This window comes from Silene latifolia, chromosome 11, assembly GCF_048544455.1.
Source record: "Silene latifolia isolate original U9 population chromosome 11, ASM4854445v1, whole genome shotgun sequence".
NCBI classification, from domain to species: domain Eukaryota; kingdom Viridiplantae; phylum Streptophyta; class Magnoliopsida; order Caryophyllales; family Caryophyllaceae; genus Silene; species Silene latifolia.
Window position 1 is genome coordinate 125,413,923 of NC_133536.1, and position 72,089 is coordinate 125,486,011.

The following is a 72,089-nucleotide window of genomic DNA, read 5'->3' on the forward strand; positions in this document are numbered from 1 at the left end:
GTTTGAGGATTGAATTCTCGGGAGCCTTTGGTTGAGTGTCCATGTCCGGGACAACTTGGTCATTCGTTGTTGGAACGACCATTGGATTGTTCGGGTTTTGATATGGGCGTCCAAACCGGGTAAGGTGGCCGATCTCTTTCGCCTGTTTCTCCGGAACGATATAGACATCTTCAACATCATCTCTCCAAATAAGTCGATGTTAGGCATCGTCAAGTCGGGTGATCCTTTCGGAGAGACTAGTTATGGCTTCCTCAACCTGTTGAAACATGGCGATCATAGTGGCGGCACTGAACACAAATACTCCGTCCGAGGGATCTTTTTCCAAGGCATTCACCTCGTCATCAACTGGCAGGATGAGGTGTGAGCAGTCCAGGGTCGGCTCATCGACGGAGATGGCGTGGATTCCCAAAGGGTTGGTTTTGTTGTTTGGCTTAGTTGGCGGGAGTAAAGGCAATTCCCCTTTCTCAATCATGTCTCGGATGATGTGTTTGAGTTTGAAGCATGTTTCTGTGTCATGCCCTTTCCCTTGATGGTACTGACAGTAGGCATTAGGGTTCCAGAAGCGGTATTTCTTAGCATCGGCCGGATCCGGGGTGGGTCCGATTGGTTGTAATTTCCCTTGGTCCATTAGCCTCTTCAAGGCGCTTGCATAAGTTGACCCTATATTAGTGAACACTCTCTGGGGGCGCTCAGCTTTCTTAGCGGTCGGTTCAACGAGGTTGACCTCATCAGTCTTGTTTGTCTGGCTATAAGGGCGAGATCCAGTTGAGGTGGATCCCTGGTAGCCTCTGCTAGTGGTCATGGCTAGGACACCCTTTCGAAGGTCATCTTCAATGCGTGTCCCCAGGATTTGCAGATCCTGGAAGGTCTTAATGTTCTGGTACCTCAGTAGATTGGCATACACTGGGCAGAGATTGTTGACAAACGTTTTCACCAAGGTCGACTCGCTCGGCTTGCTGACCAGCTGAGTACTTACCCTCCTCCAACGGGTTAAGAACTCGGTGAATCCCTCCTTGTCGTTCTGGGTTAGGACCTCAAGAGTACGGGTATTGTCTTGGATTTCAACATTGTTGGCATATTGCTTGGCAAATTCAACTGCGACCTCATCCCAAGTATTAAGGTTCTTCGGATCAAGGGAGTAGTACCATTGGCGAGGGATCGGTTCCAAAGAGGACGGAAAGATCCGGGTGAAAAGTTCTTGTTTAACCCCTTTTATGGCCATGTAGTCTTTGAAGGCACGGATATGATTGAGTGGGTCTTCCACTCCTTTGAACTTGGGTACATCAGTCAGTGTAAATTTGTCGGGTAGCTGATCCCCAACAGGTTCGAACCTTCGGTTGTTCTCAAGATGGATATTATTACCCCGGGCTAGGAGCTGTTCTTCCAAGAGCTTTAGCCTCTTCTCAGTTTCAGTCGGAGGTGGAGTGTTATGTTCTCTAGTTTACTTGGTTTCCAGGTTGTCGATACGGGTCTCGACACGATCCAGGGTGACCTAAAGAGCAGTGAGCAGGCTGGCTAGTTCAGCAGTCGTGACATCTCTGTTGTTATCATTGTTGTCGTTGTTGACAGATGAAGTTGAAGACGGGGCTATGGCTCTGAGGCAGAAAAACGGCTCACATTACAACTCAATCCGACACGGTTCAAAGACTGAATGCAGACAACACGAAGGACGAGACAAAGAGCAGACTCAACAAGACGAGGATGACCGTGTGTGGTACCTCGGTGCTGACTCGATTTATGACGTGACGGTGTTGACCGAACTTTTGATATGCGTCCAATGTAGTGGCGTGACGCCATTGGACAAGTCTCGTGGTGAGACGACTCATAAGTAAAGACCCATAAGTACGTTTGCTTCGACTCGATAGACACGAGGCGGATTTGGAATGGTTGACTGAAGTTTTCGAAAATAGAAATTTTCAAAAAGATTCATTTGTTGCTTTGTGGACGGCTTTTGAGGATAAAGATATCCGCAAGTCGGTTAGTTGAAAGGGTTGTCTTAAGTTTGTTTGCAAAAGACGGTTTTGAGTTTGAGTCGGCTCGGAAAACAATGTACTGTTTCCCAAGTCGGTTTTTTTTTTAAATTCAAAATTGTATGTTTTGAAAATCGGGTTTGAAATGTTTGAAGAGGTCTCGGGGACGGTGCATGGTCCTCGGGATCTCGCAAGTGTCTCGAGAAAAGGGTGTGTGCTTTTCTCGGGTTTGAAAGAGCCATTGTCGGCGCGAAACGGGTTAAAGTCCGTGTCTAGACGCGGCGATTATAAAGGCGTAAAAAGGTGATTTTGAAATGGTTGTAGGAACCGAGTTTGAAAATCGTCATTATAACAGCCTAGAAAAGCGTGTTGAAATAGTTATAGAAACCGGGGTTAAAAATCGTCATTACGACGGCCTAGAAAGGCGTTAAGAAATGGTTATAAAAATCAGGTTTGAAAATCGTCATTATGAGGGCCTAGAAAGGCGTGTTGTAAGGCAACGGTCGGCGAAAGACCGAGGTTTGAAATGGCCATTATAACGGCACACAAAGGTGTTTTTTGAAAGTTTGAAAATGACACGGAAGGACTTATGATCAAGTAGCACATAAGCACTCACTGTTTAATTATATTATCCATAATACTGACACGGGTTTTGGCTTAGAAGGGTGGGTTACACACCAGGCAATCAAACCCCGATTTGCGAGAGGGATACCAATCCAAACAAAATGTGTAAGGAGGGTGCCCTAGCCTTGTGCTCGAAAGTGATGAAAGCTCTTTGACGAAACAGAAATGTGTAACGTCAATGGTATGCTTGACTCAATCGGGATTCAAAACGCGGGGATGAGAAAAGTCACGCCGACGAGACGAGCCAATTGGTCGAAAAGGGTTAGGTTATGGGCCCGGACAAAGAACCCGAACGTGACCGTAATATCAATTAATGCATTCCAACCAAGACCTCGTTCGAGTCTCACCATCTAGGGATCAGAAAGACGTAAGTGTCCTAGTTCTCCCCAGCGGAGTCGCCAATCTGTGGATGTAGCCACCTGCGTATGCCCAGCCGATCTGTGGACAATGGCAGCGGTCCTTTGAAAGCCAAGCTCGGCGACGTAAAGATGCTTTCGACCGGATCATTTTAGATCGGTCGGTTTCGTCTCGGTAAGGGTCTCGAAACGATTAGAGATGTTCGGAGTTGCCACCAAGCATTTGTGGGATGCTTGGAACCCGTTCGAATCCACTTTATACCCCGGTCAAACGAAGCACAAAGTAGTGTTTGACATAGGTACTAAAGATAAGGAATCGTCCCTCTTTAGCATCCTATCTCTAGAATGACTCTCGTACGCCCTGGATAAGGTCGTCTATTATCCAAAGTTTCTGAGTAAGAGGTGAAGGTACGTATTTGGAAGCCCTTTAATCAGACAATGCAATCTCGCCCGCGGTAGTGGCCTCTACTGATCGATCTTGGTTGGTTGAATGCAAAAGTTGATAAAACGGTTTAAATGCATGAATGCGCATCCAATAATTTAAACCTAACATGTGAGAGCTTTCTATGTCTGTTGATTTAATCCAAGTATCAAGTATAAGATGTCGAGTTGGATTTATGGTTGATTTGCATGCAAGACGGAAATTAAACATCCATTTACCGTATTAGGTTTATGGTGCATAACGTGATCCATTTGTCTTAGTAAGGCATTTTGCAAATGTGATTTTGAATGAGCAAATTAGTCATCTGATCCGTCCTATATCCAGGTTGACCGGAGTCGGGATCGTCCTTGACTAATGCTGGAAAGGGAATAGACCCTGCACCAGGCGGCCACATGAGGCGCGAGCCTGTTGGCGGTGCAAGGGAGTCTCCCCTAGTTTTGAAAATAGGAAAGAAATAGCCTGTTTAGGCGCGGGTCAGTCAATGGTTTAAGACGCATTCCGACCATTTGAAAAACGTTTATAAAACGTGTTGAAAAATGGGTATTTGAACCCGTTTTGGTTTGAAAGGGTCGTTTAGACCGTATTTGTTGATTTGAGGAACGAGACTCGAATAATCATCATTATTTTGATGATATTCGGTGTCAGGTTCGACTTTATAAGCTTGACATGAATAGTTTTAAAAGTAATTATGAACTAATTGTTTTAAGTTGATTCGAATATAATTAGTCGATACTCATCATCGTACCCGGGTTAAAATCCGGCATGGCATGTAGAACCATGGATGACTTTGTGTTGGTGACTAGTACATTTATTTTGGAAATGTAAAGAAATGATGAAAGGCTTTAAAATACCTTCCAAAATGTAAAGAAATGAAATAAAAGGTTTTAAAATACCTTCTAAATGTAGTTAACCAAATATTATCACCGAAACACGGATTAAACCGTCATGGTATTAGGAACCAAGGGTGAAAAATGTTTTATGGTTAAAAACTTGTAAAAGCAAATAAAATAAAAGAGATTTGAAAATATTTGAAATGGTAAAAACCGATTACAAATATGAAAGTGAATTAATGAGGAAAGACGAGAACAAACACGGTTGAGTCTGACCTGGACACCCCATTGAGGCGCGAGCCTCTGTGCAGAACAAGGGGCTTCTGTCTCAGGCCAAAACTCAGTTTTGGCTCGTCTACCCTATGTTTTGGATCGTGTTATGCATGATTTAGCATGTTATAGTCATGAAAAAAGTAAAGACATGATAAAAGAAGGATTTTTACACCCTCATACTTACATGCTTGGTTATGGCGAGAAACCGACGTAAGTGTAACAACTCGTTTGGTCGAAAAACCGTTTTAGTAAGTAAAAAGAGTGTTTTATTAAGATTAGTGATGGTGTAGTGGTCGAAGTGGTCGGTCAAGTGATTTAATGCACGATGACGGTACCAAACAATGTGTAAGGCTTGTATTTACGATCGGTAGGTCGTAAATACGCGTCGGATTGTGACTTAGGAAGTCGAGTCGAGAATTTTAAGGGAGAAAAGAGGGGGCGGACACTCGCGTAAGTTCTCAAATGGTGGCATTTGAGGGGTATTTATAGGAAAATGAGTGGTTGTGTGAGTTTTGAGCGACGTGGCCACCTGGGCTGCTCAAAGAGGCGCGAGCCACGTCGTGGGTCTTCGAGGTGAGTTGTCGCTTTCACATAAACGCAATCATGATTTGTTCTATCCTAGGATTTGTAGTCACAAGTTTGGTACTTGACCATTCATGAATCCGGGAAATCTTAGTATAGAAGGTTTTGAATGGTTTGTTTTTTGTGGTTGACTCGGTTTGACTCGTTGTTGGAATCGGGATTTGAATTTTTGAGTCGGTTTTTGGTCCGGTGTCGGTTTTGACTTTAGTTAGTGTCATTGCGACCCCGTCGTCGTGAATTAAACACTCCAGGTACTTTTGAAAAGTTTTATTTTTGAAATCGTTTTAAGTTTTCTGACGTAAAGTTGTACACGAACTGTCGATCAAACGTCGCGATTCCAAAGCATGTTATAGTCCGATAATCATCGGATGTTTGTTGGAGTCTCAGCAGATACTGGGTATCTACACTCATTCACATGTTAAACAACGGTTTTGGTTGTTAAGCTTAAATGTGGTTCGGTTTTGGTTTATTTACATTTTGCCTCGTGTTTCGTATTAGTTAATTCATTTTGTTCAAGTAACATGTAATTGTGAAATAAAATGTTTATTCATAATAGGAAAGCATGAAATGATGTTATATACTTCATATTTAAGTTCATATTCATTTATTTACATTTTGTCGTATGTTTCGTATCACTTATGTCATTTGTTATCACTTGTTCCATTTTGAGCTCAAGTGACATATAAATATGAAATATAAGGTTTATTCAAGTTATATAAGATTGAAATGGTATTATATACTCCACATATGAGTTCTTACTCGTTCATGGTTGAATCTTTACTCGTTCAAGTATGGAATGCTTATCTTGAACATCTACTTGTAATGAGTCCCAGTCTTGTGAAAATGCAATAATGCTATGCCTTATTGCTTCACTTATGTTTACACCTTACTTTTACCATTCTACCAAGTGTTGGTTAACTCATGCTCTTTCCGCCTCTTTCGTGTCGTTCTGCCGAATTCGGGGTACCCGACTTCTGTTCTGTCGATCGAGTGTTGGTTGCGAAATGTATTTCGCATGTCGAATCGGATAAAGTTATTTCCCGAGAGTCTGGCCAGATTTAAACTAGGACCGTATATATTATCGTCGTCCTACCAGGAAGAATTGAGTCTTAGAGAAGTAAATGTCTTGCTTGTTTATGGTGATTGGCATATGTCTTTCCACATGAGAGTTTACGTCTTATGTGGTTGATGCTTAGAGAAGTAAGAGTCTTGGTCGTATCGGACTTTAGACGTGAGATGCAAGCCTTCTAGTTGCGATATGATCGCCTAGATTGATGCTCCCATCCGTTCTTATGGTGAGACGCAAGCATGAGTACGCATGTGATGTTAATAGCCACGTCCTGTGCAATATCAGCAAGAAACTTTCCAAAGTATTGGCTATGGTTTTCAAAAATATGTATTGCGACGATTGAATACTCGTTTATCTATCTCACATGATTTAAGTACTAGTTTTGTGTAGTTTGGATAGTCGGCTAGTCGCCTATGTCACATTTCATTGGAATTCGTGTTTGTGATTAACTAACCGTATCTATGTTTTCCTTTACTTCACTTATTTATATATGCCTATGGCATGCTCATTTGCTATTCTATCTTACTTTCTCTTATTGTTCTAACATGAATGATCCCATGCTTATTTGTTCAAGTGAATTGTATCCCGTATTTATTATGCCTTGCCTTATTTGAGTTCTTTGCTATGTTCATTTTGATATAATGTGGCTTGGAGAAACGTAAGTTACTCACCACTGACTGTGGCGTTCATGTTTACATGAATGACAGGTCTTAGTTGGTGATTTATGGGGTGAAGACATGTGTGAGCTAGCAAGTACATTGACCGTTCGACTTTATTAATCTTTTTAATAAACTTACCTATTTTCGTCTTGTCATTCGTGGGATATATTTTCCTCAATTTTGACTATCGTGTTTGTATGAACCTTTACTTTATTTCCGCAGACTTGCTTTCCGTCGAGTTTTAGTGAATCCCGAATGTTAAACTCTATCTAGTAAATAAAAGTTTTAAAAATTTCATAATTTCCACTTAAATTTATTTATTATATTATCCGTTTTATCGCGGGGTGTCACAGTTGGTATCGGAACCTATGTTGCTCCCAACGCACACACGTGTACCTCAAATTTAAATTTGAACTTGACTTTAAATAATGAATGAGAAATGGGTAGAAATAAGGACCTAAGTTGGTAGTCTCTTTGTGTATGCCTTGTGGTAGATTCTAACATGTTTGTTGATTGTCAATTAATGATTTTTGTGCCCTTAGATCAATATCCGTGAGCTTACCTATGTGGTGATCAAGACGTGGTGCCTATTACCGAAACTTGAAGATTTGATCAACCTTTTGAAGAATGCTTCTACTTCCTCGAAGATATTCCTCGTTCTTAGTGTACCTTGCCTTACTATTTACATCTTGATGCTTATTTCTTCTTTCTAACTCTCTTTTATTTTACCCTCCCAACTTGTCCTTCGTTCCTTGCTTATCCTCCCTTGACGCCTTGTAGATAGTTCTCTTTCTTTTGTGGGATGTTAATTTTGGTTGGATAATTTGGCTTTGTGGAGATTGTTTGTTGTTGACCCATAACCCTTGTTTTGAGAGGTTGTGTTGTTAGAAAGGCTTAGGTATTGTGGTGAGACATACCTTGGTAATTCTTATGCCTAGTTGCTTGACATAAAGTGGGTGTGATCGATTGGTGGAATTCTTTGTGTAAAGTGTGAGCTGCATATGTTACAGAGGTTATGGAACTTGACTTTGTTAATCGTATTTGGGATTGGAAAGCTTAGTAGGTTGAGCGTTGTTACTTTAGGAGTAAACAAGTAATAAAGTTTATGATGTGAGTTTAGAAAAAGACACCTTTATGATGTTGATAACCATACATAGATTGGTGTTGTCTTTTGACATTTGTTACGTATGAGTATAGCTTTGTTAGTAGTTTTGATCTTGTTTTTGTGGAAGTCGTTTGTGGATGTTTAATGATTAAGAGTTGTTGAATCACAAGTGTGGTGAAGTATTTTGTTTCGTGGAATAGCTTAGAAGTAAAGTGACGTAAGTTGATTTAGGAAATCCTTGGAAGTAATGTGGTTATAAGACTAATTATTAGGGATGTTTGAGGAACCGTTTAAGATGACGTTGTTATTTATGATTTGAGTATGTGGCGTTTCCTTGTTGTCTAGTCTCCCTTTCTCTTTGACCATAAGCTTTACCGTTCATAGCTCTCTTCCTTGTTCGTTGTGCTTCCCTTTGAGTTTGATACTAGTGGCCTATAAAACTCTATGTTCTTTGACATCCTTCTTGACCTTACCGTGACTTTTTACCCTTAAAAGTTCGTCATAGTCGTTTTGTTGCTTAAGTTTGGGTTCCTTAGCGTGCTTTGTAATTGTGATGTCTAAGTTGCTTTTCATTTTGTGCAATTTCTAACCAATTTGAGTTACCAGTTTGGGTTCATGGTTAAAATTTTGTGTTACTTTGGCAAAACTTTACTTATTTGAAAGGTTTGAAAATGAAAGTTTGCTTTCAATTTGGTAGGTTCTTAGAAAAATTTGATTCTTTGTCGAAGTTTAATGTTACATTTTCAAAAACTTAACTTCTTTTTTAGTTTGAAAATGGATATTTTACTTTCGCCCGGCTTTTGCAAAACAAAATTTAAATGTATTATCATATTCATTTGGGTTTGTCGTTGATGGGATGTTATGACTCGTTATTAAAGACGTCTAATAACTTGTCCTACGCTTATCAGCGAATGATTTTGTTTTGACCCTGTCTTTGACTTGGAAAGATAGCGCTCTTGTGTGTACGACAAGAGCAATTACGTTCCAGTGAAGGAGACTTGTACTTTTGAAAACTCTCCATAAATATTTTTTTGGAAGAATTTTGATTTTGGATTTCTGCAAATGATTTGGTATTTGACCTTGTCTTTGATTTTGAATGTCAATGTTCTTGAATGTGCAACGAGAGCACTTCCGTTCCTTTGACAAGAAACTTACGCGTTTGGAAGATTCTTCTTGAAACTTTTAAAGGAATTCTAATTTTTATATTATCAAACTTTGTAAATGTTTTGGATGTCGATTTCGAAAAGTCCGACTTTATCTCTATAACTTTTCATCTTCTACTTTAAGGTTTCGAGGGCGAGACGTTTTAAAAGGTGGGATGATTGTAACACCGGCTCTTTTCGCAAAATGGTTTTAAAATATTTTAATCGCTTTATTTAAATTATTATATTTTTGAAGGCCAATTCCTATAAAAATATACTTTTAGTCGTATTCTGATAATAATAATAATAATAATATTTTCCGCATTGAGTTTATAGTAGACTTTAGGCGTGTTTTTTAGCGCAAAATCGACTCAAAACGTGATTTTTGACCAAGTTTGACTAAGACAACCCACCAACCTTTTTCGCTCCACCTAACCCTTATTCTAAGACCCCACCACCAGTTTCTTTCACTAAAATTTCAGCATACATCTTCTTCACCAACTCCATTAGACCTCCAACAAACATCAATCTTAAGACGGATGCCATTTCTTCGTTTCTCAACGGAATCCGGTGCTTTTTGCGCCTATCTCTTCCTCTCATCGTCCTCCATCTTTCTAGGTAAGAAAGAAACCAAGTTTCTTCACCCATAAGGGCTGACCAAAACGTTTTCTACACGGTACCCTAACTTTTTTTAGTTCTTAGTCTTAATTTGTGTTTTCTTATGTTTAGGGGAAGGATTAGTTGACCCGGAAGTGGATTCTTGAAAGTTAGACGAGTTCATTAGAGATTAAGGGTTAATAAGGTAACGGTGATAGGTTACTCGATATTATGTCAAAATTGTGTGTTTATATGTTGTGTTTTACTCATATGTTGGATAAAGTGTGAACCTTTATGAAATTTTCATGTGTATTGTTGAATGTGTTGGATTTCCACATAATACCCATGTTGGTGTGAAGAAATTTCTAGTCTTTTGTTTACATATGTTAATTACAATCCGTTTTAAATACTCCTTGTTAACATGTTTAATTAAGCTATGGATTCACTATTGTAATTGGGTTGTTTACGTGGGCGAATTCCGACTTGTTCATGCTTGAGAATTGTTGGGTAATAGCCTCTAAATGGGCTGTCGAATGGTTGATGGAATTTCGTCTGTTGCAGGTGGTCGATCGACTGGTTGTTGCTGTCGATCGACCTTGGCTATAGCCTGGACCGGTTTTCGTAAATTGGTCATAACTCCTTCATTACTTGTTTGTTTTGGGCTTATGACCTACCGTTAGAACCGTAATTGGATAAGCTATCACCTAGAGATACAGCCTATAACAACGGGTAAAAACCGTTGTAAAATAAAAAAGCGGACGTTGTTAAAGCGGCCGTTGTAGAAGGTATTTACAACGGTTTGCTTATTTAGTGAAACCGTTGTTAAAAGTATTCACCACGGTTAAAAGCCGTTGTTGTTGGGTGTTCTCCGTTGTGGAAAGTGTCTCAAAATTTTGGAGGGAATAATATAACAACGGTTGTCCTATGTATAACCGTTGTTGTAACTTTCCCTCCAAAATTATGAAGTCTTTTCACAACGGGTTTATGTTACATACCCGTTGTTGAAATTATTAGTAACAACGGTTAATGTTTAATACCCGTTGTTGTAATTTTACCTCCAAAATTGTGAATACTTTTAACAACGGTTCTTCGATTAAAACCTGTTGTTGAATATTATGCGCGGGTATTTGTGAATGTCATTCACAACGGTGTTATTTTTATTAACCCGTTGTTAAAGGTATTCACAACGGTTTTTTTTTAGTAACCGTTTTTATTACGAACTCCTAATGTTTTGAAAAATTTAATTTGTTTCATGCCATTCAAAAACTCGCATATATCAGCAAAGACCAAAGATAAATCAAATTTGGGTTCATCGAACTCAATACATTCAATTCAACCACAACAAAGAAATTTGCATCATCATATATATATATACTTACAAGGAGTTGAATTTACATGAACTAATCATTCCCTAACTTCAACAAAAATTTACTAATAAGTTGATCTAAACTCTGAGTATCATGCATTTCTAATATATTCTAAGACGTAGTTGCCCCACATGTCTCTTACCTCGTCTATATCTATATTTGAGTCTTACGCTCAACTTTCGACGGGTTGATTGCATACTTGCGGAAAAAACAAAGAGAAGACATTATGGTATATATAGCAACAAGCAAGACAACATAGCAACATCATGGCATATATAGCGACAAGCAAGACAACATTAACTCTAATTTAAAAAAAGTAATAAACACATTATTAAATTACTAACCTTTGGAGGAATAATGATATATCTTCGCCTAATAATCTCCAACATGAACCGACAAGCGTAGTATCCACATTGTATGCTATCCGATTTGGCGAGGCTATTATTACATAAAAACAAACAGACGAGAGAAGGCTTACATCAGAATCTTGAACTTTAGGTATTGTATTAGTATTAAACACAGATTTTGCACTTAATATTATTGTATTTGAGCACGTACCCCTGTTATCGTAATAAAATCAGGGCCAACATCAGAATCTTTCGTGGGTTGATCCTGCTCGTTTGCTCTTTTCTTCTCAAAGGCCCTTTTTTTTAAAAAAAAAAAAAAAAAGGAGGCAGAAACTCATTTTGGTAGGGGCAAAAATGAGCTTTTTTCTATAAATAAAAATTGAAACTTAATGTTATTATAAATAAATCAGTATTATAAACTTACATATTAATCAAGCGCTTAAAAGTCTCGCTTGGTTGCTGATGTAAAGAGTCCAACCAGAAAACTTTTTTCTTTGTCGGCATGATGGCTGCTAGCACCCAATGAGTCCTACATCAAGAGACATCATCATTATTAACAAGTACATATACTCCCTCCAAGTTTTATCAATCTTCCCCTTTCAATAAAATACTCCTCACATATATTAGAGAAAGGGGAAGATACATATCACTTGGAGGGAGTATTAGTTATGAAAATGCAATTGTAGGGGGAAACGTAATATTAATTTGTTTATTACCCTTTTTCATTATAAACGCCAAAAATCGACTTCTTGTTTGTCGTCAATTCTTTGAGCAATATAATCTACCCGTTGATCGAACGAGAAATCCAAAATAAATAAAGATAAAACATAGGGGCACAGGAACCGTAGTGATCGGATGGAATTTTCTTCTCGGGGATCACTCTCAATTGCAATATCCTACATTATTACGGTATTAATTCCGGTATTTAAAACACTATCTACCTAGTAGTCAGAATATTAGACTATGAAATTATTTATTAAGAAACTTACTTCATCCAAACAAATATGTGTGATATATCAATCTGGTCTAGTCCAGCCCATACGGCTAGCAGATCCCATGATATAGCAGCTTGGCGCTCAGCCCCTAGAATATCCTCCTCGAGCGGAATAATTATCAGTTGCTCGGAGGCTATGCGATGGCCAGCCTCCTCATACAGTCTCATCATCGTCTCCGTTCTTACTTTTTGCATGTAATCCTTCCCTTTATATATTGTGGAGTTTATACTCCTAACTTTCACTAGGGAAAGAATGAGTCTTTGATGTGGTGCTACTACCACCAGCCTACACATGTAGTATAGATAATTAAAATAATAACAAATCCAAAGGTAATAACATATCCTAGTTGGAGTAATAAAAATAAAAGCGTACTTAATTAAATACATACCTCATCAAGTTGTTGTGAAGTCGAGGTCGTTGGCATGTCTGTGGACTTAGGCTTATCCGCCAAAGCCGCCTTTTTTGTTCCCTACAAAAAAAAAAATAACATATAAAAACATTCAACAATTAAAAATGTAACACATATATATATATATATAAAGGTGTTTCTTCTAACCCCAATCGCTTTCCGCTTCTCAAAGGAGATATCTTCGCCAAGAAGATGTGAGTATCGAGCCATTGGATGAAACTTCCAAGCGCATCTCCCGAGAATGGTAATGTCGTCACGAATGGGACAGAAGTGGAAGTTTTTCATGGCCTGGATTGACCGTAGTTATCTCTACTATTCTATGATTCGGCAAAAGTTTTTCGCCATGAACTACGATTTTCGCTGCGCAGTTTGTTTTCTACGAGACCCCGGCCAACACGCACATGTGGCTTTTCGATTCTATTAGGGTCGAGCAAGAATAATCGGCCTCTTGTCTACGGCCCGAGGAATATACACATACATACATTATTATTATATCTTTGCAAAAACGCTTCAAAGATTCAAAGATTTTGCAAAAACGCTTTCTGTCTCGGGCCGATTTTTGCACAAACTTCAGCATTCATATAAATTTAACTAATTAAACACTTCATGCATACCTTATTGAAAACAGGGAACTGACTTGAAGGGGATGTATGCTGTTTTCCATCAGCCGTCTTCTCATCAAGTTGCATCTCCTTTTCAGACCCATTATTTACCTAATAAAATTAACCAATTCAATGGCACCATGTCGAAGTTGGCGGTGAACACACCCCCGATCTTACCCAAAAAAAAAAAAAGAAAAATAAGGAAGTATATTAGGTACCTGATCGGCTTTAGTTGTTACAACTTAAGAAGCATTATTAGGTACCGATCCTTCGAATCTCGTTGACCGATACTTCCTTCTCATGTATTGCCAAGGTAGTAGCGGCCTCTTCACCAATCTGTTGTACCTTATTATTACCCCCTTTAGAAATGACATCCTCCATCATCTTCACTTCTTCTTCGGAAAGCTTACCTCCAAAGATTCAGCTTTAGTAGTACGGATGCCATTAATCAAGTCGCTTGCCAAGAATGTAATGTGTCGCAATTTTTATCCCAACAATAACATGTGAATTGAACTTAAATGAAAATAATAGAATAAATGTTACATTGTCAGCCTTCTCGGACTTAGTCTTCCTTTTCTTCTTTATCTGGGCAGTTTTCCCATAATATTTCGTTACTCCAACCTGTAACGGGACGCCCCTCAAACGACCTGGATGTTCGGGTCGGCCGATCGCTCTAGCAAGAACGTCATTACGACCACTGGGAGTGAATTTCCCTTCTTCTACCTCTTTCAATACGTTATCCTATAATATATTAAATAAACTTCAAATTATATTTGTGACTAAAATAATAAAGTTAGTAATGAACTCGTCTTAATAAAATAATGCTTACTATGTTGGCCAAAACTTCCACATCGTATTTGTCATGCGACGATAGGGATCCTTTAGGCGTGTGCCCATGTTTATAAGTTACATGCCGATCCACCTCTTTCACTCCCTTTGCCACCTACACATTAACATGGTAACATTTATACACGTAAATGTGTATCAATGCAAGTCCAAGTGTGATTAAAAAAATAAAGTCTCACAGGCTGAGGAATAATGCATGCTACTTACGAGGTCCTCTTCTATCTTTCTCAGAACCGCCTCGAGAACCATAGAATTTCCCCTTCTTGCATGAAATGTTAGCACGATTTCTTGTGCTAACGGACTTCAAATAATTATATAAAAGCGCAAGTTGATGAGATAATAAAAAGATTATATAAAGGACTCATTAATTAAAAAAATGATAGGTAAATCGTTAAAAGGCGAGGATATTTAACCCGAAACTTCTCAGTAGTTCTCATCTTTTTGAAAAGATCCCATTCTTCCTGCTTGATGGTGGGACACTTGTTTTCCGGTGGGCTCTTACGCATCTCCCCGTTGCCTTGTCCACATACAACCAATCCCTAGCAACGGCACACTTCCACCGCCCTGTGGACCTCCGCCTTATGCATTAAATACTCATCATGGCTTATATCGGGTATAATAAAGCCTTCCTTTATACGAGCCAAGTATAACTCCGCCAATTTTGGATTCAAAGTTCTAACATCATCTAAATGGATAGGCACAAACTGTCTTGTGCAAGCACCAATCCAATTGGAGAAAAGACCCGCATTTGGAAAAGAGGGAAACCCTTCTCACTCCATGTTATTTCGAACTACTGTTTAGCGGCTATAGTGCAAGGACTCTCTTGCACTTCGTAGCACCCCTCTCACCAGGCTTATTATCACCAGGCTCATTATTCTTTTGACTTCTTTTACGTTTTTCACCCATGATAATCCTAAAACCCAAATATGAATGATATAGTAAATGAACAACTTAACAACGTACATGCAGAGTATTATCTAAAACCCTAAACCCTAATAGGAATGAAAATTTAAAACAACAGATTGAGCTTCTAAAATCCTAAACCCCGATAAGAGGAGTAAAGTAGATGATGCGGGATGATAAAGATAACAAAGAAAACGAAAAACAAACAGATGCACGAAAAAAGAAACAAGATGATCATCTTAAAACCCTAATGACGAAACACAAAATTAAAGTGAACATACCTGTTGATGATGATGATAAAGAGAACGAGCGGGAAGGCAACGGAATCGGGCTTTAAATCGGGCGACGGCCGGCGACGAGAATGTAAAAAGCGAGGAAGAGAGAAGAATTAACACAGGATACCAACGGTTGGAGTAATAATGTTGTGTGTGTTTTTGTGTATGGCATCTTTGGATGGGTTTCTATATTAGTTTTTTATTAAGACAACCTATTGACAACGGGTGCTCAAAACAAAACCGTTGTTGTATGTTATAACAACGGGTCAATAAACGTTAACCGTTGTCAAAATTTTATTACAACGGGTAAACTATACCCGTTGTAATATATGTTCACCAAATTTGCGCCAAAATGAAATATGTCAAAAAATATAATTGACAACGGGTAGAAGTACTACACCCGTTGTTGAAAGTATTAACAACGGGTAATTTAAATATAACCGTTGTTATTGTTGAACCTCTTTTTTTTTTTTAAATTATCAGTAATTCCATTACGGTCCAAACTGTAACAATACATACCGCAACATTATTCAGCAATTTCAACACCAAAGATCCACATCTAATAATAAGATCAAGAAAATAAGACAACTTACACCAAAGATGCATGCATATCTTGTACATGTCCCGATGAACTATCTCAGGATCGGGACGTTTCTTGGATGTCATAGTTTCTTCGTTAACCCAAATACCTTCACCATGGTCATCACGCATATAGATGCTTTCGGTGTCCTCATGATCAGTGTCAACATCGTCGAAATAAGATACGTGTGGTAGACCGATCCATTCCCTCAAAAACGACATCCCGATCATCATCATCATTATCGGATGGACTACTCCTTCTTTTCCTTATAGACAGTACAACAGACCACTTCTTATCCATAGGATCGGTGACATAGAACACTTGTTTAGCTTGGGATGCCATTATGAAAGGATCATCCTTATTATTGCCAACCTTACCCAGATTGACCAACGTAAATCCCATCTTATCCTTTCGGACACAATGGATGTTGTTATCAACCCGGTTACATCGAAACAAAGGCAGTGTGAAATCAATGTAATCTAGTACCAATATTTCTTGAATAATACCATAATAAAGGCATTTTCCCCAAATAGGCTTTTTATCTTTTGAAGTAGCAAAGTGCATTGCCTCAAATTCAGAACTCACACCACTATTTTGCATTGTGCTCACCTCATCTTGCTCGCGGGTGTAAAAAGTATATCCATTAATGGCAAAACTGTTGTAAAAGGTGACCCTGGCATTTGGACCTAAACCAAGACGTAGTAACCTAGGAGAGATGTCATCACCAGTTTGATCAAGACTTTGTAAGACAATATTCCTAAACCACTCGGGAAACGTCTTCGTATGCTCGTTCGCAATCCACTTCTCGGTCTTGTTTTGGTGATCGTATTTGAGCTCATCTTTGTGTTGTTGAATATAAGGTTGCACCTCATCTTCGTTGTTTAGCACATACATGTGTGCTAAATGCAACATTTCACGTGTCACAATTTTTTCAACCCGGCCCCTAATACCTTTTCCGGTCATCCAGTCACTATGACGATTCTTAGGAACGCCAATCAACTCCTCAGGGGAGAGATGAGCGTAACAATATGAAAGAGCTTCGTCTAAAATAGCGCGTTCAGCAATACAACCTTCCGGACGATACCGATTAGATGTATAGTCCTTGTAGACTTTCATCAATCTTTCGAAAGGATACGGGTATCTCAAGTACACGGGCCCAAGGTACAAAATCTCCCTAACCAAGTGAATGGTCAGATGAATCATGATAGTGAAGAAAGAGGGTGGAAAATACATTTCCAATTGACAAAGAGAGGTTACAACGAGGTCCTGCAATGAATCCGCGTCATCGGGATCGATGACTTTCTCGCATATGGACTGGAAGAAGAGACAGAATCTAGTTATAGCATATCTTACCTTTTCGGGTAAAATGGAACGAATAGCCACAGGTAGTAATTGTTGCATCAAAGTGTGACAATCATGTGACTTTAACCCGGTGAGTTTTAGGTCTTGCATCGACACTAGGCTTTTGATGTTCGACGAATAACCATGTGGCACTTTAATTCCATTCAAGCATGCACAGAACTCTTTTCTCTCATTCCGTGAAAGGGTAAAAGCTGCTGGCGGTAAAAATGTACGATTACCTCTCTTCTGTGGTGCCAACTCTAGCCTAATACCCATCATTTTCATATCTTCCCTAGCTGCGGCGTTATCCTTTGTTTTACCAGGAACATTCGGAAGGGTATTGATAATATTATCACAGACATTTTTCTCAATGTGCATGAAATCGAGGCAATGCTCGACCTCCGGTCGGCCAATATGGAAGTTTATCAAAAAATATGGATCTTTTCTTATACCCACGAGTAGACAATTTAGAGCCGCTCTTCTTCCCATAATCTATCTCAATATGCTTTACTTTTTGATAAACTTCATGCCCACTCAAAATTCTAGGAGGTTGACGAAGTTCTTGTCTTCCATTGAATGCTTTTTGCATCTTGCGATAACAATGGTCATGAGACAAGAACCTCCTATTTCCCATATACACATACTTACGAGAAGACTTCAAGTATTCAGACTCGATATCCTCCCCACACAATGGACAAGCCTCTTTCCCATGAACTGTGTGCCCAGAAAGGTCGCCATAAGCCGGATAGTCGGATATTGTACACAATAACATCGCTCTCAAATTGAAAGTTTCGTTCTTATATGCATCAAATACTTCTATCCCACTATCCCACAACAATCGCAAATCATCTAGAAGAGGTTCCAAATATACATCTATATCATTTCCAGGTTGTTTAGGGCCGGAAATTAACAACGACAACATCAAATACTTTCTTTTCATGCACACATATGGAGGTAAGTTATAAATAGCCAACACTACTGGCCATGTACTATGTTGGCTACTCATGTTTCCGTGTGGGTTCATTCCATCAGTGGACAGCGCTAGACGTAAGTTTCTAGGTTCATTGCCGAACTCGGGATACTTAGCGTCGAACGATTTCCATTGCTTACCATCTGCCGGTTGTCTTAGCTTTCCATCATTTATTCTTCCTGTTTCATGCCAAGTTAACATTTTTGCATCATCGGGATTCGCATAAATCCTTATGACTCTTGGTATCAATGGAAAATACCACAACACCTTAGCCGGGATCCCTTCCTTATCCTTATAACGCCACTCCAAACATTTAGGGCAATTGGTTAAGTTTTGATATAATTTCCGATACAATATGCAATCATTTGGACATGCATGTATTTTCTCATATTTCATACCCCCTCCTCTTATTAGTTTTTTCGCCTCATATGTCTTAACAGGTAGAACATTACCATCAGGAAGCAACTCCTTTATCAAGGCTAAAAACTAGTGAAACACGTGTCACTCACCCCATTTGCCCCCTTGATATTATACAACTTCACCACAACCGACATTTTTGTGAACTTACAACCAGGATAAAGAGGTGCTTTAGACTCACACAACTTCTCATACATGTTGTTAATAAGGTCATCCCAATTACTAGTGTCATCACCTACATCTTCAAAAGCAATGGAATCATCATCATTCTCTTCATTATCTATAGACCCAACATTCAACTTCTCTACTTCCAACTCTTCCAACTCAAAAAACTCGGCAAACTCAGGATCATCAGTTAGCCTTTCGTGTACCTCAACATCATCTTCTTCAGAGTTATTCTCTTCCTCTAATGATTCCCCATGAAAAATCCAAAGTGTATAGGATCGACTAAATCTCCACTTTTCTAGGTGTATTTTAACGTCCGGAAAAGCCATATAGCTAATATTACCGCATCTTTCACAAGGACATGCAATACTAGAAGAACCTTTCAAATTGTTCGAACGAATTCATAAAATTCAGCTAAACCATCCTTGTAGGTGCGGTCACTCATATTTGCATCAATCATCCAAGTTCGAGTCATTATTCTACATTCGTAATAATAGGCAACTAATTCAGAAAATACAATAATAGGCAAACAAATAAACGAAATAAGCGTTGCTAAGAAACATATATATACCTGATTGATAAACACGCGCGATGAGGGGGAGAAGACGTGACAACAAATGATTGTGACGGAGATGAAGACAGAGAGACGATCGGGGAGGAATGGAGGATGATATAGTAGCAGTATTAGCTTGTGTTTGTGTTTGTAGCGTATAGCAGAATAAAGCAATATGTTGTTCTTAAGATTTTCATAATATTAATAACAACGGTTATTGAGACTACAACCGTTGTTAAAACGTATTAAAAACGGGTTCTAATATAACCGTTGTGATTACTTTTCACTAATTTGGCGCCAAACCATTAACAACGGTTAAATTTTAACCGTTGTTATTAGTTTTTTTATTAACAACGGTTGTTTAAGTATGACCCGTTGTTAAAAGAAATAACAACGGTTAACAACGCATAACCGTTGTCATTAAGTTTGGTAAAATTCGCGGAATAAATTCTACAACGTGTTTTGATGATTTTCGTGAATAAGCGTTGTTAAAGGGCCGTTGTGGTTGCCTGTTTTTGTAGTAGTGCCTCCAATTAGTTTCACCTCATTGTCATGTATATAAATCAAGTTATGGCCATTTGAAGTTGACCCTTCTTGTACTCGAGTACTAAACTTGTTATAAATTGGTTTTTATACTTTGTTCAAGTAACATGTAATTGTGAAGTAAAATGTTTATTCATGATAGAAAAGTGTAAAATTATGATATATACTTCATATTTGAATTCATATACATTTGTTTACATTTTGCCATATGTTTCGTATCACTTAAGTCATTTGTTATTACTTGTTCCATTTTTGAGCTCAAGTGACATATAAATATGAAATATAAGTTTTATTCAAGTTATATAAGATTTAAATGGTATTATATACTCCACATATGAGTTGTTACTCGTTCATGGTCGAAACTTCTTCGAGTTTCAAGTATTGAATGCTTATCTTGAACATCTCCTTGTAATGAGTCGTATTCTTGTGAAAATGTAATAATGCTACGCCTTCTTGCTTGACTTATCTTTATGCCTTACTTGTTCCATTCTGCCAAGTGTTGGTTAACTCATGCTCTTTCCGCCTCTTTTGTACCGTTCTGCCGAATTCGGGGTACTCGACTTCCGTTCTGTCGATCGAGTCTTGGATGGGAAATGTTTTTCGCATGTCGAATCGGTTAAAGTTACTTCCCGAGTGTCTGGACAGATTTAGACTAGGACCGTATATATTATCGTCTTCCTACCAGGAGAAATTGAGTCTTAGAGAAGTAAATGGCTTGCTTTTTTATGGTCATGGGCATATGTCTTTCTACACCATAGTTTACGTCTTCTGTGGTTGAATGTAAGAGTCTTGGTCTTATCGGACACTATAGGTGAGATGCAAGCCTTGTAGTTGCGATATGATCACCGGGATTGATACTCCCATCCGTTCTTATGGTGAGATGCAAGCCATGAGTACGCATGTGACCTTAATAGCCACGTCCCCTACAATATTTGCTAGAAGATTTCCAAAGTACGTAATGGCTATGGTTTTCAACTATATGTATTACGACGATTGAATACTCATTTATCTATCTCACATGATTTAAGTTCTAGTTTTGTTTAGTTTGGATAGTCTCCTATGTCACATTTTATTGGAATTCGTGTTTGTGATTATCTAACCGTATCTATGTTCTCTCCTTTACTTCACTGATTTAAATATGTCTATGACATACTCATTTGCTATTCTAACTTACTTTTACTTTTTGTTCTAACATGAATGATCCCATACTTAATTGTTCAAGTGAATTGTATCCTATATTTATTATGCATTGCCTTATTTGAGTTCTTTGCTATGTTAATTTTGATATAATGTGGATGGGAGAACCTTTAGTTACTCCCCACTGACTGTGGCATTCATGTTTACAAGAATGACAGGTCTTAGTTGGTGATTTATGGGGTGAAGACATGTGTGAGCTAGCGAGTATATTGACCGTTGGACTTTATTTATCTTTTTGCTAAACTCACCTATTTTCGTCTTGTCATTCGTGGGATATATTTTCCCCAATTTTGACTATCGTGTTTGTAAGAACCTTTACTTTGTTTCAGCATACTTTCTTTACGTCGGGTTTTAGTGAATACCGCATGTTAAATCTTATCTAGTAAATAAAAGTTTTAAAAATTTCATAATTTCCGCTAAAATTTTTTAGTTATATTTTCCGCTTTATCGCGGGGTGTCACAGGGAAACTGTTCGAATCCACGTTGTACCTTGATCAAACGAAGGAAAAAGCGGTGCTTGACAAAGGTACTAAAGATAAGGACTCGTCCCTCTTTAGTATCCTATCGCTAGAATGACTCTCGTTCGCGCTAGATAAGGTCGTCCAGTATCCAAAGTTTCTGAGTAAGAGGTGAAGGTACGTATTGGGAAGCTCCTAATTAAACACCCAATTCCACCCCCCCCGCGGTAGCGGCCTCTAGTGATTGATCTTGGTTGGTTAAGTGCAAAAGTTGATAAAACGGGTTAAATGCAGGAATGCGCATCCACAAGTTGATACCTAGCATGTGGGATTTGCTATGTCGGTTGTTTATCCAAATATCAATTAATTGATATCGAGTTGGATTTATTGTTGATTTGTATGCTAGACGGAAATTAAACATCCATTTACCAAGTTATGTTTGTGGTGCTTAACATGATCCATTTGTCCTAAAGTGGTGTTTTAGAATGCAAAGTGTAAAATGGAAACTCATCAATCTGATCCTTCATGTATTCGGATTAACCAAAGTCGGGATCATCCTAGACAAGTGCTGAAAATAGGACAGGAGCAGTGTCAGGTAGCCATTTGAGACGCGAGCCATCAGGCGATGCAATGAGGCCTGTCCAGACATGAAATATAGAAAGCAGGAGCTGCCTTGGGGCGCGAGCCATCAGGCGACCTATGGGGCCTCTCCTGGTTGTTTAAAATGTTTTTGAAATTGTTTGTAAAAGGGTGTTAAATCCCGCTTTTGATCAAAAGGTCGTTAAGACCGTTTTTGTGCTAATATGAAGAACGGGACTCGGAATATATCATTGTCTTGATAACATTTGATGTCGGGTTTGGTTTTGCAAGCTTGACATGAATAGTTTTGTAAAAAAGGATGTAAAAAATGTTTGATATGAACTAATTATATTAAGTTCATTGCTTTCTAATTAGTCAAAGTTTGTAAAAAGGATGATTATACAACGTGAGTTGTTAACCAGGCTAATGGTCTTTTGGAGGAAGGCCAGGGACAACCCAGTCATGCCTTACCTTGCCAGGAATACCAGGTACAATCCAGGCCACATGAGCCCCAGCAAACCATGCCCAGACCAACAACTATCACAGCAACAATACTCAGGCAACATCAACTGTCAGTCTAAGTTCATCAGTTCACAAGTACACAATTCAGGCTAACCACCAGCTGCCACCTTGGCCAGCTGAATCTTTATTCAAATAAGATTAAATCAACCCTGGGAGCCAAGCTTATTTCCGAAGGCATTTCACAGAAAATCAAACTGAGGAGTCAAGCTTATTTCTGAAGGCATTTCACAGAAAACCAAACTGAGGAGCCAATTGTAGGAAGGGTAAATCAGATAAAGTAGGATTGCCATTTTTGGCCAAGCAAGGGAAAAACTCTCAACAAAAGACTCTTGGCTTGTTTCAGCATTCTTCATATAACACCTAGAACAACAGTTGGTGCCGGAACCAAGGTTATCTGACTTCACACAACCAGCCAAGAAGATACAGTAGTCTATGAGCAGCCTGTCACTATCATACCTGCAACACTTTCGTTTTTACTCAGTTTTCTTTAATTCCTTTTATATCCGTTGTAATATATTTCCAATGTTCTTGTTTGATTCCTAAAACTAATCTTGGCCCTTAGATGGAGGTATCTAGGGCTTTATTTGTGCCGAGACTTCACAGGAAAGGCCTATATAAGGACCATTCCTCAGTCTGTTTTACTCAGACTTTGATTAATGAAAAAAACCTTGAGATTTCTCTCATAATTTGCAAATCTTTTCAACTTTGCCAAGTCTTAGTTGTAAGTCAGACTTAATAATACTTTGTCCTTGCTTAGGTATTGATTAAGGATCTGTGGTGTTATTTAGGACAGGTCTGTGCTTGCTTGAACTGTTTAAAGTGCATTGTATGGTTGAGGTTGAATTAATTCTTTGCTTGCTTGAATAATTCAGTCTTAATCCTCTCAAATTGTTAAGTTTAGCCTATGTTCTTGCTTGAGGGTGAATTTGATAATTATATCATGATTTCTATTCACAAAAAGAGTCATTCATCTCTATTTAGAAAACTATCTGAGAATCACCCTATTTAAGCCTTGTTTTCATTTTATTTAAAATACCGAGAGTGCTTGTAAAATTCTGAATTTTGACTCAGATTTAGTTTGATATCTTAACTAAATTATCACCAATTTTCATGATTTATCAAGGTCATTTACTATTTTTACAAAAATACTAAAGTTCATTGCATTCCCTGAAGTTGTCCTTTGTCTATTGTCAGGTGTAGATACCCAGTATCTGCACCTTCCAAAACCACCCGATGATGATCGGACTATAACGTGTTTTTGATATGCGTGCGTGGATTGGCTATACATGAGACAGTTTAGGGCACTACTCGGATAAGAAAAATGATTTCATAAATGGTTTTCTAACTTCATTTCCATTAAAATAACACTATTTAGAGTTAAAACCGTCTTCGGACCCAAAACCGACTCAGAAACCCGCAACTCGAGTCAACATGAGTCAACCCGAGTCTCGAATATCGAAAATAATGCCATGAATGTCTTTATCATGTCATTTCCATTAAAATGACCTTAATTAGAGTCAAAACCGACACCGGGTCAAAAATCGACTCGAAATTCAAATCCCGACTCACACGGGTCAAACCCGAGTCAAGAACACAAAATACCTACCCCAAATAACACTCAAGAGCATGTTTACATGGCTAAGCAATCACCTAAGACCACAAATCACAACCAACAAAACATTGGTTTGAACAAATGGAAAATCCAAATTTGCGAAAAGGACAGTACACCCATTTGGATCACTGGGTGGCTCGCGTCTAAAGGGGTTGTCTGCTTAGCCTCTAAGCAAACTCAACCGACCTACCACCCCACATTTCTCTATAAATACCCACCTTCACACACCAAAATATTCACGTGAGCGTCCGCCCCCTCACATCTCCCATAAACTTAAAGACTCGACTTCCTAAGTCAAAAAATCGACACGTGTTTTCGACCTACCGATCGAAAACACAAGCCTTACACATTTTGTTTGGTACCGTCCCCGTGCATTCGACCGACCCATTTGACCAACTCAACATTAATCAACATCTTTTCAACATCTTTTCAAAACAAAATCCTTTTTTAAGGCACTCTTTTAAAGTTCTTTGATCGCTAGTAGTCGCAACGAGAAAACCGTCTCCAAAGTCGTCTACCTCGCAAACATCAATATACGTACGTTTGAGGGTTTAAATAACTCATTTATTTCATGTCTTTACTGTTTTTATGAGTTTATAAGCATGAACAATACATAACACGATTCAAATATAGGTTTGATGAGCCAAAACCGAGTTTTGGCCTGAGACAGAAGCTCTTTGCTATGCAAAGAGGCTCGCGCCTCTTGTGGCTTCTCGGGCCAGACTCAAACGTGTTTGAGTTCATCTTCCTTTAACACTTTATTTTATTTTTACTTCTTTTCTATTATGGTTTTTACCATTTTCATTCATTTTTATGACAAATATTTTGACCATTACAAAAATCATCCTTGGTTCCTTATACCATGACGGTTTATTCCGTGACTCGATGATATTATTGGTTAATTACAAACCAATGGGTAGTTTAACACCCTTTTCTTTTATTTACCATTTTGCTCATTTATTTACTCTTCCAAAAATATAAGTCATGATTCATAATCATCTTTGGTTCTTTATATCATGTCGGTTTAATCTGAGTGCGATGATAAATACCGACTAATTACAAATAAATGAACTTAACATAATTAGTTCAAATCAAACATTTTCCTTTCTCTTTATTTTATTTTATTTTCATCTTAATCTTGACCATGATGGATATCACGCTTAGTTAAAATAAATACCATGTCGATTTAATTCGAATACGGTGATAAACTGGTTAAGAACACATATTTTACATTTTTATTTTTAAACCATACTTTTCAAACTTGCAAATCCGACAACGAATATAATAGTAATTATTCCCAGTCATGCAAATCATTTAATCACAAATACGGTTTTAAACAACCTTTTTAACAACCAGGAGGCACCTCTTGGCTTGCCCCATGGCTCGCGCCCTAACAGCCTGTTAGAGTTTTGTCCTCCACAACAGTGCGTGATAGTATTATTAAATCCCATTAAGGAATATGCATGGGATATTCATTGGCAATACTAGTGAGCTGATCAACGTATATCGGTAACGGTTGGCCAACTAGGGTTTGACGTTACTGTCGTGAGACGGCGGTGTTCAGCTGATCCCTTTCAGTCACACTTAAAGGAACGAGCCCCAACACGAAAGCTAATTAATTGTATGAGATACAGTTTAAATTAGTCCCTTAATAAATAGACTAAGAGTTAGTCGATTAAATTAATTTAGAGAGATATTGAGTTGTGAACTCGAGGCGCGGAAATTATTATTTAATTATGCGATAATTGAATAATAAATTATTTGAGACGAGAATTAATAATTAAGCAGTTAATTGTTAAGATTGGTACTAATTGACTAATGTGATTAGTATTGGTACGTAAATAATACGTGTAGCGGTATACGTATATTTACGGAGTGTTTTGAACGAAATTAATTATGGAAGTATTTAAACATGAAACGATGTTTAAAGTAAAACTACACGTATTTGTGCGACAAATATAAGAACCAAAATGGACCCGTAAATGGGACATTGGACCGTGTAAATGGAGTGTAGTGGATGATTACAAACATAATCATTTCACTTTACTTGTGATACTTCCACAAGTTATCTTATAATTATATTTTACATGTGATGTAAGATTGACAAATATAAGACAATTTCAACACTCCACTACTCACTACTCCAACCGCCACTTCCTCCTATATACTCCAATTTTGTTGTTCATTTTTGTACACTACTTCACTAGTATATTTTGCATGTGAACAAAGTTGGTACATCTCTCTAAAATTAATATGAACATTATACTAAGCTTGTTAGTAATTAAAAATAATTATTACTAAGATTGTTAGTAATATTTACATATTATCAAGGGTAATCTTACTTAATATCTAGTTAATATTAGTTTAAGCTCAAGAACAACCAAGATGGGTGATCTTGGTTGTGCCCAAATACTACCATTTCTCAATGTAAGGAAAATCGTTTTCCTCCTTTTTATATTAATATGCTTTTATATTGCATGCATGTTACATAGATCAAATTAACACAAATTATGAGATAATTTGTCATTTAATTAGAGAGTCTAATTAGGATCTATGATCTTTCAAGTGGTATCAGAGCATAGGCTTGTAATTTGCATGTTTATTTTAAGCATATTAATAAATTATGAGATAATTTATAAAAACTCAAAAATTGTGTTAAAAGAGGATTTAGCGCGAAGTTTTTGGGGCATGCATACCTACCTATGTAGCACCGACACGGACACGGACACGGACTGTAACACCCCCATATTCAGAGGAGCCTTAACTAGGCCTTCCTTAGCATATAAGGGCATTACCATCTCGGTTGCCCGAGGATAGTAATAATCAAATGTCGATAAGAGAACTATTATGTTATATTACAAGTCATTTAAAGCCAACAAACGATATAAAAGATATAACTCAAAAGCTACTCTCTAATGCTATCAAATCTCGTGAAGACTCATCCCTGCCCAGACTCCAGCTATCAACAACATCAACACCTGCTAAGACCGACTGCTCACCATAAGGGATCACGGCAGACACATAACAAACAAAACAACCACACAAGGTCAGTACTGAGATAAGGCACGACAATATCAACCACAATTATCAACACAATACAATGCTATCAGTCTCACACACAATCACACTATTCCCACCAACCTCTGTCACTGACTGTCCACTGAACCAGCCCTGCCAGTGGGGGACCGCAGCCGTACCCACCAAATCCCCGCTCATCATATCGAGTGATAACCCTGTCCATTAATGTGCACATCCCCTTCCGTGGCGGGTTCCACGAAGGGCGAAACTAGGGCGTGAAGCCACTCCCGCAAGTGACCCCACTCAGCCGAGGACGCGCCTCGCGAACCAGAGACAAACAATCACAGACAGCTGCAACGCAAAAACCCACAAACTATATGTACTAACCAAATACAGCATATACGCTGCCACACAACGCAGCCACAACACAACAACAATGATACGACTATCAACACACTAGACTATCCACAGAAACTGAGTAGGCGAACCTACCTTTAAGCAACTGCAACCCGTCCATGCCAACATATGACATATCCAGCAATCAAGCAAAGCCTATAACCACAACACAATCATCTATTACTACCAAGCAAACCCTAACTGCAAAGATGAGGATACGGATGATGATTATGACATACCTATAAGGAGAAACCTGGCAAAAGACCGCTACCCGACTCAAGTGACGCTCTCCTAAGGCACAAGGATCTTCAAAAGGCTTCCATGGAGGTTTTATGGTGAAGGGAAAAGAAAGAGGTGACCAAAGGATAGGAGGAATGAGGCGGAAATGATTTGCGGATTTAACAAAACGCGATTAACAACCCTCGCTGAAAACTCGATACTCGATCGAGTACCCCACATACTCGATCGAGTGACCCCCTACTCGATCGAGTAACCTCGCTACTCGATCGAGTAGCCTCTACTCTATCGAGTACCACACCTAACACGTAACCCAAGATAATTTTGGCACGCACTTCTAAGAACAATTCCCGCTACCAAGGTCAGTCAACGCTGGTCAAAGGGTCTCTAAAAGGGCGGGTATTACAGTCTTCCCCCCTTAAAAAGAACTTCGTCCCCGAAGTTCAACTCACCTTTTCAACACACTCGACACGGAAACACAACAACATCACTCCTTTTTCGACACTACTCCCCTGAAATACCATCCCCCATGTCATCATCAGTGTCTAACGCTCTATTCATACATATATATCGAATCTTGCAACTATCATACAAACATTATTATCATCAACTGTCACTCTATATGTATACTTCAACTTTTACAAACTATCATACATAAAACATCAACCTCGCCATACGAACTAGCACAAACAACGATCACCCGTCATATGGTAACAACTATCAACCCGAAACATATTTCATATCAACTTCATGCTACACAACTAATACCACCATGTTACTCAACAACGCGATGCTATTACGACACATTGCACCACAACTATCTCTTTATGACCGTCCTTTTAAAACATACTATCACATTCACTTCAATGAACTAAAGTAACCACTTACACTTCATATAAGCAATGTGATCAAAGTACTAGAAAATTTTGTAATTAAACAACAAAACATTGTAAACGAACAACAACATAATTTCAAAATCAGCCTTTTTATTTTGCGACATTACTCTTCCCCTCTAAAAACGAACTTCGTCCCCGAAGTTCACCACCAAAATTACCACACATATTACCTATTACTTGCATCATAACATAAATTAAAACCATATTATATTATTATTTATTATGGACATTACTCACTAAGCGTATACTCGTTAAATTGGAAATCATACACAAACCACCGGAATAACTAGCCGCCGTCGATAAACCATGTTAATATCGTATGCACAAGCGTATGAAAAGATGTAACTTCGATGAATAGATAGTAATACGGCGGATGTAATATAAAAGCAACAAGAAACCATCACCACTTCACTACTTGTTACGAATATATATATAAAACTCAAGCACGACTTCTAACATATGAAATTAACGGTTCAAAGGTGTTACTACGCACTAATAACCACGTTAAACAACAAACTTGCAATTATAAAACAATTGAACACTTTTAATTTTCGAAAACCTCCTGTAACAGTGCTACTCCATCGAGTATGTAGAGGTACTCGATCGAGTGCCCTGCTACTCGATCGAGTGTCTTGGCCACTCGATCGAGTAGCCCAGAGGTCAGAATGCTTTATTTCATACATTCCTGCAGCTACTCGACCGAGTACGGGGTACTCTGTCGAGTACCTATAGGCCAAAATGCCTTATAAAACCTGTCATAAACCAACACATATATATACATAACCGTCACGTAACTTGAGTCGGGATGACTCCCCGACTCCCAACATCCTGCAACAAGGTCAACTATCAAATCCGGCCTTATGGCCAACAATACAAGTCCATAAACAAAGTTTCAACGAAAACAACTACCAATATCTAACAACACTACCAACATCTACTACCAACGACCATAAATAAGGATAGAAACAAGGAGCTTCACTCCTCCTGCTGCTGCTGCGGCTGCTGCTCAACCATCACCTCATCACCACAACCACCGCCTCCAGACGTACCCGCTCCCGATGAACCAATGCCCGCATCAACTTCTTCTCCGGCTCCCGGACTCACGTACCATGCGGTCAAGCCACCGTAAGCAAAGGACTGAGGTGTCCCCCACGTCGACTGATCCACCCCGTAGGAGTGGAAAACCCCACTATAGTCCCCGACTCAACTCCACCAAACCGGATGCGGTCCCTCGGTCCCTATCCCCTGAGTGTACGCCATCTCGTGTATATTCCTGAGTGTCAAAGTAGATAACACTCTCTCTCCCAAGTAGCTAGATCGCGTCTCCGGGGTGTCGAGGTAAGGGTAGCACGGAAAAGGATGCTGCTGCTGCTGTGGTGCTACCGGCCGTGGCCTAGTCTCCGAGGTCCTCTCCCTCACTCGACGGGGTCCTCTCCCTAACCTGGGCCTCTCCACCACCACTACCGCCGCGTTCTCGCCCTTCTTCGGCTCGGGCATCACCTCAAGAATCGTGTCGACAATGAGGTAGGTCTACAACTGGCGGGGTCTATCAACATCCTCCTCCTCCTCCTCAACATCAGAGTCCACAGTAACTACCGCCGGCTCTAAAGGCTCCGTCGGTGGGAGGTGCTCAGGAGCCGGAATCTTCATCCAACTCATGCCCCACACCCTTCAAGCTAGGCTACCGTCAGCCAAAGTTCTCAACCATTTCAGGTCGAGATAGTAGTCACGGTCCATAGTAGGCACTGGGGTAGCCAGAGGAACGTACTCCGAAGAAGCCTCAAAGGAGGTTAGCTTTTCAGCTAACCGAATGGCGATAGCGCCACAACTCAAGTACCGGGAAGAGGCAGTAGCCATCAAAGCAAGGGCAGCACAGACGGTGGAAGGAGCATTAAAGACCACTTTCCTGGCCCGCTCCGGGTTGAGGTAAGACATCAGAAGCAACACCTCATGATTGTTCAGTTTACTGATATCCGGTCTATCATAAAGGAGGTTCGAAAGAGAACGGAGAAAGACCCTCAAGGTAATATGCTGAACGTCATTAATCAACATGTTACTTGAGGTGGGAGCTGGCTTTCCAGTCAGACAAGGCATTAGGCGACAGACACCGCACTCAGCAGGAATATTAGTGATAGAATCCTTGGGAGGCTTGGCCAACCCAAGGTGAGACGCAAAAAGATCCATAGTCAACAGAAAACTGCTGTTCATCAACCTAAACTCAACGGTTTAGGCAGCTGGGTCATAACTAAAGGAGCTCATAAACTCCAAGGTAAGAAAAGGGTAAGAATGTTTCCTCAGCCTATCCAAACCCGTAAGGCCCAAAGTCTTAAATATGTGACGGACATCCGTCTCTATTTCCAAATCCTCCAACAGTGTAGTATCTATACACCTCGTCGGCCTCATTTTGCGTTTTTGCAAAACTACAAAACGCTCTCTCTGTTTGAAATCTACAAACACAACAGAAGGGTACTCAGGAACTGCGGGTACCACGGGCCCACTCCCTTCCTCAATCTCAGGTTGTGTAACCCTTCCCCGTTTACTGTGACGGGTTCCTACGTTCGGTCTTGGCATCTGTTTCAGCATACGACTTAAGCAACTTGCATAAACATGTAAAGCATATACTTCACGCAATTGGATATTACATACTCAGCTAGGTACACAAATTCACCAACAAGTTCGACATGTGAAGCACATAATTCATGCCATTAAACTTTGAATACTTAGCTAGGTACACACATTCACCAACAAGTTCCCTAATTTGATATATAAACTCAGTTTATAGCTACTCATAAACCATAGTTGTGAAAATTTTATCATGGTGAATACACATGCTCAACAAATTCTAACATCCTAGCATGATTCTAAGGTTACTCCATACACACTCCTAATAACATGTGAGGCATTTGTACAAGCTCATGGAAAAGTAACTTAGGACATATCATCATCATCTTCAATATTAGAAACAAACAACTCAATTAAACCTGTCAGACGGTCTCTACAGCTGTAACTATTTTGACATATTCTTCATCAATCATCATCACTACTATCATATTGAAGTTCAACCTTTACTTAAACAGCCATATACAACACCAAATTCCAAATATAAATAACGAATTTCCATTTGGGGCACTTTTAAGACGGAGTTTTAAGGCAACTTTCTAAGGCGAAAATCATCAAAATCCATCCTTCAACATGATATATACAAGGTATAGTACTCAATTTCATCATCTAATCAATGTAAAACACCCAAAATCGATTTTGATTTTTGTAAACCCTAGAAATTTCGGCTTCAATTTGACAATTTCTAGCCTATTTCACAGCAATTAATCACCAACATTCATACAAGGGAAGCATGTGAATCATATTTCAACAATTTAAAAGCAATAATCTATCCATATGAATCGAAAATTTCAGATTAAATCATTATTCTAACACATCCAAATCAATAAATCATGTAAATTAGGAAGAAAAGCATACCTTGATTAAGTAGGAAAGTAAAAGAACGAAATTAAACAAGGAAAACAACCCCAAGAATCACCACCAACACAAGATGAGGAAAGCTTTTTAGAGGAAAATAGGCTTAGGGTTCGAATTATAGAAGAAGAATGAGAAGAATAAGAAAGAATAGGGGTTTTAAGAAACCCGTAAGAATCACTGTACAGTAACCTACTCGATCGAGTGTCTAGGGTACTCGATCGAGTACCACCCTACTCGATCGAGTAGGCGCTATTTCGTCGAGTATCTGCAGAAATTTTTTCACATCCCGACGTCATAGCTTCCTAACTAGATCGAGTGAGGTCTACTCGGTCTAGTAAGCACTCGCACTCGGTCAAGTATAGTTAAGTACTCGGTCAGAAATACGAAGTAACTTGAAGATTCCTGCAAAAACAACATGCGTGTCGATTCCAAACTAAGTTCGGAATTCGGCACTAATTATCACACTCGTTCACGCATTAGCGTTATTACTCAAGCATACCATATCGTCTCAACAAATAAGGTGTATGACCCATTACGCTACACAAATTACCCAACCCGGTTTACCTGCTACCGAGTCATTCATAAGCGTAACCACGTCATCACACTACACTTAAACTTATTTTACCACATTACAACCAAACTCGTGTTCACTTCAACTTGAAACATATAATTAACATTAATTCATTCTTTCATGTATCATATAAATGCATACTCTTCATAACAAATTAATCTATCATGTTCCAAATTCAATCATAAGCAAATCATCTTACACAAATCGATTGTCACGTAGCGGAAAAATTTCAACCAATAAACAAGGCATATACACATTACTATATGCTATGTTTCATATTATAACTCAACAATTCTATAACTATCATCATTGTAATTACGGTGGAGTTTATAAACTCGTACATAATTATCGTTATTAACATCCTGAAGCAAACACTAACATGATCACCTTCATGTCACGGCATACACTTCCACATTTTCACACATTAACACCACCTTTACTCACTAATTCCACCAACGATTACCTTGCACGGCCCAAATACCACTATCACACCCCTATTAACTCTAACAAAGACTTAACCAGAGGTAGCTCCGGCACAATTATCATACACATCACACATATACACACGGACTCCACATTCCTATACCATGTGACTGGCTTAAGTGTCATGGGGCCAAGATTTTGAAATGAGGGCGCCTACTCACCCAAAACCTAGCATCAGCTGGGGCTCCCATTACACATACACCAGGTTCATTTTATTAGACTCACTACGTTCATTATTTTCATTTGTTACAGGTTCCAAAATCGTCTCTCTGATACCACTTTGTAACACCCCCATATTCAGAGGAGCCTTAACTAGGCCTTCCTTAGCATATAAGGGCATTACCATCTCGGTTGCCCGAGGATAGTAATAATCAAATGTCGATAAGAGAACTATTATGTTATATTACAAGTCATTTAAACCCAACAAACGATATAAAAGATACAACTCAAAAGCTACTCTCTAATGCTATTAAATCTCGTGAAGACTCATCCCTGCCCGGACTCTAGCTATCAACAACATCAACACCTGCTAAGACCGACTGCTCACCATAAGGGATCACGAGAGACACATAACAAACAAAACAACCACACAAGGTCAGTACTGAGATAAGACACGACAATATCAACCACAACTATCAACACAATACAATGCTATCAGTCTCACACACAATCACACTATTCCCACCAACCTCTGTCACTGACTGTCCACTAGACCAGCCCTGCCAGTGGGGGACCGCAGCCATACCCACCAAATCCCCGCTCATCATATCGAGCGATAACCCTGTCCATTAATGTGCACATCCCCTTCCGTGGCGGGTTCCACGAAGGGCGAAACTAGGCCGTGAAGCCACTCCCGCAAGTGACCCCACTCAGCCGAGGACGCGCCTCGCGAACCAGAGACAAACAATCATAGACAGCTGCAACGCAACAACCCACAAACTGTATGTACTAACCAACTACAACATATACGCTGCCACACAACGCAGCCACAACACAACAACAATGATACGACTATCGACACACTAGACTATCCACAGAAACTGAGTAGGCGAACCTACCTTTAAGCAACTGCAACCCATCCATGCCAACATATGACATATCCAGCAACCAAGCAAAGCCTATAACCACAAAACAATCATCTATTACTACCAAGCAAACCCTAACTGCAAAGATGAGGATACGGATGATGATTATGACATACCTATAAGGAGAAACCCGGCAAAAGACCGCTACCCGACTCAAGTGACGCTCTCCTAAGGCACAAGGATCTTCAAAAGGCTTCCATAGAGGTTTTCTGGTGAAGGGAAGGGAAAGAGGCGACCAAATGATAGGAGGAATGAGGCGGAAATGATTTGCGGATTTAACAAAACGCGATTAAAAACCCTCGCTGAAAACTCGATACTCGATCGAGTACCCCACATACTCGATCGAGTGACCCCCTAATCGATCGAGTAACCTCGCTACTCGATCGAGTAGCCTCTACTCTATCGAGTACCACACCTAACACGTAACCCAAGATAGTTTTGGCACGCACTTCTAAGAACTATTCCCGCTCCCAAGGTCAGCCAACGATGGTCAAAGGGTCTCTAAAAGGGCGGGTATTACACGGACACTGACACGACACGGATACGCGATACGGCATCTCATGAAATTTAAGACACGGGACACGTCATTTAAATTTAATAAAATATATATTTTATATTTATTTATGTGCGATTTTATTTTTGAAAAAGTATTTGAATATTAAATATAAATAAGTGAAGGTAAAACTTGACGTTAATTATAACTCATTCTCATTTCCAAAACCAAAAACTAACTTATAATCAACTATTTCGACATCTCATTACTAGTCTAAAGAACATCATTTACCGCTAATTCAACTTATTTTCCCACCAAATTCAACCATATAACAATTCACGCCATTTACCTTAAATTCAACTTGATTCCGTTTGAAGGTGTGTCCAAATACCATGGACACGGCTCAAAATACCATGGACACGTGTCGGACACATGCCCAATTAAAAGATGAAAGTTAGACACGGCTTTACAAGTGTCCGACACGCTTTGACGTGTGTCCGACGAGTATCGTGTCCGACACGGGAACGCCGATTAGGAGGAGTGTCCGTGCAACCTAGATACCTACTGATCTCAAAAGATGTGTGGTAAAGTTTGGTGATTTATGAAGTTATTTTGCTATTTTTAATGATTTTTGGTAGAAAACCGAGTCAAAATGTCGTATTTTAGTTAAGAGTTGACTAAAAATAGTAAAATATTGATTCGAGTCATGAAATTTTTATGGTGTTTCATGCATATTTTCTACAGATTGTATGTCAAATTTCAAAGGTTGGTTTGATGTTTTGCATGTTTATTGATTTTATGAGAGAAAAGTCGATAAAAGTGAAATAAATTAATCATAATTTTGAAACGATTGATTATGCCCTTGATAAATTTATGTACATTTAAAAATATTATTTAAAATTTAAAAGTGAAATTTAAAATGTGATTTCACCTTGTTTTAATGTTTATTTGTTTTAGTGGTTAAAAACCGATAAATATCGATATTTTTCTTCATAAATTTTATCCGATTTTTTGGGGCAATTTTTATAACATTTTGGTGTTCTTGGGAGTGTTCTAGAATACTCAAAATTTTTGTTTCAGTTGTTTGGGTAAGTTTTCAATTATTTTGGATTTTTACGTAAAAGTTATTATTTTACCGATTAAATTAGCAAAATATCACCAAATCAAACTAATTATTCATTATAAAATTAGTGAGGACTAATTTTGTGGTCCAAAACAGTTTGGACAATTAGTTTGGACTTAAATGTGATTTAAGAGTTGATTATTGATTTTTACAAGTTAAAAATCGATTAAATCCACAAAACCGAGATGGATACCAACGATTGATAGATAGGGCGATTTTGGCATCATTTTACAGCATTTTAAGCATATTTATTTAAGTTGAATCAATGATTGTCATTTATTAAAGTATTTATCTTGTTGTACCTAGTATGGCCTAGTTTATTTTAATCGTTATTACCCGAAATGAATGGGAATAGCGATTTGTTTGTAATTTAAAAACGATCTCGTATCGTCGGTTTGTAATTAATTAATAGTTTTATTTATTTTATTAATTATTGTATAATAGGAATAGCTATGTAATTTAATTGTAATAGTTATTCTTACCGGCGTTTCCAAAAGACGGATTACATCGAGACGGAGTCTATTTTCGGAAAGGTGTTCCAAATCCCACAAGAAAGAGCCACTTTTGGAAGATGTTCCTATGAAGAGGCAAGGGACCAAGGAGTTGGTTTCCGAAATGTAATAGACTAGTTTTTATTAACTAGGAGGCCATACTAGAATTTATTCATATGCTTACTTGCTTGTTTGCTTGTTTTTATTTTTTCGCGCATGCCAAAATCGCCATTCACATGCATTTTATTTTTAGCGATTGTCAATTCACGTCATTTACATTCACCGACTTAGTTCACTTATAGGGAATTTATGACTAAATTGACAAGATCTCTCACATAACTAAAATAGAGATTAGCCTTACCAATTAGTAACACCTATGAATCCCTTGTTCATTAGAGCCACGCTCGCCCAAACGAGGTGTTCTCTTTTTACCTCGGGTAAGTAGGGTGGTAAACGGTTATCACACGCCAAAGTTGGTTGGACTAAACGGGGTATAAGACGGTCTTGTATTCCGGGGCTAGTAGATGGGTTTGTTGAAATCCGTCGACCAAGAGTTCTCATGGTAGAATTAGTCAAGCGTTGACTTACCGAATTTTGATAATTATGGGTTGTTTCGTCCAAGCGATGCCTATATTTGTCAAAAGACGGGACTTGGAATTATTTATATAATTTAGTGGGAGATCATTATATAAATGTTAAAACTTGTTAAAGATGTTTCACAAGTAAAATTAAAACATTGAATGTTAATTTTTCCTATTTTTTCGTTCATTCTCATAAATGTATTACATCGCGCATTTCATCCTCTATTTATTATTATACTTGTTCCGTTCTTTCATAGAAAGCAGTTTCTTTAAAGAAATACGGTAGCAATGATTGGTAACATGATTTACTAATTCACCTACATTAGCTTACAACAATTTTTGCGATTATTATACAACTTAACGTCCATACATATTAAAAAGGGGTTTCATGTTGCAAACTCATATTACGAGTTTAAAAGGAAGTCATATTCTTATCAAGAGAGTCTTGATTTCGGAAGTGACACCTCCGTCATGATGATGACATATTAGTTTTTATTACTCAAGAGTAATTCAAAAGTTTGCGAAAAGAGTTTTCAAAAACACTTTAAATACTCCAATATGATACCGTCAAATGGCTCACTTCGAGAAAGGCCCAATCAATTGTTTATGCGTTAAAGAGTTTAGGCATATGATAACAATTGAACGGTTAGGTAGTCCAATTTCGCAAGAAGTTGAGATTTTGCCACATGTTGCACTCACTTTATAGTAATTCACTCTTACTAAGTGTATAAAATATCACGAATGACTTGAAGAGAGGTCTTCATAAGATTCATTTTTGCTTGTTGAAGCAAAGAGGAATGTGAAAGTGAGTGGGAGTTAAGAAGATGTAACCCTAGATATATAGAATAGGACAAAGTTGAAAGAGACATCTACTCAAAGGATAGGCTAGTTCTACTATCTTGGTATGAGATATCAAGTATGGGTCATTTCTTTGTAAAGAAGTTTACATGAATTAATAAAACGTAAGACGTCTAGCATAGGACATTTTTGTATCAAAATGGTGCTAGAGTAGCAATGATTTTGATAGGGACAAATGTACCTAAATTTGTTTTTAAAAGAATGTAATCATCTATGTTTATACATAGAAGGCATCACTCATGTGATTTAAAACAAAAGGTTGTACCTACTCCTATGATAACTTGGTGGTTGGTTTAGACCACTGAAGTTAGAGGAATTTTACATTCTTCACGAAAACTAAATATTATAATATCTTGTAGATTTTAAAGTCTCTAATCCGGTGAACCCAAATTGATCAAGCCTCAAGTAAATTCATTTAACACGAATAAACGATTAGCACATCGTACAACCATTTGATTGAGAATCTTATGGTATGTGCATTTATTATGTTTTCTTTTGCAGAAAAGAAACACAAATAGTGAGGTGATTGACCATATACATACGGATGTGTAAGGCCAATAGAAGCTTTTATATACTTCGTTACTTTTACCGTAATGTTAAGTAGATATGAATACCTCATATCTATTTAATAAGACATAAAAGTGATTTTTGAAACATGTAACATTTTCAAAATGAAGTAGTAAACCAAAAGCACGACAAGATCAAAATGTTGATCGGAAATTTCAAAGTAATGACTTTGAAGATCAAATGGGTAATATCAAGTAATGACCTTGATGATCACTAAGAAGATTGTGAACCATAGAGTATGGTGTAGTCAAGAAGATAAACGAAACTTTATATGATATGGTTTGAGATTTTTCGCAATTTTGTAAGCTATTTTCTCACTAAAAGTTTAAAGCCCAACTATAATAGCCTAAATGACTCCATATGAGATACGGATAGGGAGGGTTCCTAAATTGTCATTTTTATACATTTGGGACCATAAATGTTTATGTTCAGAACCAATTCATGTATTTGTGAGGATTATTCAAAATTGAACCACTTGGTTTTTACTCCTTCAACAAGAGAATTTTGAGTTTGTGGCTCATAATGCTGTCTTTCCAGAATGATTTTCAATTTTCTGGAAGACAGAGTGGGAGAAATTTTGAACTTGCGGAAGTTCAAGACCCACAAACTGAGTACAATGCAAGAAGACGTTCTTTATTGAGGCTCAGTGGTTATAAGGAGATAATTCTGCGATAATATTGCGTTACTTTTCGAAAGTGACGAATCTTCAACCCTCAGCAAAGGCTTTTCTATAGTATGAACTCTATGTGATGGCGTGTCACCATGCAATTTGAATTGATCTTCTTACACAAGATGTGGATAAGGAATGAAACATGAGATGTTTTCAAGACTTGATTTAGGGCGAGTACTTTCGTAGGTTACCTTGATCTTGTCGTAAAGGTTACATAAGATGTTTAAAATTTGGGTTGGTTGTAGAGAATTTGTGACAACCCAAATGCCTTTATCAATTCGTATGTTCTTAGCAATATAGCCTCTCATGAGGATGAGATTCGGCAAAATAATAACGAAACTTTTTCCTTGGGAGAAGTTTTGTTGATCTTGTCAATGCTAAGAAGTCTAGCATGCTTGAAAGATCCCTTTTGTGATCTTATATACGTCAAAGAGGTTGAACTTTGGGTTCAATCATGTAGTCTATCAAAATGGTATTACTCGAGTGTCGAGATACCATGATGATACATGGAGTTTAGTGGGAGCTAAAGTGAGTTTCTTAGTCTAAAATATGTGCTTGACATATTAGTGACTAGAAATGTAGCTAAGATGATATTTCTTAGTCTAAAATATGTGCTTGACATATTAGTGACTAGAAATGTAGCTAAGGTGATATTTCTTAGTCTAAAATATGTGCTTGACATATTATTGACTAGAAATGTAGCTAAGGTGATATTTCTTAGTCTAAAATATGTGTTTGACATATTAGTGACTAGAAATATTCTCGGGTGAATATTTGAGAGTAGCATGGCGCATATTAAATATCCGGATCTAATGAGATAGATCTCTATGGATATTAGCATTATAGTCAAGAGACTTATATGATAAGATTTTTGACTCGTTCAAGTTGTTGAACAATTAATATGATCTCTTGTGCTTCCGCTGCAGGATCTATTAAATATGCTAAAAGCTTATCTCGTCGGGACTTATCGTGTTGAGAATATGATAAGTCATTACCAATCATTTTCTAGTGAGTGTCACTAGATGATTATCAAGAGCATCCTTGAGTACTTGAGAAGCACTGAGAATTTACTCTTGTAGTTTGGAGGAATTTATGAATTTTGTGTAAAAGGATTACACGGAAACATTCCTACGCTTATAAGATGTTATGGGTCTCGTTAAGGAATGGTTAGCATGTAAAAGTGGTATGTGCATAAAGAATAATATGTATAAGAAGTTATACATATATGTATGAGGAGTCATACATAAAAGATGTAATATGAAGGATTTGTATAAGAGTTATATGTATAAATCATGAACGAAAGCTAAGTACATTACAATATCCGATATTGTATAAGAGACAGTTGATATCCGGAGTTTAACGGAACTAGAGTAGTTCTGTTAGCCGAATATCGTCTCCCAAGAGATTGTGAAAACAGTAGGAGTGTTTGACTAGCTTTAGAACCAGAGTCTAAAAACTTGTTTAGACATGTACTTAGAAAGGTTCTATGTGATGAAAAGATTACATAGAATAAAAGTAAAATGGTAATGGAAATTAGAGTGATGCAACTGCTGCTATTCCTCTAGCCAAAACCGTTGGCATAAGGTAGACATGATAGTAATGTCATCTCAATGTGATTGAAGAGTATACCTTAATTGATGAAGATCGTTATGTAAATATTGAATAGAGTATTGATATTTACATAAGTGAAGATCGCATTCATTGTTAGACTTTCTTTAATAACTCAATTATTCAGTTTGACTGAAAACATTGAATACCTTGTTTATCCGGATTGGTTATGGAGACAATGTTGATCCCCAATTCAAGTGAATAGGATGAACATTGTATTAGCCCCTAGTCACTTAATGAGGTGACGTCTCGTAGTGACTAGATTGTAAGACGATTGATGGTAGGTTCAGCACCATAAGGTCATAAGGATGACTAGTCGTTTACATAGGCAGACTGTGGGACACTTTGCCGGGCAGTGACATTAATTGAGTCCTTTAGATCTATTACAGACGCCTGGTCGTGGCAGGGACTTCTATGATATTCCTATGAGTCGATTCTTTAAACTAGAGACTATTATCTGAGCAAGTGCAGTTTTCGAGTGACTTTGGTTTTTGTCCTAGGTCATGCCGTGAAAGGGGGCCAAAGGACATCTATTGGGTTATGGTGATCTGTATTGTGCAATAGGATAGATAGGGCAGACATGAATTGTCCACCCACGTTGGGTTTAAACATCTCAAGGCCACTCGAGGAGTTAATGACTATAAATGCGTGGCCACGCTCGGAAGTAATCTGTGGGAGATTTTTCCGGTCAGATAGTCACACTCCCGATCGAGAAAACCACTCACGATATGTTCATGTGCAAGTGCGACCTGAAAGACACCTTGAATTGAGTGAGAGATTGTTGTTAAAACGGACAAGAGAATTGGTAACACACCCTTGTAGAGTACAAGCAGGATATTGTTGAGATAAGGAGTTATCCACAATTGTGTGATATAATCATCGCACAACTTGTCTCGGACAAGTGGGAGATTGTTAGAGTTTTGTCCTCCACAATAGTGCGTGATAGTATTATTAAATCTCATTAAGGAATATACATGGGATATTCATTGGCAATACTAGTCACACCTAAAGGAACGAGCCCCAACACGAAAGCTAATTAATTATATGAGATACAATTTAAATTAGTCCCTTGATAAATAGACTAAGAGTTAGTCGATTAAATTAATTTAGAGAGATATTGAGTTGTGAACTCGAGGCGCGGAAATTATTATTTAATTATGCGATAATTGAATAATAAATTATTTGTGACGGGAACTAATAATTAAGCAGTTAATTGTTAAGATTGGTACTAATTGACTAATGTGATTATTATTGGTACGTAAATAATACGTGTAGCGGTATACATATATTTACGGAGTGTTTTGAACGAAATTAATTATGGAAGTATTTAAACATGAAACGATGTTTAAAGTAAAATTACACGTATTAGTGCGACAAATATAAGAACTAAAATGGACCCGTGAATGGGACATTGGACCGTGTAAATGGAGTGTAGTGGATGATTACAAACATAATCATTTCACTTTACTTGTGATACTTCCACAAGTTATCTTATAATTATATTTTACATGTGATGTAAGTGATGCGTGTTCTAAATATGATGTTTTACACCTTATTTTACACGCATTTCAGAGCTCATTTATGTAGTTTATGCTACTATTTTCCCTATTTCCGTCTACTTTTGTGTTTATGTGTAATATTGCAGAAATGTGAAGAATCCAGCAGGAAATGAGCCAAATCCGTCCCCGAGTACTTGGCATATTATTTGATATGAAGTATTTACTCGGGAAGCAAACTTGGTGCGCGTATCAAGGCCTGAAAGACGAATTTACGAAGCTTTTAGAGCCAAGCACCTGTTGAAGTGGTCGATAGACTGATGCTCTTGGTCGATAGACCAGAGTACGATTATCAGGAGCTACTGTTCAGCGAGGTTTGGTCGATCGACTTGTCCTTTTGGTCGATCAACCGTACCGTGATTCTGGCGTGAATTAAAAGGACGAGAATTCCGAAGCCCAATGTAATTAGGTTTTAGGAATAAGTTACGTAAGACTATCTATATAAAGTAACCTGATGTTTTCAGAAGGTCATCAGGGAATTTTAGGGAAATAATTAGGGTTCAATATCAAGTTTAGCATTAGATCTCATAATCATTCAATACAATTGGTTTAATTTGCTTTACTTTCGTTCGTGCTTTCATATTCTTCCTGCTTTCATTCGGTAAATTATGTTCCTTGATTTCAGTTTGTTATTATTCATTATTAGATTAGAACTGATTAGTTAGAATCCTTAAAGCCTTAATTCCTTGTTTTACGCGGTTTTCTTATTCATTTAATTTAGTTATGAATCCTACTGTTTTCATCTCTAGTTTCGTTATTATTGTTAATTCCAGTATGAGTAGCTAAGCCCTTTGTGCTAAGATGTAGGGGACCTATAATGTAGACGGCGTAGAATAGGCTGACCTGAGTCGCGTCATGGTCGATCGACTGCCTTGCATGGTCGATCGACCGGCTCACGTGAGAACAACTTCGACTTAATTAATTTAATTGCCATATTTGACGAATCGAGTGCACGCGACTAGTTGAATGCTTAGGAATTGACCGACCCGATCGATCGAAAGATAGGGGAGGGAAATAGACTACTTAATTAAGACGACTAAATTAATAAGATCGAGAGATAAGTTAATTTAGGCTTTTAAATCACTTTTCAGGGCGAGAGTCAGTACTAGTGATATTAGGGACCCGTAGCTAGATCGAAACATGCTACCTGTTAAGAATGGACCGGGAGGACTTCTTATTTTTTCCGTCTTACGTGATTAATTCAGACTTACTTAGGATACTGCCGTCGAAACTACAGTGAACCGACCATATTAGCACCCTTTTAATATTTGTTTTCATCCGTTTTCTTTAATCACTCTTTTATTTGTTTTAGTTTAATTTTAAATTTGATTGCCTTTAGTCATAGAATTGTTCAAATCAAACCCCCCTCAAAATTGTTACCTTAGACTAAATTAGACAACTATTAATTGCATCGCCTCCTTGTGGTTCAACCCTGACTGCCGCTAGCTTCTGTTAGTAGTATTTAGGTTATTTATATTATTTTTGATACTAAACGACGGTATCAAATTTTGGCGCCGTTGCCGGGGAGGCAATTGTTTAATTTTTAGTTGTTTTTATTTTAGTCTTTTTCTTAGTTTAAGGGACATCTGTTCCTTAAACTATTCTCATAATCTACTTGTAGTTTCTCCTTATGCGCAGGTCACAGGGTGGTGAATTACGACCGTTAGATCCTGAGATCGAAAGGACTTTGCGTGAGTTGAGACGATCATCTAGAGTATTGCCGACAGAGGAAGAGCTGAGTACTCTGTCCAGTTACTACGAGAACGAGCTATTTGAGGAGGACCCACCTTCGTCCCCTGTTTCCACTTCCTCAACTGAGACCGTTAAATCTCCAGATATGGCTGAAGAAGCAAGTATAACCAGTCACTCCGAGCCAAAAGCCGAAAATCTCTATAAGGGATTCGCGTTGCCATCCGGGACGGAAAGGAAATTCGAACCGAAACCGTCTTACATTAACTTGGTTGAGAGAAACCAATTTGGGGGAGCTGCAAATGAAGATGCAGCTAAACATATGGAGACATTCATTGACTACTGTTGTTCCATACCCCCACCAGCAGGTGTGACCCAGGACCAGGTAAAGGAGACGATGTTCATATTCTCGCTTCGTGATGCTGCAAGGGAATGGTACCGAGATCTGGATCGAGCTGCTAACGGGATTACTGATTGGAATTCGCTGGCCCTAGCATTTTATAAGAAATATTTCTCTGCATCGAAGACCAACACGATTAGAGCTCAGATCACAAGCTTTAAACAGGGTCCTGATGAAGATTTTCATGAGGCATGGGTCCATTTCAAGAGAATGGTGCGAACTATTCCGCACCATGGGTTTGAGAAATGGTTTATGTGCAACCAATTCTATAATGGTCTTTATGATGATCAGAGAGATATCCTAGATGCTGCAGCTAATGGGAGATTTCAAGAAAATAGCGGTGAGACAAAGGGGTGGAAAATCATCGATGACCTGGCCACCCATAAAGCTGAGCATGCGAATTCTAGAGGAAATCAGAGAAGATCAGCTGAATCTCCTGCTGTAGCTGCAATAGAAGCCCTTATTGCGAGATTCGACAAGATAGATTTTGGGGGATCCCAAAAAGGAGGGATATATAAAGTTAATGCATTTTCAGACGGTCCTTTTACATGCAAAAGATGTGGAGGAGAGGGACATGTTTCGGAATTTTGTACCAGTTTGAATGAAACATGTGCTGCCTTTCAACATTATAGGCAGACGGGTACTTATCCCGATTCCTCTAATGTCCACCCCAATTTGAGGTGGACTAACCAGAATGTCCTTAATCCGGGTCCACCACCGCAGCAGCAGCAACAGAGTTATGTGCCCCCTCATAAGCAGCAGCAGTATCAAAAGCCTCCCTATGTGCCGCAGCAGCTGCAATTTCAATGTTCTGACATTTATGAATTGAAAAACATGGTTCAGAATTTGTCGGGTTTGCTGCAAAAGGAGTCTCTAGCTAGAGAGACTTCTACAAAAATGGTGGAGAGTCAAAATGCCCAACTGGCAAGCAAAAGTGCAACTCGAGCTCCGGGGCATTTACCGTCGCAGCCGGATCAAAAAGAGACTCTAAATGCGATCACTTTGAGGAGTGGGTCTACCCTTGATGGGCTCGCTATGGTCGAAGATGTTACCGAAAAAGATGAGGCGGAACTGAGCAAGAAAAAGGCCGGAGTGAATAGTAGCAAGAAAAAGACGATCAGCAGGTATGTCAGTCGATCGACTGACACGCCTGGTCGATCGACCAGCTCGCGCAACAGTGCAGTTTCTGTTCCTGAGGAAGCCAGTCGATCGACTGACCTACATGGTCGATCGACTGAAGATACTGCTGATCGTGAACCTTTTCGTCCTCCAATGCCAGATAACTTGAGGGACCACTTATTTAGGGGTACGACGACTCCGAAATTATTGAGGTAAGATCCAAATGCTGATGGGTCAGTTCCGGTTCCAAAGTATGACCCCCTGACGGTTAATGGTTCATTCCTGAGACGGTCTGAAGAAGGTTCGAGCTACAACAAGGACAAAGTAGTGGATTTTCAACCGAAATCCACTGATGCCGGTATGAGAGACTTAGAGGAGAGGGCTAAGTTGCTTCTTACATCCCATTACCCAGAGAGATTGGTGTCGACAAAGGAACAGGTATAGTTTAACAAATTTGAAAATGTTATTCATAGTTTAAATGTGCAAGTTCCATTCCTAGAATTAGTTAATCAAGTGCCTGCTTACACGAAATTTATGAAGCAACTTTTGTCTAAAAAGAAGTCACTTGATTGATCTTGTGCAATCTGTCGCACTAAGCGAGGAGTCATGTTCCTATTTGACTCATACTGCACCTCATAAGCTAGAAGACCCAGGTAGTTTTTCAGTCCCATGTAATATTGGTACCTTCTCAATTGAGAAGGCGTTATGTGACCTAGAGACCAGTATTAGTGTTATGCCTTTGAGTCTTGCTAAGAAATTGAAATTGACTAGGTTTGCAGTTACTAACATGACAGTACAGATGGCTGATCGTTCTGCGGTCCAGCCTATAGGAGTCTTAGAGGATATTCCTGTGCAAATAGGAAAGTTCTTTTTCCCAGTTGACTTCGTTGTACTAGATATACCCGAGGATGCTCACATTCCTATCATTTTGGGTAGACCATTTTTGCACACTATCTTTGGTGCGATTATAGATGTTGGCTCAGGGACATTGACCTTTAAAGTAGGGAAACAGTCCATTGTTTTTGCCCAGACCGCTAAGAAGAAAGATCCTATGTGGCCAATCACTTGTAATATGATTTCTGAAAAGAAATCTTATTTTGTGCTTTCTGATATGCCTGCCCCTATGCCTATTTCTGCTATAACACCTCCGCCCCTGATTGGGAGAAAATTGAAGGAAGATTCTTCTGTTTTAGATATTGCAGGAAATGGTTTGGGGAATTTGGAGCCACATGTTGCTCCAGCTGTGAAGGAGCCAATCGTTCAAAGAGGCGGCCTAGGATGTCTGAGCTATGCAACTGATGAGGAGCCTGATGAGGAGCCAGTCATGGTGACGGAGTCCGATTTGGATTTTGATGAGCCAGACGAGGTCATTGATTGGGAATATGTTAGAGATGTTGATCCGTTGGGTTCTGCGGATATTGGAATTGATAGGAGTGCAGCTGAGAAGATGAGCACTATAGAGGCCACTTCTTATAGCCAGAAGCCGAGCAAGTGGGCCATTCCGTGGCCATTCTTGATCAACTATTAAGTGATTAAGACTTTTTAAAACATTTTATTGCTTTTGTTAGACTTTCTATTGCTTTGGTGTGCGCGAGACTTTGCTTTAATAAGTTTGCTTAGGATTTACATACTTTACACTTTACATTTGGGTTTTGCGAAATTTTGGGCGCGTTATTATGTGTATTTGCAGGTTCATAGACCATACTAGCTCAATTTATTGAGTTAATTCGAAGAAATCAGAAACTTACAGCAGGTTTTCTCAGTCGATCGACTGGCCTGTATGGTCGATCGACCGCCTTCGCTGCTGTACCTGTTCACGACCATTCCCCTACTGTGTTTGGTCGATTTGTGGAGTTGAGGGAGTCTTTTCTCCACTTTATTCTCCGATTCATTTCTGTTTTGTTCTGTTTTCTTCTTCTGCACATAATTTTGCGTTTCGTAAATTGCTTTCTCGGAATTACGCGTGGTACTTTTGTTTCTTTTCAGGTACCTATGGTAGCACTGCTGGCTACTGAAACCTCCTAGCTCACGCTGGTTTGGGGAGGTTTCCTTTTGCTGCGCTTAAAGTCTTGTGAGTTTCTGAGTCCTTTTCATGTTTTATTTAGTTATTATTTATCGCAAAAATTCCATTTCCCTTTTATTTTCTTATATGATTTTGCACAATGGGGACATTGTGTGATTTGGTTTGGGGAAGGGTTTTGCGCATTGCATTCACATGTTCTATTGTTTTTCTGTTTCACGTTTATTGCACTTCAGTTTGCATTTATTTTTTCATTTCTCTTATACCCAGAAAATTAAAAAAAAAAAAAAAAAAAAAAATTGAAAATTTTCAAAAATTCAAAAAAAATTGCACGTTTATTTTAGCATATAGGTTGAGTCGGAACGCTAGTATTTCAATGATGACATTGCATTTTCATTTGTTTATGCCTAAGCCTTGCTTAATTGACATGTTATTAGTAGAATCATATATGCATAGTCTACGAGTTTTCGTTAATTTATTCGCTGAACCTTGAGACTTGACTTAGATTTATGGCAAACTACTTATATTTCTGAGGTTTAGAGCTTATAACTGGTGACATTCATGACCGGTTTATCTAGGAATGTAAGTAGTTACTCCTTGTAAGACATGTTATATCAATATGCATAAATATGAACTTTACCTGCTTAATACCTGTATGCATTCGGGTTCGTGGTTAGTTGACACATGTGGAAGAGGCCACCCTTTTATTCATTTGTCCCATGAGCTCCACACTTCCAAAAATAGCCTTTTTGTCCCGTTTACTACATCCTACATTTAGCCTGCCCTTGTCAAGCTAGTAGTTTATGTTCTTGGGATTGTTATTTCGTTTTTGGTAGCTAATGCTCATTTTGAGATGTTGTTGGAAAGATGAAAAGGAAAAGAAAAGAAAAAAAAAAACAAAAAACAAAACAAAACAGTGTTCGACAAAAGAGCAAAATCCAGGCGATCGACTGACCACCTTGGTCGATCGACTGAAGACCGAGAAAAGGAAATTCGAAAAAATCACATGGTTGAAGTTTTGAGTAGATGGTGATTTTATTCCCATGTTTTATTTGTATCATTTGGGGAATTACAGTTACTATTGGAGATTGTGAGATTCGTGCTTACTATTAGAACCGCTTTTTCGTTTAATCTTGAGCAAGAAGTTGGAATGAATTATTAATTTGGTTCCCTTAGTTACTAGCTTGGCTTTTAACTCTGTTTTTATCCAAATTTATCTTAGCCCCTTCCTGCCCATACCTCACATATCCAAATTGTGCCTCGGCATGTGTCATGGTCTTTTATGGTTGGAATGCATATGTACGGTTGTAGAGATTACTTTCATATTAGACTGCAGGGATGTTCTTATAGGTCGTAGTTAGGTGAGTGTCATTACAAAATTACTTTCTATCTTTTATATATATTCACCTGTGCTTATATGTGATATGAGCGACCCGTGAGAGTCCATAATGATAAGTCTCTATAGTTGACGGTTCAGCAGTTTTTAATGACTACATAACTCGTTTGCATGATTCATATCGCTAATTGATTGTTAGTTGTTGCATTAAATTGGTTTAGGCTATTCGGTTTGCATTTCGCTCTGAGATTGAACTCGTTCCATTAGGATTTAGGATCGAGTCTAGTTCTTGCTTGGGGACAAGCAAGGGTTTGGTTTGGGGAAGTTTGATGCGTGCCCTAAATATGATGTTTTACACCTTATTTTACACGCATTTCAGAACTCATTTGTGTAGTTTATGCTACTATTTTCCCTATTTCCGTCTACTTTTGTGTTTTTGTGTAATATTGCAGAAATGTGAAGAATCCAGCGGGAAATGAGCCAAATCCATCCCCGAGTACTTGGCATATTATTTGACATGAAGTATTTACTCGGGAAGCAAACTTGGTGCATATATCGAGGCCCGAAAGACGAATTTACGAAGCTTTTGGAGCCAAGCACTTGTTGAAGTGGTCGATAGACTGATGCTCTTGGTCGATAGACCAGAGTACGATTATCAGGAGCTACTGTTCAGCGAGGTTTGGTCGATCGACTGGTCCTTTTGGTCGATCGACCGTACCGTGAGTCTGGCGTGAATTAAAAGGACGAGAATTCTGAAGCCCAATGTAATTAGGTTTTAGGAATAAGTTACGTAAGACTATCTATATAACGTAACTTGATGTTTTCAGAAGGTCATCAGGGAATTTTAGGGAAATAATTAGGGTTCAATATGAAGTTTAGCATTAGATCTCATAATCATTCAATACAATTGGTTTTATTTGCTTTACTTTCGTTCGTGCTTTCAGATTCTTCCTGCTTTTATTCGGTAAATTACGTTCCTTGATTTCAGTTTGTTATTATTCATTATTAGATTAGAACTGATTAGTTAGAATCCTTAAAGCCTTAATTCCTTGTTTTACGCGGTTTTCTTATTCATTTAATTTAGTTATGAATCCTACTGTTTTCATCTCTAGTTTCGTTATTATTGTTAATTCCAGTATGAGTAGCTAAGCCCTTTGTGCTAAAATGTAGGGGACCTATAGTGTAGACGGCGTAGAATAGGCTGACCTGAGTCGCGTCATGGTCGATCGACTGCCTTGCATGGTCGATCGACCGGCTCACGTGAGAACAGCTTCGACTTAATTAATTTAATTGCCATATTTGACGAATCGAGTGCACGCGACTAGTTGAATGCTTAGGAATTGACCGACCCGATAGATCGAAAGATAGGGGAGGGAAATAGACTACTTAATTAAGACGACTAAATTAATAAGATCGAGAGATAAGTTAATTTAGGCTTTTAAATAACTTTTCAGGGCGAGAGTCAGTACTAGTGATATTAGGGACCCATAGCTAGATCGAAAGATGCTACCTGTTAAGAATGGACCGAGAGGACTTCTTATTTTTTCCCTCTTACGTGATTAATTCAGACTTACTTAGGATACTGCCGTCGAAACTACAGTGAACCGACCATCTTTGCACCCTTTTAATATTTGTTTTCATCCGTTTTCTTTAATCACTCTTTTATTTGTTTTAGTTTAATTTTAAATTTGATTGCCTTTTGTCATAGAATTGTTCAAATCAAACCCCCTTCAAAACTGTTACCTTAGACTAAATTAGACAACTATTAATTGCGTCGCCTCCCTGTGGTTCGACCCTGACTGCCGCTAGCTTCTGTTAGTAGTATTTAGGTTATAAATATTATTTTTGATACTAAACGACGGTATCAGTAAGATTGACAAATATAAGACAATTTCAACTCTCCACTACTCACTACTCCACCCGCCACTTCCTCCTATATACTCCAATTTTGTTGTTCATTTTTGTACACTACTTCACTAGTGCATTTTGCATGTGAACAAAGTTGGTACATCTCTATAAAATTAATATGAACATTATACTAAGCTTGTTAGTAATTAAAAATAATTATTACTAAGATTGTTAGTAATATTTACATATTATCAAGGGTAATCTTACTTAATATCTAGTTAATATTAGTAAGGATGTTGGGTAAGTTCTTGGGTGCTTAAGAAAGGAGGTGTTCTATTTTTGACACTTGAAGATGGAGGATCTTGCCATTTAGTTTAAGCTCAAGAACAACCAAGATGGGTGATCTTGGTTGTGCCCAAATACTACCATTTCTCAATGTAAGGAAAATTGTTTTCCTCCTTTTTATATTAATATGCTTTTATATTGCATGCATGTTACATAGATCACATTAACACAAATTATGAGATAATTTGTCATTTAATTAGAGAGTCTAATTAGGATCTATGATCTTTCAGAGCCTGCCTATTTCCACCTTTCAAAACCTGGACAGGCCGCATTCCCTCGCCAATAGGCTCGCGTCTCGATGAGGCTGCCTGGCATTGTCCTGTCTCGTTTAAGCACTTCTCTAGGACGATCTCGATTACGGTTAACCCGAATACATGATGGATCAGATTGAAAATTTTACGTTTTTACACTTTGTCATTTAACACACTTTTTCAAATAAATGGATCGTGTTAAGCATCATAACCCGAATTTGGTAAATGGATGTTTAATTTCCATTTTCACATGCAAATTAATCTAAATCTAACTCGACATCAATTACTTGATATTTGGATTAACAAACCGACTTGGAAAACTTTCACATGTTAGGTTAAGACTTTTGGATGCGCATTCATGCATTTAAACCGTTTTATCAACTTTTGCACTTAAACAACCACGATCGATCAGTAGAGGCCGCTAACGCGGGCGGGATTGGGTGTCCAAATTAAAGGGCTTCCCAATACGTACTCCACCCATTACTCAGAACCTTTGGATAGTGGACGACCTTATCCAGGGCGTACAAGAGTCATTTTAGGCATAGAATGCTAAAAGGGGAACGATTCCTTATCTTTAGTACCTGTGTCAAGCACTGCTTTTTGCCTTGATTGACCTAGTTATAAAGTGGATTCATACGGATTCACAGCATCCCACGAATGTTTGGTGGCGACTCCGAACATCTCTTGCATCGTTTCGAGACCCTTGCCGAGACGAAAGCGACCGATCTAAAACGATCCAGTCGAAAGCATTTTTACGCCGCCGAGCGTGGCTTTCAAAAGACCGATGTACGTCGATAGATTGTCTTGGCGTGCATGTGGCCCATGTCCACAGTTTGGCGACTCCGCTGGGGAGTACTAGGACACTTGTGTCTTTGTGATCCTTAGAGGTGAAACTCGAACGAGGTCGTGGTTAAAGTGCATTAATTGATATTACGGTCATAAGTCGGGTTCCTTGTCCGGGCCCACAACCTAACCTTTATCGACCAATTGGCTCGTCTCGTCGGCGTGAGTTTTATCATCCCCCCGTTTTGAATCTCGATTGAGTCAAGCATACCGTTGACGTTACACATTTCTGTTTCGTCAAAGAGCTTTCACTTCCATCGTACATGAGGCTAGGGCACCCTCCTTACACATTTTGTTTGGACTGGTATCCCTCTCAAAAATCGGGGTTTGATCGCTTGGTGTGTAACCCACCCTTTTAAGCCAAAACCCGTGTCAGCATTATGCATAATATAATGAACTGTGAGTGCTTATGTGCTGCCTGATCATAAGTCCTTCCGTGTTATTTCTAAACTTTCAAAACACCTTTTTGCGTCGTTTTAATGGCCATTTCAAACCTCGATCTTTTGCCGACCGTTGCAAACCTTCTTATGCCGTCGTAATGACGATTTTCAAACCCGGTTCTTTCACAAAACCATTTCAAAAAGCACGCCTTTTTAGGCCATCGTAATGACGATTTTCAAACCCGGTTTTCTACAACCATTGCAAAAAAGCACGCCTTTTTAGGCCGTCGTAATGACGATTTTCAAACCTTGGTTTTCACAAACCATTTCAAAATACTCTTTTACGTCATCATAATGACCGTTTTAAACCTCGGTTCCTCATCGACCATTGCATTCTCAAAGCGCCCTTTTACGCCATCGTAATGACGAATTCTACCCTCGAATTTTCAAAATTCGAAATCAATTTTTAAACAGAAACATTTTTCAAACCGTCGTAATGACGATTTCAACCCGTGCGACTTTTCAAATTTCAAATCACGTTTTCGAAATCGAATTTGGCTTTTCTAAGCCTTCGTAATGACGATTTCAATTCTCACAATTTTCAATTTGCATACCGTCTTTCAAAGGTAAAAACGGTTCTCTACCCCGTCGTAATGACGAATTCAATCCTTATAATTTCCAATTTCAAATCATTTGAAAACAAATTTAACCGTTTTCAAATTTCAATTCAAAATCAAATCTTTGAAAACGAATTTAACCGTTTTTAGATTTCAAATCCAATTTCAAATCATTTGAAAACAAATTTAACCGTTTTCAAATTTCAATTCAAAATCAAATCATTTGAAAACAAATTTAACCGTTTTCAAATTACAATTCAAAATCAAATCTTTGAAAACCAATTTAACCATTTTCAAATTTCAAATTCAAAATCAAATCTTTAAAAACAAATTTAACCGTTTTTAAATTTTTAACCCAATTTTAAATTCTTTGAAAACAAATTTCACCGTTTTCATGGCCATTGTGATGACGATTCCAAATTCTTTAATTCTCGATTTTCAAATCCGTGATTCGGAATTTCAAAAACCGTCTTCGGAAACAACACATTTTTTTCAGAGCCGCCGCAATTTCAACATAAACCGTCTTTTGAAAACAAACCTAAGACAACCCTTTCAACTGGCCGACCTTTTGAAGATCCCTACTCTTCGGAAGCCGTCCATAAAATGACAAATTAATCTTTTTGAAAATTTCTATTTTCGAACATATCAGTCCACCTTTTCGACTCAGCCTCGAGTCGATTAGAGTCCAGTCGATTTCAAGTCAAGTCGTCTAGATAAGGTCGAGTCTCCGCCGAAGTTGGTCTCTACCTTCTGGTCTAGGTCGTGTCGCCTAATTGTCGAGACATCTTCAATGGCATTAGCAGAGTCAAAACCTCGATCTCGGGTATTAAACTCATCTTCCCCCTACATTATGGGTCAAAGGTCAAGTTTGTGTACGCGTCTCGTCCAACGGCGTCACGCCAGCAACACACATCCAAACTGAGTCAGAGTTCGTATGTCTAGGCTTCACTATGCTAAAGTCGACACTCGAGTCTAAATTCAATGTCATGCACCAAGAGTTCAAACACAAGAGGTCATTCACGATCTTTACTGAACTCATAACCTAGTCACACCGTCGCGTCTGCACGACAAAACTGCCTTTTATAAATATGTGTCGTACTTACCTTAGTTTGTGCAATTCCTTGCCAAGACAAGTTATAACGCCTATCGTTGTGTCAAATAGGAATCCCTTGGGTGCCATCAACCACCAACCAGGAACTCAAGAAGTCGATCAAACTGCATCCGCCACGACTTCTGCCGAAATCAGCAACGTTGTCCTTCGATTGCAAACTAGTGTGGAAAACTTGAGCACTCGTCTCTCCCAAGTTGAGGACAAAATAGTAACATGGAATATTCCCTCTTCTGATATTGAGCAAAAGGTTAAGCTCCTTGAAAGCCGACAACTTGCAACAACAAAACCAACCATACTTGGAAGGCTACTAAAACCACTGAAGCCAATTCCTTAGGTGCTCCACCAACCAAAACTAGACGACCCCATAGGTCTTTCCCTGATCTGGGTATGGCTTATGCCACAGCCTTGGAAAGACTAATCTCCAAAGGAAATCTCAAACCGGTTGGTCCAACTCCAGACCCTCTACCAAATAACCGGTTGGTCACTAGATGATTATCAAGAGCATCCTTGAGTAGTTGAGAAGCACTGAGAATTTACTCTTGTAGTTTGGAGGAATTTATGAATTTCGTGTAAAAGGATTACACACAAACATTCCTACGCTTATAAGATGTTATGGGCCTCGTTAAGGAATGGTTAGCATATAAGAGTGATATGTGCATAAAGAATAATATGTATAAGAAGTTATACATGTATAAAGCAAATATGTATGAGGAGTCATAGATAAAGATGTCATATGAAGGAAGTGTATGTATAAGTGTTATACGTACAAATCATGAACGAAAGCTAAGTACATTACAACATCCGATGTTGTATAAGAGACAGTTGATATCCGGAATTTAATGGAACTAGAGTAGTTACATTGGCGAATATCGTTCCCGAGAGAGGCTGTGAAAAAACAGTGGGAGTGTTTGACGCTTTAGAACCAGTCTAGAGTCTAAAACTTGTTTAGACATGTACTTAGAAAGGCTCTATGTGATGAAAAGATTGCATAGAACAAAGGAAAATAGCAATGGAAATTAGAGTGATGCAACTGTTGCTAATCCTCTAACCAAAGCCGTAGGCATAAGGTAGACATGATGGTTATGTCATCTTAATGTGATTTAAGAGTATACCTTAATTGCTAAAGATCTTTATGTAAATATTGGATAGCGTATTAATATTTACGTAAGTCATGTTCGCATTCATTGTTTGAGTTTCTTTAAGAACTCAATTATTCAGTTTGACTGAAAACAGTGAATACCTTGTTTATCTGAATAAGTTGTGGAGACAATGTTGAACACTATACAAGTGAAGAAGATCAACATTGTATTTTGTCCCTAGTCACTTAATGAGGTGACGTCTCGGAATGACTATATTGTAAGTCGATTGATGGTTGTTCAACACCATAAGGTCATACGTGATGACTGGTCGATTACATAGGTAGAGTGTGTGACACTTTGCCGGACAGTGACCATTTAGAGAGTCCCTAAGTTCTATTATAGACGCCTAGTCGTGGCGGGGATCTCTAAGATGTTCTAATGAGTCGATTCTTTTGACTGGAGACTATTATCTGAGCAAGTGCAGTTTCCGAGTGACTTTGGTTTTTGTCCTAGGTCGTGCCGTGAAAGGAGGCCAAAAGGGCACTTACTAGGTCATGGTGATCTGTATTGTGCAATAGAATAGATAGGGCATAAAGGAATTGTCCACCCACGTTGGGTAAACTATATCTCAAGGCCACTCGAGGAGTTAATGACTACAAATGCGTGGCCACGCTCGGAAGTAATCTGTGAGAGATTTTTCCGGTCAGGTAGTCACACTCCCGATCGAGAAAACCACTCGCAATATGTTCATGTGCAAGTGAGACCTGAAAGACACCTTGCATTGAGTGGGAGATTAAAACGAACAAGAGAATAGGTAGCGCACACCTTGTGTCGGACAAGTAGGAGATTGTTGGAGTTAGTGTCCTTCACAATAGTGCGTTTACATAATAAATCTCATTAAAGGAATATCATCAGATATTTAATTATTTGATCCTCGTCAGTTGATTAACGTAAATCGATAACGGTTGGCTGACTAGAGTTTGACGTTATTGTCGTGAGACGGCGGTGATCAACTGACCCCTTTCGGTCACACCTAAAGGAACGAACCCCAATTGACAACTAATTAATTGTATGAGATACAATTTATTTAGTCCCTTGATTTATAGACTAAAAGGTTAGTCGATTATTTTTAGAGAGATTTCGAGTTGCGAACTCGAGGCACGGCAGTTATTATTTAATTATGCGATAATTGAATAATAAATTTTGGGAGACGGGTTGTAGTTAATTAATTGTTAATTCACTAAAATTGTACTAGTTGATTAATGTGATTAATATTAGTACGTAAATAATATGTGTAGCGGTACATGTATATTTACGGAGTGATTTGAACGAATTAATTATGGAAGTATTTAAACATGAAACGATGTTTAAAATAAAATTACACGTATTTGTGCGACAAATATAAGAACCAACATGGACCCGTATATGGGCAAGTGGACCGTGTAAAATAGAGTTGTGGATGATTAGGAACATAATCATTTCACCTTACTTTATATACTTCCATAAGTTATCTTATTATAGATTTTGCATTTGATGTAAGATTAAAAATATAACACAAATTGAATACTCCACCTCTTTCTCACTCCACCGGTTTTCCCCCTCTTTATAGACTAATTTTTGTTCATTTTTTGCATGCTTGCTCACTTCACTTTTGCACGTGAACAAATATTTAGTCTATCTCTCTAAAATTATTACACATCTTTACTAAGAAGTTAGTAATCAAATTTTATTACTAAGAAGTGTTAGTAATATTAGAAATAATATCAAGGGTATAATTTTAACAAGTTTCTAGTTAAATACTTGTTAGTTTTGGGTTAAGTTCTTGGGTGCATCTTGAAGGAGATCTTCTCTTTGAAGATTTGTTAGGAGGATCATCCTTTTATTATAAGCTCAAGAACAATCAAGGTAGGAGATCTTAATTGTGCCCAAATTACCATAAAATCAATGTAAGGAAATTGTTTTTCCTTAAACTTTCATTTTTATGCTTTTATATTTGCATGCATGTTACATAGATCACTAAAATGATAAATTATGAGATAATTTAATTTTTATTAGAGAGTATAATATGGATCTGTGATCTTTCAAGTGGTATCAGAGCTTAGGCTTGTAATTTGCATGTTGATTTTAAGCATATTAATGAATTATGAGATAATTTATAAAAACTCAAGAATTGTGTTAGAAGAGGTTTTAGCACGAAATTTTTGGGACATGCATACCTACTGATCTTAAAAGGTTTGTGGTTAAGTTTGGTGATTTATGAAGTTATTTTGCTATTTTTAATGATTTTTGGTAGAAAACCGAGTCAAAATGCCATATTTTAGTTAAAAATTGACTAAAAATAGTTAAAAGTTAATTCGGTCCATGGAATTCAAATGGTATTTCATGCATGTTTTCTACTGATTGTATGCAAAAGTTTGAAGGTTGGTTTGAATTTTTGCATGGTATTGATTTTATGAGATAAAAGTCGATAAAAGTGAAATATATTAATCATAATTTCGAAACAATTGATTCTGCCCTTGATAAATTTATGTACATTTTAAAATGTTATTTAAAAGATAAAAGTGAAAATTAAAATGTGTTTTCACCTTGTTTTGATGTTTATTGGTTTTAGTGGTTAAAAACCGATAAATATCGATCTTTTTCTTCATAGATTTTATCCGGATTTTTGGGGCAATATTTCTGACATTTTGGTGTTCTTGGGAGTGTTCCAGAATACTCAAAAGTTTTGTTTCAATTTTTTGGGTAATTTTTCAATTATTTTGGATTTTTACGTAAATATTATGAGTTTACAGATTAAATTAGCAAAATATCACCAAATCAAACTAATTATTCATCATAAAACTAATGAAGACTAATTTTGAGGTCCAAAACAGTTTGGACAATTATTTTAGACTTAAATGAGATTTAAGAATTGATTATTGATTTTTACAATTTAAAAATCGATTAAATCCACAAAACCGAGATGGATACCAACGATTGATAGATAAGGCAATTTTGGCATCATTTTACAGCATTTTTAAGCATATTTATTTAAGTTGAATGAATGATTGTCATTTATTTAAAGTATTTATCATGTTGTACCTAGTATGGCCTAGTTTATTTTTAATCGTTATTACCCGAAATGAATGGGAATAACGATTTGTTTGTAATTTAAATACGATCTCGTATCGTCGGTTTGTAATTAATTAATAGTTTTATTTATTTTATTAATTAATGTATAATAGGAATAGCTATGTAATTCAATTGTAATAGTTATTCTTACCGGCGTTTCCAAAAGACGGATTACATCGAGACGGAGTCTAATTTTAGAAGGTGTTCCAAATCCCACAAGAAGGAGCCACTTTTGGAATGAAGAGGCAAGGGACCAAGGAGTTGGTTTCCGAAATGTAATAGACTAGTTTTTATTAACTAGGTGGCCATACTAGGATTTATTCATATGCTTACTTGTTTGCTTGTTTTTATTTTTCGCGCATGCCAAAATCGCCATTCACATGCTTTTTATTTTCGCGGTTGTCAATTCACGTCATTTACATTCACCGACTTAGTTCACTTATAGGGAATTTATGACTAAATTGACAAGATCTCTCACATAACTAAAATTGAGATTAGCCTTACCAATTAGTAACACCTATGAATCTCTTGTTCATTAGAGCCACGCTCGCCCAAGCGGGTGTTCTCTTTTTACCTTGAGTAAGTAGGGTGGTAAGCGGTTATCACACGCCAAAATTGGTTGGACTCAACGGGATATAAGACGGTCTTGTGTTCCGGGGCTAGTAGATGTATTTAAGGAAATTCGTCGACCAAGAGTTCTAGAGGTAGAATTAGTCAACGTGACTTACCGAATTTACACAATTATGGGATGTTTCGCCCAAGCGATGCTCATTTTTGTTTAATATTTGGGTCTTGGAATCATTTATATAATTTAGTAGGAGATCATTATATAAATGTTAAAACTTGTTAAAGATGTTTCACAAGTAAAATTAAAAAATTGAATGTTAATTTTTCCCATTTTTCGTTCATTCTTATAAATGTATGACATCGCGCACTTCATCCTCCTTTCTCTATTTATTATTATACTCGTTTCGTTCTTTCATAGAAAGCGGTTTCTTTGAAGGAATTAATGATTGGTAACATGATTTACCAATTCACCTACATAAGCTTACAACGATTTTTGCGGTTATTATACAACTTAATTAACGTCCGTACATATTAAAAGGGGTTTTATGTTGTAAACTCATATTACGAGTTTAAAAGAAGTCACATTTTATCAAGAGAGTCTTGATTTCGGAAGTGACACCTCCGTCATGATGATGACATATTAGTTTTAATTACTCAAGTGTAATTCAAAAGTTTGCGAAAAGAGTTTTCAAAAACACTTATAATACTCCAATATGATACCGTCAAATGGCTCACTTCGAGAAAGGCCAAATCGATTGTTTATGCGCTAAAGAGTTTAGGCATATGATAACAATTGAACGGTTAGGTAGTCCAATTTTGCAAGAAGTTGAGATTTTGCCACATGTTGCACTCACTTTATAGTAATTCACTCTTACTAAGTGTATAAAATATCACGAATGACATGAAGAGAGGTCTTCATGAGATTCATTTTTGCTTGATTGAAGCAAAGAGGAATGTGAAAGTGAGTGGGAGTTAAGAAGAATCAACCCTAGATGTATGCGATAGAACAAAAGTTGAAAGAGACATCTACTCAATGGACAGGCTAGTTCTACTATCTTGGTATGACATATCAAGTATGGGTCATTTCTTTGTAAAGAATTTTACATGAATTGATAAAACGTAAGACGTCTAGCATAGGACATTTTTGTATCGAAATGGTGCTAGAGTAGCAATGATTTCGATGGAGACAAATGTACCTAAATTTGGTTTTAAAAGAATGTAATCATCTATGTTTATACATAGAAGGCATCACTTATGTGATTTAAAACAAAAGGTTGTACCTACTCCTATGATAACTTGGTGGTTGGTTTAGACCACTCAGTTAGCGGAATTTTACATTCTTCACGAAAACTAAATATTATACTATCTTGTATATTTTTATGTCTCTAATCCGGTGAACCCAATTGATCTAACCTCAAGTAAATTCGTTTAACGAATAAACGATAAGCACATCGAACAACCATTTGATTGAGAATCTTATGGTGTGTGTGCATAAATTATGTTCTGTTTTGCAGAAAAGAAACACAATAGTGAGGTGATTGACCATATACATACGGATGTGTAAGGCCGATAGTTGGTTATAAATATACTTCGTTACTTTTACCGTAATGTTAAGTAGATATGAAAACCTCGTATCTATTTAATAAGACATAAAAGTGATTTTTGAAACGTGTTATATTTTCAAAATGAAGTAGTAAACCAAAAGCACGACAAGATCATAATGTTGATAGGAAATTTCAAAGTAATGACTTTGAAGATCAAATGGGTAATATCAAGTAATGACCTTGATAATCACTAAGAAGATTGTGAACCATAGAGTATGGTATAATCAAGAATATAAACCGAACTTTATGAGATATAGTTTGAAGTTTTTCGCAATTTTGTAAGCAATTTTCTCACTAAAAGTTTAAAACCCGACTATAATAGCCTTAATGACTCCATATGAGATATGGGTAGGGAGGGTCCCTAACTTGTCATTATTATACATTTGGAACCATAAATGTTTATGTTCAGAACCAATTTATGTATTTGTGAGGGTTATCCAAAATTGAACCACTTGGTTTTTACTCCTCCAAAACGAGAACAAAGAGTTTGTGGCTCGTAATGCTGTCTTTCCAGAAAGATTTTCATTTTCTGGAAGACAGAGTGGGAGAAATTTTGAACTTACGGAAGTCCAAGACCCTCAAACTGAGTACAATGCAAGAAGATGTTCTTTATTGAGGCTCAATGGTGAGTACAATTCAAGAAGACATTCTTTATTGTGGCTCAGTGGTTATAAGGAGATAATTTTACGATAATATTGCGTTACTTTTCAAAAGTGACGAATCTTAAACCCTCATCAAAGGCTTTTCTATAGCATGAACTCTATGTGATGGCGTGTCACCATGCAATTTGAATTGGTTTCCTTACACAAGATGTGATAAGGAAGGAAACACGAGATGTTTTCGAGACTTGATTTAAGGTGAATACTTTGGTAGGTTACCTTGATCTTGTCGTAAAGGTTATATAAGATGTTTAAAATTTAGGTTGGTTATAGAGAGTTTGTGATAACCCAAATGCCTTTATCAATTCGTATGTTCTTAGCAATATAGCCTCTCATGAGGATGAGATTCGGCAAAAGAATAACGAAACTTTCTCCTTCGGAGAAGTTTTGTTGATCTTGTCAATGTTAAGAAGCCTAGCATGCTTGAAATATCCCTTTTGTGATCTATATACGTCAAAGAGTTGAAACCTTGGGTTAAATCATGTCATTAATCATTATGGTATTACTCGAGTTGTCGAGATACCATGATGATACATGGATTTTAGTGGGAGCTAAAGTGAGTTTCTTAGTCTAAAATATGTGGTTGACATATTATTGACTAGAAATGTAGCTAAGGTGATTTTTCTTAGTCTAAAACATGTGTTTGACATATAAGTGACTAGAAATATTCTCGGGTGAATACTTGAGAGTAGCATGGCGCATATTAAATATCTGGATCTAATGAGATAGATCTCTATGGATATTAGCATTATAGTCAAGAGACTTATGTGATAAGATTCTTAACTCGTTCAAGTTGTTGAACAATAAATATGATCTCTTGTGCTTCCGCTGCAGGATCTATTAAATATGCTAAAAGCTTCTTTCGTCGAGACTTATCATGTTGAGAATATGAGAAGTTATTACCAATCATTTCCTAGTGAGTGTCACTAGATGATTATCAAGAGCATCCTTGAGTACTTGAGAAGCACTGAGAATTTACTCTTGTAGTTTGGAGGAATTTATGAATTTCGTGTAAAAGGATTACACAGAAACATTCCTACGCTTATAAGATGTTATGGGCCTCGTTAAGGAATGGTTAGCATATAAGAGTGCTATGTGCATAAAGAATAATATGTATAAGAAGTTATATATATATGTATAAGAAGTTATACATGTATAACGTAGATATGTATGAGGAGTCATACATAAAGATGTCATATAAAGGATGTGTATGTATAAGTGTTATACTTACAAATCATGAACGAAAGCTAAGTACATTACAACATCCGATGTTGTATAAGAGACAGTTGATATCTGGAATTTAATGGAACTAGAGTAGTTCTGTTAGCCGAATATCGTTCCCCGAGAGACTGTGAAAATAGTGGGAGTGTTTGACTGGCTTTAGAACCAGAGTCTAAAACTTGTTTAGACATGTACTTAGAAAGGCTCTATGTGATGAAAAGATTGCATAGAACAAAGGAAAATAGCAATGGAAATTAGAGTGATGCAACTGTTGCTATTCCTCTAACCAAAGCCGTAGGCATAAGGTAGACATGATGGTTATGTCATCTCAATGTGATTGAAGAGTATACCTTAATTGCTAAAGATCGTTATGTAAATATTGGATAGCGTATTAATATTTACGTAAGTCATGTTCACATTCATTATTTGAGTTTCTTTAAGAACTCAATTATTCAGTTTGACTGAAAACATTGAATACCTTGTTTATTTGAATAAGTTGTGGAGACAATGTTGAACACTATTCAAGTGAAGAAGATCAACATTGTATTTTTTCCCTAGTCACTTAATGAGGTGACGTCTCGGAGTGACTAGATTGTAAATCGATTGATGGTTGTTCAACACCATAAGGTCATACGTGATGACTGGTCAATTACATAGGCAGAGTGTGTGACACTTTGCCGGACAGTGACCATTTAGAGAGTCCCTAAGTTCTATTATAGACGCCTGGTCGTGGCGGGGATCTCTAAGATGTTCTAATGAGTCGATTCGTTTAACTGGAGACTATTATCTGAGCAAGTGCAGTTTCCGAGTGACTTTGGTTTTTGTCCTAGGTCGTGCCGTGAAAGGAGGCCAAAAGGGCATTTACTAGGTCATGGTGATCTGTATTGTGCAATAGGATAGATATGGCATACAGGAACTGTCCACCCACGTTGGGTAAACTATATCTCAAGGCCACTCGAGGAGTTAATGACTACAAATGCGTGGCCACGCTCGGAAGTAATCTGTGAGAGATTTTTCCGGTCAGGTAGTCACACTCCCGATCGAGAAAACCACTCGCGATATGTTCATGTGCAAGTGCGACCTGAAAGACACCTTGCATTGAGTGGGATATTAAAACGAACAAGAGAATTGGTAGCGGACACCTTGTGTCGGACAAGTAGGAGATTGTTGGAGTTAGTGTCCTCCACAATAGTGCGTTTACATAATAAATCTCATTAAAGGAATATCATCAGATATTTAATTATTTGATCCTCGTCAGTTGATTAACGTAAATCGATAACGGTTGGCTGACTAGAGTTTGACGTTATTGTCGTGAGTGAGCGGTGATCAATCGACCCCTTTCGGTCACACCTAAAGGAACGAACCCTAATTGACAACTAATTAATTGTATGAGATACAATTTATTTAGTCCCTTGATTTATAGACTAAAAGGTTAGTCGATTATTTTTAGAGAGATTTCGAGTTGCGAACTCGAGGCATGGCAGTTATTATTTAATTATGCGATAATTGAATAATAAATTTTGGGAGACGGGTTTTAGTTAATTAATTGTTAATTCACTAAAATTGTACTAGTTGATTAATTTGATTAATATTAGTACGTAAATAATATGTGTAGCGGTACATGTATATTTACGCAGTGATTTGAACGAATTAATTATGGAAGTATTTAAACATGAAACGATGTTTAAAATAAAATTACACGTATTTGTGCGACAAATATAAGAACCAACATGGACCCGTATATGGGCAAGTGGACCGTGTAAAATAGAGTTGTGGATGATTAGGAACATAATCATTTCACCTTACTTTATATACTTCCATAAGTTATCTTATTATAGATTTTGCATGTGATGTAAGATTAAAAATATAAGACAAATAAAACACTCCACCTCTCCCTCACTCCACCGGTTTTCCCCCTCTTTATAGACTAATTTTTGTTCATTTTTTGCATGCTTGCTCACTTCACTTTTGCATGTGAACAAATATTTAGTCTATCTCTCTAAAATTATCACACGTCTTTACTAAGAAGTTAGTAATCAAATTTTATTACTAAGAAGTGTTAGTAATATTACAAATAATATCAAGGGTATAATTTTAACAAGTTTCTAGTTAAATACTTGTTAGTTTTGGGTTAAGTTCTTGGGTGCATCTTGAAGGAGATCTTCTCTTTGAAGATTTGTTAGGAGGATCATCCTTTTATTATAAGCTCAAGAACAATCAAGGTAGGAGATCTTGATTGTGCCCAAATTACCATAAAATCAATGTAAGGAAATTGTTTTTCCTTAAACTTTCATTTTTATGCTTTTATATTTGCATGCATGTTACATAGATCACTAAAATGATAAATTATGAGATAATTTAATTTTTATTAGAGAGTCTAATATGGATCTATGATCTTTCAATTTCCACCTTTCAAAACCTAGACAGGCCTCATTGCCTCGCCAATAGGCTCGCGCCCCAATGGGGCTGCCTGGCACTGTCCTGTCTCGTTTAAGCACTTGTCTAGGACGATCCCGATTACGGTTAACCCGAATACATGATGCATCAGATTGACAAGTTTACTATTTTACACTTTGTCATTTAACACACTTTTTCAAATAAATGGATCGTGTTAAGCATCATAATCCGAATTTGGTAAATGGATGTTTAATTTCCATTTTCACATGCAAATTAATCTAAATCCAACTCGACATCAATTACTTGATATTTTGATTAACAAACCAACTTAGAAAACTTTCACATGTTAGGTTAACACTTTTGGATGCGCATTCATGCATTTAAACCGTATTATCAACTTTTGCACTTAAACAACCACGATCGATCAGTAGAGGCCGCTAACGCGGGCGGGATTAGGTGTCCGATTAAAGGGCTTCCCAATACGTACCCTCACCCCTTACTCAGAACCTTTGGATAGTGGACGACCTTATCTAGGGCGTACAAGAGTCATTTTAGGCATAGAATGTTAAAAGGGGGACGATTCCTTATCTTTAGTACCTATGTCAAGCACCGCTTTTTGCCTTGATTGACCTAGGTATAAAGTGGATTCGAACGGGTTCCAAGCATCCCATACATGCTTGGTGGCGACTCCGAACATCTCTTGCATCGTTTCGAGACCCTTGCCGAGACGAAACCGACCGATCTAAAACGATCCGGTCGAAAGCATTTTTACGCCGCCGAGCATGGCTTTCAAAAGATCGATGTACGTCCACAGATTGGCTTGGTGTGCATGTGGCCCATGTCCACATCAGGGTTTGTCCAATTTGTGTCTGTCCCTGTGGCTTACACTTTAAATTATGGTAAATTGAGCTTAGGTTATAACACAATCCCATCTTGTGTTAGTCCTGAGTGAGAGAAACGTGAGTTCATTTTCCCAGCTACATCAAAACTAGAAAAACTAACCATGAGTGAGGAGAGATTAGCAGGAATGGAAGCAAAAATGGATCAGTTAACCAACCTGGTTAATGTGACCCTGGAAGCTATGAACACTGTCATGGCAAGTATTCCCACTTCAAAAAGAGGAAGACCACCACCCTAAAGAGGAAGAGGCAGGGGTAGAGGTTTCTTTGGAGCAGGAAGGGGCCAACCACAGCATGAGAATGAAGAAGAGATCAACTCAGAATCAGAAGAGTCTATGATGGAAGAAGGTAACTACTTAGCTAGAGATAAAGATGTTAACGTAGAGATTCCTGATTTCTGTGGTAGTTTAAATCCTGAAGATTTGTTAGACTGGCTTAGATCTGTTGAGAGGGTCTTTAAGTTTAAGGGTTATTATGACAGAAAAGCTTTTAAAGTTTCGATTTTAAAACTCAAAGGATATGCATCTCTTTGGTATGAGAGTATAAAACACCAAAGTATTAGAGATGGAAAGGAACCAGTCAGGTGTTGGGCTAAGTTGAAAAAAGAAATTAAAAGAGAAATTTATAGCCAAAGACTATACCCAGGATATCTTTATTAAACTGACTCAGTTGAGACAAGACAAGCTATCTGTTGAGGCCTTCCTTAGGAGCTTTGAAGAGTTAACCCTGCAATATGAGGTTACTAAGAAACCTGGGCAAAAGATTGCTAGGTTTATTGAGGGTTTGGATCCTAAGATAGCTAGCAGGGTAAGGATGCAGCATGTTTGGACATTTGATGAAGCAGTAAACCTAGCTTTGAGAGTTGAGAAACTAGGAAAGATGAAACCTGTCACGCCTAGATTCCCCACCAAACCAACATTTAGACCTTATACTGGTGTCAGAATCACTAAGACACCTAAACCAGCTACCCAATCAACAGTAGATAAGGGAAAGGCACCCATGTACCCTAAGGCTAACCCACCTCTGTCCAGGTGATTCGTGCATTTTACTTAGACTTATTGTACCATATTTCCACGCATCTCTATGCATTTTGTGTAGTGGTTAGCAATAAATGTCCCCCGAATTGTCTACTTTGGTTTCTCTTGTCTTATTTGCAGGAATGAACCAAAGAGAAGCGGAATCAAGCTTAAAACATGTCCCTATGCATGCATTTAGGAGATGAGTTGAGTCGGAGCTTGGAGACTACTATTTTGAGATGCACAAAGAAGTAAGATAGCTAGGCAAGCAAAGGAAGAATTTCAAATTACTAGTGCCTACTTTGAAGAGCCATATCTTGAGTTCTACAACAGATTTTCAAGTGATTATAATTGGAGATGAAAGCTTGTCCTCTTAGGTTTCCAACGTCACCAGAAACGCTCAGTTTGCCTAAGTAACGAAAAATGGCGGCCGTTTGAAATTCAGTGCGCGAAGCAGGAATCGAGTTGTTTAAGTCTTCGATCGAATGGCTTCTTTTTGATAGTGTTCGATCGAGTACCTAAAGTCCTCGATCGAGAGATTTTGCTAGAAGTTACTCGATAGAGGAGTTTTAAAGTACTGATCGAGTATTTTTCTTATTTACACGGGATTTTATTTCGTGATTAGTTAATCTTTCAGTTAGTAAACGCTTCCCTATATAAGGTGAAGACGTCATTAGGTTAAAGGAGGACTTTACACTCTATTATTCTCTTAATTACTCTGTTAAGCAGACTTCTTCTTTCTCTCTTTTGGGGTTACGTTGCTTTTGTTTTAATTCCGGATCTCAAGCTCGTAATCTCTGTTTACTCTTACTCTTAATTTAATTTCTCTTTGCTTTCTCTTAATCTTTACTCTTAATTTCTGTCTTACTGTTATTGTTATTATTAGTTTATGATTCCTCTTTATTGTTCTCATACTATGTCTCTTGCTTATTCATATATCATTGTTGTTAATTTCACCAATATTATGAATAGCTAATTCTCTCTATGCTACAACATAGGGGAGCCATGATTTTAAGGGAATTATGATTAGGTGATTAGGATTTAGCCTAAATTAGATCTATGTTGTTAATCACTGCAATTAATTGTTCTTGTCTACTTGAGTCAACGCAATTAGATAATTAACCTTGGTACACCCTGGCCTGGATCGGAAGATCGGAATGGGTAAGACATACAGTGAACATTAGAGCATTCTAATGAGGGCGGAATCTAAGTTAGTAATGTTTTAGGGCGAAAAGCGGACCGGAAGGACCTTTTCACTACCCTATAGATCGAATTTGTATTGACCTAAGACCCTAGACTAGATTTCTTAAGAACCATGGTGAACCGACTGTCTTAGCTGTTTCTCCCTATTTAGTAAACTCGTCAAATTTCTGCTTTATTCTCCTTTACTTTATTTCTCTTTTAATCTCCGTAGTTTATAACAAATCTTCAAATCCCCATCTTGTGACCTTAGACAGACTGAATTAACGAGTAGATAGTTACCGCCTCCCTATGGAGATCGACCCTACTTCTACTAGCTTCTGTTAGTTATTCTAGGTATTTATTTTTGGTACTTAACGACGGTATCAAATTTTGGCGCCGTTGCCTGGGAGGCAACTATTTTATTTACTTGTTTTATTTTTGTCTGTCTTTCGCCTCAAGGAATTTATTCCTTGAGGCTGTTTTTATCTTTTTCCTTTAGTGTTGATTTGATAGGTCCCACAGGTCCTACCTAGACAGGATTCTAGGAGAAAGATCGTCAAAGGGAAGGCTTGAGTACCTTTGATTCTTCTACCAAGATGAGTAGCGTCTCCAGAATTATAGCACAATTTGAAGCTCAGAACGCAAGATCTGGTAAGATGGAGAGTATACAGGCTTGGGGTAGTCCACCTCAGTTCCATACTATGGCGCAACAGGTGGTTCACTGTGAGAGATGTGGTGCTGTGGGGCACAATGTTGTTATTTGTTTGGCAGAAGACGACGAAGTCTATGCGTTTAGGCGGCGTAGACAAGCTAGTCAATCTTTTGCATATGTGCCACCACATCCGTTTCAGCAATGAGGCTATCAAGAGCCTCTATTTGTTTGACCACCCCCACAACAAACTCCTCTTCCTAATAAACAGAAAGAAGACATTGCTGAGTTGACGTCTATAGTGAAGACACTTGCGCTTCAAGTGCAAGAGGTTATGCAAACTAAAGACGCCATTATCAAGAGACTTGAGACTCAGTTGGCTCAAGCCATTGCCAAGCAAACTTCTTATGATGTTGAAAATACTGTTCAAGAGGAAGAATACAATGCAGTCTCGCCTACCTCTGTTCAAACATTCGATCGAGAGCCCTACTTAGCTCGGTCGAATGAAATTATTAAGGAAGTACTCGATCAAGAGGAAAAAAGCTCTCGATCGAGCAATGAGGAAAACCAGGTCGTTGATCGAGTACAAATACTGAGAAAACTTCTCGATCGAGTTACTTAAGGGCTTGATTTAATATACTCTCACATTTCACCAAAAAAATGTTTATGCTGATAATAATAAATGGTCGTCTAAATTTATTTCGGACGATGATTCTGCTATTAAGGATAATTCCTTGGTTACTTCTTCTGCAGGTACTGATAGGTTAACGGACCCAAGAGGTGGGCATCATACGTTGACTTTGGAGACTGGAACAGTGTGGATTGATGACCCAGGCGGAGGATTGGACGATGCTAGGCTGCATAAGAAGAAAGCGCGCGGGAGAGCCAAAGGTGGAGGCCATTATGCTGTAATAAGTTGCGGTTCTCCTGTTGATGCGATGGTATGGAGGCCTAAGGTCAAGCTGATGGACGCTGAGGGGACCTCATTCAGTCAACAGCCTTGTTGTGGGCCATTAATTTCTGTCGGTGGATGATAAGAAGATGGTCGAGCTGGGACCTGTCTGAAACTAGCGTTGTCCGGGAGGCAACCCGGAGTTTAAGTTTTTAGTTTATTTTCGAACATTTTAGTCTTGTTGTGTGTAATAATTGGTTTTTAAACCATAGACTGTAGACAATTTTAGACTTGGTTTTTGTCGCCATTTGTGGTCTGCAGGTACCCCTTCGATCGAGCACTTTCGCGGCCATATTTACTCGATCGAGTACAAAATTCCTTCGATCGAGTTCAGTCGTTTGGATTCATTTCCATTGGTTTGCTATGGAGCTGTTAGTGACCTCCCATGTTATTGGCTGGTTTGGGCAGGTCCCTACTTCGCGTTATCTTGTAAGTTTTTCGCATCTTCACTCTTCTTTCCAGTTTGCATTTCCTTTCCCTATTTTTGGGTACAATGAGGGCATTGTACGGTTTGGTTTGAGGAGGTTTTGCATCCATATCCGTGTTTGCATTTATGTCTTTATTGCATTTCTGTTATCACGTTTAATATTCGTATGCATTGTTCTTTATCTTTACAAAAAATTAAAAAATCTCATAAAAATTAAAAATCTCATAAAAATTAAAAAATTTACCAAAAATCAAAAAAATTTAACGTTTACTTTTACATATTGGTTGAGTCGGAACGGTGTATTTCGATGATGAAATTGCACTACTTCTTGCCCTTTTGCTTAAGCCTTGCATTAATCAATATCTTTTAGCTTTGTCTTCTGCATATCTACGAGTTAATGTTAAAATATAGCTGAACAAATAGACTTGACCTGAAATTTTGGCAACCTACTTATAAATTCTAAAGGAATTAGAGCTTAATAAACTGGTGTTATTTGTGACCAGTTCATGTAGGATTGTGAGTTGTTACTTCTTGCATAACATGTATCATTAATTTGCACAAATATGAAATTCAATTGCTTTTTGCCTGCATACATTCGGGTTAGTGGTTGGTGTCACATGCAGGGAGAAGCTTACATTTTCCCTTTCTTTCATTTTTACCCATTTAACTCCACTATTCGCCAAATTTGCCTTTCTGACCCTTAACTACATCCAAATTCAGCCTGCCATGTGAAGCTAGTTTAGTGTGTTACTGCGGTATATATTTTATTGTGTCGAGTTTGGTTCAGGATATATTGATTGGAGTTGGTAATTTAAGAAAGGAAAAAGGAGGTTGGATGAAAAAAAAAATAGAAAATGAAAAAAAAACATGAAGAGAAAAAAAAAAGGAATTCGAAAAAAAAGAAAGAAAACCGTGAAAAAAGAAGAAAAAAAAACAATGAAAAAGTGTGATTGTTGACGGTTTTCGCTCCTGTGTTTTATTTTGATCTTATGAGGAGTATGTTTTTGGTTGAGTGAGTTTATGTGCCAAATGAGGGACACTTGAGATTAATTCTATAATTGGTTGAGAATTGGATGTTGGTTCATATGGTATCGTTAGGTAGCTAGCTTGACTATTACCTCATAATTCCATAAATGTTTTTCCTTTTCTTACCCATTGCCTCACGTTCCCAAAATTTTTGTAAGCCCTCGGCTGTGACGGGACCTTGATTGGTTGGAATGTATGTATGGTAGTTAGAATTGTCTGTCATATTAGTTGCATGCATGCTTATGTGGGTCGTAGTTTAGGTGAGCGACTATTTTTCTTCTTCTCTTACAATTCATATGCTTACCTTTGCTACATGAGAGAAGAGTGACCCATGAGAGTCCATCATTAAAGGTCTTGCAAGGTCGACAGTTCAGCTTTATTATAAACATCTTACAACTCGTTTGCATTTGACAGTTTTTGCTATAAGTGTTAGTTTGCTGCATTAAATTGGTTTAAGTGGACAATTTGTAGCTAGCTCTTAGTTTTCTTTTCTGTTCCATTATTTTTGCATATAGTTTTCTTGGGAACAATCAAAGGTTTGGTTTGGGGAATTTTGATGCGTGCATTTTATATTGACTTATTGTACCATATTTGCACGCATCTCTATGCATTTTGTGTAGTGTTTAGCTACAAATGTCCCACGAATTGTCTACTTTTGTTTCTCTTGTCTTATTTGCAGGAATGAACCAAAGAGAAGCGTAATCGAGCTTAAAACATGTCCCTATGCATGCATTTAATTAGGAGATGAGTTGAGTCGGAGCTTGGAGACTACTATTTTGAGATGCGCAAAGAAGTAAGATAGCTAGGTGAGCAAAGGAAGAATTTCAAATTACTAGTGCCTATTTTGAAGAGCCATATCTCGAGTTATACAACTTATTTTTAAGTGATTCTAATTGGAGAT

At 37.9% G+C, this 72,089-nt stretch overlaps 1 long non-coding RNA gene across 1 annotated transcript; it reads left to right on the plus strand.

Annotated features, from left to right (window-relative positions):
- Positions 1–9,559: 9,559 nt before the first annotated feature.
- Positions 9,560–21,518, plus strand: LOC141615069 (uncharacterized). The gene is made up of 3 exons (XR_012529595.1): positions 9,560–9,670; positions 9,782–9,854; positions 21,310–21,518. It is a non-coding gene; the product is annotated as an uncharacterized LOC141615069 (long non-coding RNA).
- The last annotated feature ends 50,571 nt before the right edge of the window (positions 21,519–72,089 follow it).